This window comes from Azolla caroliniana, unplaced genomic scaffold (genome assembly GCF_043228905.1).
Source record: "Azolla caroliniana isolate FFs.n. ecotype wild unplaced genomic scaffold, voAzoCaro1.0.p SCAF_2, whole genome shotgun sequence".
In the NCBI taxonomy this organism is placed as follows: domain Eukaryota; kingdom Viridiplantae; phylum Streptophyta; class Polypodiopsida; order Salviniales; family Salviniaceae; genus Azolla; species Azolla caroliniana.
In genome coordinates this window covers 2,309,984-2,382,072 of record NW_028230437.1, presented here as the reverse complement: position 1 = coordinate 2,382,072, position 72,089 = coordinate 2,309,984, and the positions used below count along the sequence as shown (strand labels likewise).

The window sequence follows — 72,089 nt, the reverse complement described above, 5'->3', positions numbered from 1 at the left end:
ATTGAACAGAATTTTTTTTTTAAATTATGAGGACGTAACGAGAAAATTTCATCAACATAAGGGTACATATCAAAATTTTAAAAAACAAGAGGGCACCACCAAAATTTTGAAAATCCCCAAGACTACTCACACACACTCAAAACAAAGGAAGAACATATATATACACGACATGATTTTGGACCCATGACGAAGTTCGTAAGCCGACAGAATGAGAATGTTTGTGTCCCGGAAAGATTTGTTGACCGATAAAGATGTTCGAGTCAAGCACTTCGATCGAGGGAGTCGATCGTTGAAAGGACCGATGGAAGTCCCGGTCGAAGAAATATCATCATCAAGGCATGTGGGATCGACGTGCAAGGCACTCTCCCACGGGCATGCCATATTGTGTTACCCCATACGAGATGTAAGGAGAGTCAAGTGTGATGAGTGAGGGTCGAATGTTATCATGATGTTGTGGTGTATGGGGCATAAATGTAATTGTGAGTCTATACGTATGTGAACACAGGCACACGTGTGTGCATGTGGATGGATACGAGGAGGTGTGAGTGAGTGTCCAGTATGAATGCTCGAGGGGGCTTACACCCCTATGTATCTACCCCCTCTTGTACTATTTAACCCCTTATGGGGAATGAATGAAACATGAATAACCATTTCTCTCTCAATCTCTCTCTTTTCATCTCTCTCTCCCTCTCTCTCTTCCCTCCCCTTAACGTTGAACCCCCTTGGGAGGGGGGTGGAGCCATTCTAGGCACCACCCCCCACCCCACAATGTTTCTCAATGCTTGTCGTCTCTCTCACCATCGATCCCATAACGCCCATCATCCTCATTAAACACACCATCTCCATCACCAATCATCGCCCATCATCCATAACCACTAGCGGATAGAGGCCCGGTGCTTGTTCACACTTGTGATGCGCACATTCCGACGTTTGGCACGTGTGTCACGCGCCACACGATATCTATTGGTGAACCCGACGTGAACAACACAAGGAGGTTATGGGGGCATTACAAATAGAGGATGCGATCTTGGCAGCGTACGACTTAGAGGAGTCGATAAGAATACAAGGTGGTCCGAGGCTCGAGATGCTTCCATTGGTAAGGAAAGCCATCGAAATGATGTTGCATGATGAAAAGGGTAGAGCGTTGGAGTATCTCATGTTGGAAAATCAAGTTGAAAGACTATATCAAGAAGTTCCGGATTTTTACGAAGCGGTTCTGACATCAAATTTCGGGCCTCAACCTTTTCATGGTTTGCTCGATGGTGACGACGATGAAGATGATCAAGATCGGCGTAGTTGCAATCGTGAAGAGACATGTGATGAAGAACATGGGCTCAACAGGGAAGATCGAGAAGGATGCAATCATAAAGAGACAAGCAATCAAGAACATCAATTCGAGGGGAATGACCAAGATACTCAAGGATGTGGTCATGAAGAGACTTTCAGCGAAGAAAGTGGGATCATAAGGAAAGATGAAGATACTCAAGGATGCTATGGTGAAGAGACATCTGACAAAGAACGTGGGCTTGAGGAGACCGATCAAGATCTACACAATCATGACAAAGACAAAGATCATTACAAACTCACAAAGAGTGCTCGAGATCTACAAGGTTATGATCGTGACAAAGATTACTGTGAACACAAGAGGAGGAATCAATGTCGAGCTCTTCATGGTTGTGCTAATGAAAAAGCACTCAACGAAAGTCGTGATGGTGAGAGTAGTTGGGATCAAGACTTTCATGGTTTAAAATCTTATGACAAGTATGATAGGTTTAATGAGAACCACGAACAAGAGAAGAAGTTAGGAAGGGATAAAAACTTTACATTTAAACGTAATGATGATGATGATTTAGGGCTTGATGATAGTAAGGGAGAGTGTATTATTGATGGTAAGAGTGAGTGCCATAAGAAGAATGAGGGTTATGATGGTAAAAAGTTATGCACTTTTTATGGATATGGTTATGATAAGGGTAATGATGAGGGTGAGAGTGACGAAGAGGAATTGTGTGTTTTAGGTTGCCTTGGTTTTCTTCGGGATAGATTTTTCACTAGATCAAATGGTGACATTCATGAAGACATCCATTATGAAAATAGAATAGGGATTTGTGATGATTTGGACATTCTACAAAAATATGTCCATGATGACGTGGGGTTACATAATGATTACAAGGGTATAAGTATGGAAAATCTAGAAAATGTTATTTGGGATGAGTATCATGATGATGTTGATGTTGTGAGCATGAGGAAAAGCAAGCATAAGATGAGAAAAGACAATCCGAGGAAGTTTGATGACCAAGGAGATGGTCGAGATGAAGGCGGCACATGTACGATGCATGAAGAGTTACGCTCAAGAGGAGCAAAAGGGGCTGCGACAAGTGGTCATGGAAATGCAAAAGGCGATCGAATGATATGGTTGATCGGGTGGAAGGAATGCATGTACTCAAAATGGAGGACAAAGGACAACGAGTAAGGAAGGAGGAAATCAAAGACAAACCACCTTTTGACTCTGCCACATCACTCTTTTCTTCTTGGCACATGCCGAAGGATGTGCGGTTTGGTGGGGGTGGATGTCGTGATGTTCTATGTCCAATGGGAGAAATTGTGAAATAGTGTGGCTCCACACACATTATACACATGATTATAAATATGAAAATTAGCCTACGGTCTGATGACATTCAAGTGCATATAGAAGGGTAGGGTGCAAGCAAGATTTCAACCTTGCACTTCTAAGATAGGAAGCAATTATCTTACCACTAAAGCTACTACTAAGTGCTTTAGATTTTGTATATTTCCTTCTCATTTTTAGTATTCCATAGGAAACAAACATACAAAACCGTGTACACAAAACCATGGTTTTAGCCTATGGTTTTGTGCATGCCACAAGGAAAACCGTGTGCCCGAAAACCATGGGTTCAAGCCCAGGGTTTTGTGCATGTTAGAAGGATAGATAAACCTATAAAAACCCTTGTAAGGCTTGTGTAATGGGGGGAGGATCAATCAATGGATGAATCGAACAATCTATGAATCAATCTATGTATCAAATCGAAAATTAATAATAAGAAAACTTTGTTATCTTATTGGTGATGTGTATCTATCTACCTATCTATCTTAAAAATTTCCTCAATTTCTGTTTCTCTCTCTCTCACTCTAACCACATTAGTGCGTCACTTCAGCCGCCCATCATCCATAACCACTAGCGGATAGAGGCCCGGTGCTTGTCCGCGCTTGTGACGCAAGGGAAAACACATCTACTTTAGGGAAAAAATCATCTGTTTTTGGCTCAATTTACTATATTTTGTGCTATTTTATTATTATATGAGTTGTTTTCCCATTTTAGTGAGCCACGGCAAAAAGTCCCAACATTCAAGTTGAAGATCAGGTCACCAACACAGAAGGGCTCTCAGCGCTCTCCACCAAAGAGGGGCTCAGATAGCTTTTTAATGGACAAGTCACATAGGACTCCCTTTGAATATGGTGGTGATGGGACCTCGAAGTCATTGTTGCGTAATACCAACAGGTAGGTGGATGAAAGGCCAGCAGAACAAAAATTGAAAAATTACGTGGACTTAGAATGGAGCTTAGTTTATGTCGAGGAAGACAGCATATTGCTCCTCATTTTTGCTAAGACCGAAGGCAAAGGCAAACTCAAGTTAGGTAAGACTTTCACATATGGGAAGATTCGAAATCTTGAATATGAAGATAGTGATTCCAACATTGTAAGTGTCTTGGATGTGGAAAGCTTGGGTGGGAATCAACGTGTCCAAGTCGATGATGACAACTTAATGGATGATTGTTGCCATCCCAAAAATTTACGTAAAGACTTACAAACAAAAAAAAATTGATTGTGGCGCTTCGCCCTTATGTTGTCGGGGAGCTTATGATCATGGAAGCTGAGACACCTCCAAAACCATCTTGGAAGTCCAAATCGGAACATAAGAAGTACCATAAACAAGCTAAGCCTAATGACGATGAACTCAATGTCTTGGAGTTTGTGGAAGAGGAGGAACAAGTTGAAGTTGTTCCTCTTGGAAGGCATCTAATGTCATCAGGCATATTGAAGTCTGAGCAGAATCAAATATTAAGAGAAAACATTATAAAGACGAAACTGGTAAGTAAAGGCCAACTTTTCCATTTGCCTATCTATTCTATTCAAAGCCCGCTAGTAGATCCTGTGACAAGAAGACGACCATTGGAAATTCGAGAGCCCTGGCATGTTGTGCACGTGCAAAACCTTAAGAGCAAAATGAAGATTAATCCACACATACTAGTAGTACCATTCCTCATAATGGTTGATCTTGATCAATGCCAACAATAGCGGATTTCATGTATAGTTTTGTTGATGACTATACTTAGTACACTCTATGTTATTGGAGGATCCATTCGGCTGAAGCCTGACGTCAACTCATAAAAGATCAATACATTCTTCAAGTACGCCGAATGTAAAGTCTATTCAGGTCTTACTCATAAAGAGGCCAAGTTGTTAGCTTGGAACCATAATAATGATAATGATTATAGACAAAAGATGTCTTGTATCGAGCAAATAAGTTTTTTTTCATCACGAATACCTCAATGCATTGCAAAGATATGGTCCCAGACTACATCCTGGACTACGTCGACAATGTCTATTGGTGGTGGGTATAGCAATTGATGAAAGCACAAAGTCAAAAGGATTGTGAAAATATGACTCGTGGTTTCAGCTAGCCTTTAGAACAGAGGAGGTATGTGATTTGCAAGATAAAATATTCAGGATGTGGGAGCGGAAAGAGGTGAAAGGACAACAAGCAAAGAAGGCTAAGGTAGATCCTCAAGTGGAGATAAAGTCAAAGTCACATAAAAGTGACTTGATAATCGAGGAGTTACCAGAAGATATGAAGTTACTTCCTTAACAATCGCTGCAAGGCATCAAAGATGACAAATTTCCTATATTTGTACTTTCGCGAGTGGCTACCAAGAAATTTAATTTAGAAGAGATGGTTACCGAGTTTCAAAAGTATAAATGATTGGTACTTCTTTAATTCGTTTGTTGTTTTGTTTTGATGATTTGACCAATAATTTCTTTGGTTTTTAACCATAAAGTATATATGAAGATCCAAGAATTGATGATGAAGAAATTGTCGCTTCCAACATGGGAGGATGTAGAGCATGCTTGCCCTATGACATCATCATATAAAGCTTTAGAGGAATTCTTTATTGTATTTAGAGAATGGGTATGTATTTTCAGACTTTTAATTGATTTCTTTGTCGTGGTATTTCCTAATCAAATTTATCATTGCAGAACCACCTTGTTCCAAAAAGGCAGGAGGCAGCAATGAAGGCATTCCAAGCTCGTTTATTACGCACTTGGAACGTGCAAAATATGAGAAGAGAATGACGAAAGCAAAGGAGTTGGAGGTCCTTGAGGATTTAGAGATTGTAAAAAGTTTTCTATATAGAGCCAACCCTTTCCGGCAGTTGCATTATAGTGTATTTAATGGGCAAGTAGGTAATATATTTAACATATTGCCTAAGAGGCACTATACACTACTTATAGCTGACATACCATATGGATTCGGGATCGCGGTATCCACGTATGATGATGTGCCATATAAGTACGCACAAATTGAGAAGATGGTAAAGGACTTCGCATATTTGACCCTGCCACCATTATGGAGAATTGTAATATTTCATAGCATGGGTCAATCATTGTCAGTCACAACTGCTTTGAAGTTGCGATGCCACGCAACTAAACATATGCATTGGTAAGTTACAAGTTATTTTTATTTTGTAAATGTTATTTTAATATGTGCGAAATGTATTCTTAACACTATTGTATATTGTAAATAGGATTAAAACAAATATCACATGTAGCCCGGGAGATCGAATGGTTAGTGCAATGGAACATCTTTGTGTGGGGTATTACTATGCAATTACGAAGAAGAAGGCTTGGGCACATGTGAATGAAAGAAATGTTCTCAACTATATTTTGTGCCCGGCTGTGACTAAGAAACTACGCCATGTATCTGATGATAAGAGTCTCGTGAACCCCTATCAAAAACCCCAAAGATTAATTAACCGCTTGATTGAGTTATTTCCAAACACATATGATTGGGTTTTAGATTTGTTCTTTGGGACAAGTATATAATATGAGTCTTATCACATTGATTTAGATTAAGGTATAGACTGGTATTCAATTGGTGTAACAAGGCTTATTCCATTCTACTACCAAGTATGACTACAACATGTGCATTAAAGATGTTCCAAAACTGTGTTGCATTGGAGAAGGACCCTGAGCAAGTGAACTTCATCAAAATAGGATCCAAGGTATTTGGGATTGTCTCGATCAAGATCAAGAAGTTGAAAAGTTATTGTTTTTCGGTTTATTTACACATTGACGGTGTCATGAATCATGTGTGATTCGAAAGTTCCTGTCGACATAGTAGTAACTCTTAATTGTATAACCTCCACAATTTTCTTTAGGATGTGTTGTATGTAAATACCTATGAAATTAGTTGAAGACAATCGTTCTTTGGGGTATGATATTCATATTATGCACAAAATATTCCATGATTTTATACTCTTTCATTTTAATGTCATATTGGAATGTTATTGTATACTTGTTTCATTCAACATTGACGGTGTCACGCGTATGTGTCATTGGAATATTTCTCTTCGATATAATAGCAACTCTTACTTGCAATCTCCACATTCTCCTTTAAGATGTATTATATGTAAATATAAGTAAAAGACATATTACATGTTTCAAATGACCAGGTGTTATATGTTATCTTCTTTGGTTTCCTACTTCCTCTACCTCAAAATTGGATAAATTCCCGCACAATTATAGATGTTAGTGTTGGGGTGAGATTGTGTCTCCGTTACTGACTCTTTCCAACTAATCATATGTATTTAATGCTTATTTGGCCCTTTCAATCCTTCCTACATCATCAACTAACTATATTCATTTATTTTGTGAGATCATCATTCTTTATGAGTGAAGTTAGTCTTTTTTTTAATATACATAATTAGTTTAGCTAGAAATTATACCATGCCCATTTATATTTATAGAAGATTGCTTACATACTTGAATAATCTACAAGAGCCCACATGATAACCAACACTTGGTTCACTTAACAACGGCTAAACCACGATCAAACAAAAAAGAAGCAAAATTGTTGAGCCTTTGGCATCACCTATGAGTAAGAAATTGGGATTACTGACAAGCACCATTCAAGAATGACTAGAGGAAAAAGGGTGAATATACAATAGCAAAGCAACGATGGAGAGCATGTAGTAAGGGCAAATGTGCCACTTGTGCTTTTTGTCAAACCGACCCCGTATACGAAAATAAGAATTATAGGTGCATGCTAAAAGAAAAAGTAATTGGGGATGTTAAAAAGAGGAAATTCAATTCATATTTGACAAGGACGTTGATACATCATGGCCAAGTTTGTTGACATCTGAAACTTCACAGGGTAATGAATCATGAAGGATTCACGAGGTAGCAAATCACAAGCACGTGGGGGAGACTCAATAAAACCAAGGTGTTGATGACGTCGATCATAGATTCACCATACATCCGACTGATTCTTTCTTTCTTAATTTTATTCCATATGCATCCAACATCATTTCTAGCAATATCACATTGAAAGTAGATCCTACATTATTTGAGTTGATAATTGCATTTGTTAACCAATTTTTCATTTTCCAAAATTGTGAGTTTCATCTAAACTACATCATATTATCCTTGAAAACCCATTTCACACATTATGTTTCTTTAAATGCTTCATAGAATTTGCTAATAAAGTGTCTACAAAGGGAAATGTCAATGAAAAACCTTCGAGTAATTACAAAGAACATCTACACATGAAATTAGCCAATGGGAAATGTTCATGGAATTCTTCATGAAGGATGAAATGTGGGAAAATAACTTGTCAAAGCCAACTTGATCAAGCTCATGAAGTCTCTTGTAAAGGATTATTGAGGTTCTATGCTTATTCAGCGAGTGGCGATATTGGAACCCACATCTCTAAATCAAGTATTCCATGTCCTACCTTTGAGCCACTCACCTTTGAGACGACCTATACAAAGGAACTCATTATGTTGCACTACATGAAGGGAGCATTACGAGCCTCCATGCAACATTGTTGCTCATGGAGCAGTTGCCCACCTTTATTGACATCAATGTTGTTGTGTGGCACCAAGCCTCCCTCCTATCGATACACCTAATATAGACTTCCTACATGTCAACCACCTCATATCTTTCAAAAGCCTCTTGCCTCATCAAGTACACGTCAACTTCTACTTAGGAGCTCACAAGTTCCCCCTACTCATTGACTTTACTCTCCACAAAGTGAGCCCTTTAGTGATATTATTTGGCCTTTTTCTAGATTTCCACATAGGTGTTCATTATGGTTGCCACTTTGTGCTCATTGTTGAGGTATTGGAGTTTGATGAGGTGATCTTGATTTTGGAGGCTTTGGTTGCTTTCAAGCCCGCCTTTTAAACTTTGATCCTTAGGATTTTTATAAAGCCTTCTATGGCACAACTCATGCATAATTGTTAAACTTGATCTAGTGTTTGGCGTGCTCAGGCAAGTTTGACAAAGGATGTTATCTCTTATGCATCATCTAGTGCTATGATTGAGATGCATCTACTCATGGTAGTTAGTAGTGATAACTTTGCACTCCTTGAAGTACATTAATCTTGAAGAGTGAATGATCTCTCAATTGTTTTCCAAGTATGCTTTGGGGTCTTCGTCAACCAAACCCTTGATTGTCTTGATTATTGTCAAAAGCTTGGCCTTTGTCATCTCATTCTAAAATGTTTTTTTATCCCTTTGCCACTTGCGCTTTATGTGGGCCACTTGGACCAATAGCTGGTTGGAGAGTAGAGAATGCCCTCCAACTTCATTAAGGTGGAGGATGACTATTGAAATGTGGAAAGGGTACTCATTAGCATGGACAAGTAGGGTTTCGATGATCCCAAGTGGTGTATCAAGTAGTAAATGACAACAGTTCAATTTAGTTTAGTTTAAGAATTTGAAATTTAAAGTGAACTATAAATTATTTAGAAAAAAACATTTGAGGAATTTCCAAGCTCAAATCAAATTGTTCAAGAGATCTACAAATTCTTAACCCATTAAGTTCCAATTGTGCATTTCAATTTTGGCTTAAACAAAATCATTGGTATTTGTACACTTAATTTCCAGCATTTCAAGACAGAAAACCAAAATTGATGGAATTATTTGGTTCAAAGTTAAAACTTCATAATATTATTACATAATTTATAATGTTAATTTATATATTTAAGAAAATATAAACAATGTCCCCCCCTTAACCTCTACATTGTTAAACTATTAAGCCAATAAAGACTCAAAACCCAAACCAAGTGGTTTACAAATTTCTAAACCAAACCAAATTAGTTAAGCCATTTTACAATTCAGTTCAACTCAAACCAAACCATTGTTTATTAATGGTACCAAGTAGGTCTCCTCCATGCGAAGCCAAAACGAACACTTTCACAAAGGGTGTTAGGCCATGCCTTCAATACATATGGAATCAGCTTATTGATGATGTTTACATTAGATCTTCCATTGATTACTATGTCTTGTACATCGTAGCCATTGATCTACAAGTTTCATGAATGCTCCTCAAGTATGGGAGGTCTAATCACTAGATTGAAGAATGACATCATTGGCTAAGGATGATGACATAGTGGGTAGTGGGATGTGATCAAAAGTGTTGACCTTCACAAGTTCAAAATTTTGTAGGATGCGAAAAGTGCACATTAGATTATATACCTACGGAATGCTTTGCCCTTGTTCATGGCGGGCTAGTGGGTTCTTTCTTTCAACCGAACCTGCATCATGCTTCAGTCACTTTCACTATGTTGATTGATATATGTGCAATAAGGGCACAAGTGCAACATTGAATCACGGTTCGAGCTAGGAAAAGACAAGTTCATATGTTTAAGCCCTAAATATCTTGGGTCATGTAACAAAATAACAAATAGGGTGGGTTTGAACCCAAGGCCACATGGGTAAATAAAATATTCTACACACCACTACAATCAACTTCTCTATGGAGAGAATCATATTTTTAACTAACAATCGGCAATAGTTCGGTTCGGTTCGGTTTGAGAGGGTCCAAACCAAACCGGTTTGGAACTGAACCGTTTAATTTTTTTGAAACCTGAACCACAAAACCGTTAAACCATTAAACTGTAAAAACCGTGGTTTCGTGGTTCGATTTCGGTTTTCAACATAGGTCTAATTTTTAATTGTTTAAAATTTATAATATTTCATTTTTAAAATTTTAAGATGTTCCTAAAATGTGAGAATAAGGTCTAAAAATGAAATGATTGTTTAAAAACAATTTTTAGAATTTTTTAGAATTTTTTTTAAATTTTTTTAAATTTTTTAAAATAAAAAAACCATTTAACTGTTTAAACCGCGATTTTTTACTATTGAAACCGAACCGAAGCATTAAGAAAAACCTAAACCTAAGTCGTTAAACCGCGGTTTCGCGGTTCCGTTCGGTTCGAACTGAACCGTTGTCGATTGTTATTTTTAACCAATCAAAAAAAGAAAATAATATTCATGGCCAAATTTTTATTTATGATGTTTACTAGAATATCAATATATCAAAGACATGTTGATGTATCATTTCAATGTGATGAAATGTTGAATAATGATTTGCATGACGATGTTTGTGTATTTTCTTTCGCGTGCATTGACCCATAAAGTATAAGTTTAAACTTTAAATTAACATTTATAATCAAATTGGCCCTAATTCTCTTAATCTAAATGAGCTTTGCCATTTGCTTTTTATCAAGTAAAATATAGATGCAAATGTTGTGGTTTCCGATAAAAGGGAAATAAACAATGATATATGAAATGTTGTGCTCTCTAACCTAATGTATACTTATCAAGCATATATATTTCCTTTCCTTCTTATATATATTGACCACTTTCAAGTATGCTTTCTTTTTCTTTTTCTTTTTTTCCAATAAAAAACTCCTTCCATTAGTTATAAAATTTTACAAATGAGACGATTATGTACAAATCCCTGAAGGGACGCGATAGTTCCATCTTATGTGGATGCCCACTGACTCAAGAAAGGGAGAGGATGACCATCGTTGGATGAAGGCTATTCATTGTCTTTCAACTCCCTCGGATCTGCCCTTAAGGCCATCATATTGACTCTTCAGAGTGGCTACAATTTCACTCCATATCTCTTGCAATAACCTTGTTGGATGTGCAGTTTGGTTGGAGAAGACTCGCCTACATCGTTATTTCCATAGAATCCAAAGAGTTATTCGGTTGACCAATTCCAACACCTCTTGAGATTTGTCATTAAGAGGAGTGGAGTGGACATTGCCGCTGGAGGAGAAAAAGACCTCTTGTGCTTTTATCACCAAAGTCATCCCCTCCTCTTGATGCTCGTATCTGCCAATTGCGGCCTGCCATGATAACCAACATATATTTCCCCACTTGATTGAGCCTTGCACCTAGCATAATTACAACAAGCGGCCAATCCCCCACCATATTCGATGGGACGTTGGGCAGTCCCACAGAGTATGCTTGTTAATCGATAGGTTACTCTTCCTAAAATAAATAGAATTGCAAAGCAAATATATATTTTTTAATCGAAGTTTATTACAATTTCGTCCATTAACTATTTTCACATAGTCGATATAAAACTCTTTAGTTTCTTGCACATAACACGAGGAAAATTAAAGTAACCTAGAAGGGAAAATCAGAATAAGAACTATATCAAAACCCATGTAGAAAAGGAATGACCAATTGGTACGACAAAACTCTTTGTAGAAACTTTGTACATTTGTTTTTGGATAAAGAGTTCAAATAATTTAGCACTCATAAATCGCATCAAGTATTCAAGGATGAGCCACGACGGCCCATCTTTAATAAATCATTGACTTTGAGAATTTGTAGGCCACAATAACCAATGACCGTCTTAAAGCTCCAACAATTTTGGAATATTGATCAAGTTGTCAGTAAACAAAATGGAGACGGGCAATATATGTCATCCAAAACATATTTGGTTAATATGGTAAATCATGTGAAATGATATTTCTACTTTCTTATTAGTTTGCATTGGCTTTATAAAGTGTTAACCGAAAGCGCTAAAACAAATAACAAATTTGATGTAAAAGACGCAATATTTATAAAAATTTGAGATTGGGCTAGTGGTAGCTAGTGGAAAGCTGTAAAGTGCCAACTCTAGTGGGGAATCGGGATTATAGCAATCAAAATTTTGAATTTAAAAGACATCACATTTGATACAAGAAAACTAATCTTATGTATTGTACAATGTAATGGAGCAGTTGGAAAAAGTGATTGTAACCCAAATGCTAAGCCACACAATTGATGTTAAATTTGATTTCAGAAAAATAACTATGGAAAAATATTAAGCGAAGAAAATAGGTTCACTAGAGTAGAAATTAAAATAGGACCTTTTGTGGGCCATTGCTTGAAATTTCTAAGTAATTTGGGCAACTTCAAATCAAAATGTCAACATATAGTAGTGGTAGAGGTCCCTACACTATTCCCAATTATATATCACTTCCAGAGGATGTAATAAATAAAGGCAACATATTAAAAAATCAGCATGAAGTAGTTTTATAAACAACGAAGAAAACAATGTTGGTGAAAAGGCAAAACATTTAAGGATGATCGATGACTAGAATAGGAGAGAAACCCATGTTTCTGCCAGACATTCACAATACTTGTGTGAGAAAGGTTGTTGAGACCAACAGAAATATGGGGTGAGTTCTTATATGAATCCTATAACATTGCCCAATGTAGCTCTTTTTTATGAAGTCTGTAGTAAGCCTTCAAATACTTAGCTTACCCCATGAAAGCAAGCAATAAAACTTAAATTTGATAAGAATAGTAACACCTTGGAGAATGAACCTTTGTCAACTCAATAATTTATTATTCACGAGAGAAATAATAGCTATCTAGTGGCCTCCCATGCTAAATGGTTTCATAGTTTTATGATGTAATTGTTTGCTAACTAATGCGAAGTAGTGTTATTTTTTGGAAAAAAAAATGGTTTCATAGTTTTAAGCTTTTATTTTTGGGGTATACCACATATCCTCACTCAACAAGAGTGTGTTATGGGACAAGAGGCCCAAAGAGTGAGTTGTGAAGATTTTTTTATCTGAGATGTACGAGATATGTAAGGAATATTATGAGTGTTATAATGGGGTTATTGGAGGATGTCATCCTAACATTTCCCTTACTTTAAGGGGTTTGGGAAATCACTGAAGAAACCTTTAGCCATGCGTTTGCAAATGGCCTGACGATAGATGAAGAAGTTAAATGAGTAGGAAACTAATGTTGATCAAATATAACCCAAAATATAAATCCTAAGATCTAGCTAGAAAGCAGGCGATAATCAAGATGCAGATTTCAAGGAATCTCATACACCTCGTATTGGATTTCAAAAAATGCCACCTAATTGGCATGATGGAAGCATGTAACAACTCTATTTACCTAAGTTTTAAGAGGGTGATTGTTGAAGAAATCAAGGATTAAGGTCAATGGAGGAGGCAATGGAAAATATGAGGTGGAGAGGAACTATGGAATCTTAGTTGTATAGCATTTCAGACAATTAGACTTGGGACTTCGGCAGACTTCAATACAAGGTTGATGCCAGGTGGGTCCCAATGGATAAATACAAGGCTAGGCTTGTAGCAAAACACTATGTCTAGATGAAGGGAGAAAATTTTGAGGAATATTTTTGCTTTGATTGAAGGCTCAATAAATCATACTCTTTTCACTTTGATTACAAAGCTCAAAATGATCTGAGTAGTTTTGGGAGTGGTCATGACATAGAACTATCTAACATACAATGTGGACTTCAAGTTCACTTTTCTTGACTAGCTATCTCAAGAAGGAGGTTTTGAGCTTCTTGATTCAAAAAACAAGGACTTGACCATGTGGAAATCGTTATATTAATTGTAGAAAGCATCTAGTAATTTGCATGAGTTGATGGACAAGTTTCTCATCACATGTAGTATTTATGTAAAAATCTTAATTAACGTTAAGCAAAATAAGAAAATGAGTTATTCCACCTTATCACACCCTAGTGAAGGTGAAAGACAAATCCAAGTCCTTGTCAATATCCCATACAACCCAATATAGACATGGATCATACCTTGTGTTTGAAGGAGACACACATGTATGAAGATAGAGCTTTGCCATGTTATCAAAGTTTCTATCCAATATGATAAAGATTGTCTTGTCCCATCATGAAGGTAGCAAAACTTCTTATATAGGATCAAACCCTAGGCCAAGTGATGAAACACTCAGTTATCTCCCATAGTAGGATTGACATAACTCAATCCTCACCCTTCGTCCCTTATGGATTAGCCCACACCTAACCTCAAGGTTAGAGAGCTACAATTACCATTATGCTCGTAACAATTGGCAATGTAACAATTGTAAATAGGTAAAAGACCATTATGTATTAAGTAGTTTATACTTACCTTAATCGTTAATCTCAAGGAGGTTTGGGGCTATCTTATTCAAAAAACAAGGGCACACGGTTGTTGAAAGTTGTGTATGGGTCAAAAAAAGTACCAAGGAGTTGGTGTGAGCTCCTTGATAGATTCCTCATGAGACTTCAACAACTCAAATTCACATTGTAATACTCTTGTACACTTTGCATTGTTCATGGGATACTGTTTACATAGTTCTCGACATAAATGCATTAAGTGGCACATTCTCATACATGAATGTATCTTGAACACTCCTTTGTGATGAGGTTTGTTGAGAATCAAGCTCAACTCGTGTGAGCATGTACATGCTTATGAAGAAAAGCACAATGTGTGAAAAAGTGCGTGAACACACTTTATTGTAATCCATGTGAACTATCTAGTTAGTTGTCAAGTGTGAATGTGGTCAAAGAATATCATATATTTTTATCATAGAATCGTACTTGAGTGGAGATCTTAATTAGATTTCACCAATCACATTTAATGTGGCATTCCCTTGAGGACTTGTATATAAAATCACGTTGGCCCATTGCGTTTAGTTGATTAATAAAGTTTTATCTTTAGTGCATAAGTTGTCATCCCCCTATTGTGTATTTTATTATTTCTAGTTGTTTTCTCTAATTCTTTCTCTTGCTCACACGTGCACTACGCTTCCATATACTCCTACTTTATGAGAGTTAGAATCTTTACAAGGTTCATTCGAAGTCGTGACCAATGCACAAGGTGGAGAAGCAAAATATGTGCTTGGTTTGGGGGGGGGGGGGGGGGGGGGGGGCGGTGAAGGAGAGTTGGAGCAAGGTTCAAAAATATCTGGCCATGATAGGCACACTAGAAACATATTTACAGATATGTCCTTGGATCCGGTTCACACCGGATCCATCTGGATACCTTCCGGATCTATCTGATCCGGTTCCTTCCTTCGGTTCGTCTCATCCGTCTCATCCGGAGGGACCGAATTCCCAACATATTCTACCACTATGAACATGAGTCTGTTGGTAAAATTCTTATTTCCATTAATTTAAGGAATTAATGACAAATGATCAATAACTTTGCTTTCATGTTTGAACAAATCATTGGAGATTATGCCTTTCACTCATTAAAGCAGGCACAAGGGTGGTTATGGGTAAGATTATGCACTTTGCCCATACCTATGAAGAATCCTCCAAGGACATTGTAATAATTCACAAGTTTACAATATCCCATTGTTTCTACATGATGACACACTTAATGCAACATCAAAGGTCCTACGCTTGTTTGGCATACTAAAGAATACTAAAGATTCTACCAAATACCGGTCTTGCAACATGTGTATAGAGTTAATGAGTCTAATTTGATTGCTAAATCTATTTTCTCAAGCCAACTTCCCCTACACTAATGTGAAGTTATGTTCAAAGAATAAGATACAAAGTGCTTCCAACAAGAGTGGAGGGTTGGACACCATATGGAAAGATGGTTATAATAAAAGACACAAATTTAGAGTTTTTGTTGCATTTTGTCCACTTTTTCAATTACCTATATTTTATGTGTTATTTTTTATACCTATAGAATTATATATTTCACAAGGATTATCACAAATTTTTTGGGTTATTAATTCATCGTACATCCATGCAATCCCTTGCTACTTCATGTTCATATTTGTAAATAGTGCTAAAGTCATATACGTATAAATATGACTTAGGGCAATCACTTTATAGAGCATTGTTGGTTGTTATCATTATTGTTGTACAGAGAGAGAGAGAGAGAGAGAGAGAGAGAGAGAGAGAGATACAGAAAATCTTTCTGTTGTAACCGCCGGTTGGCGAAGGCATAGAGCTCGAGGTCATTGCCTCTGAGTCTCCTATTGTACCCCTTTCTCTTATAGTGATAGTTGGAGTTTGTGGGCTCCCGTGATTTTTCCCTATTAGGGTTTTCCACGTAAACATCATGTGTTCTCTCTGTTGTTTGTGTAAGTGTATTAATCTCCATTTTTGCTTTGTTCTTCCATTGAGTTTAAGACTTGGGTGTGGCCGAGCGCTATTTCCACACAGAATAATCTAGATCATTGGATAGTGCCATGTTGATGTACTTCATCGGAGCTAATATATCATTTGCTAAAGACGAAGTTGGTGATGGTTTGGAAATTTTAGACTTTGGGACAATCCCATTCTTAGTAAAAATGATTACATCTTGAATTAGTTTAATTTTGATTAATTTACTTTGCAAATGTCCTCAAAATGAAACACTTTGACATCCATTCACTCCTTCAATTTTACTTTGGGTTCTCCGGATAACATTAATAAAAATAATAATAATGGATTATACAAGAAAAACAAATAAGTTTGAAAATTTATGAAAGAGAATCTTGGTAGGCATAGAAGAACAAATGACAAGGTGCCACTATTTTGTAAACGAATTTGCTCATTAGATATATATATATATATATAAGAAAATTATAGAAAACATTCAAATAATTTGTTCGTATAAAAAGTTCATGTACTTTGAAGTGTGGAGGACTAGAGACACGGAATAGAGTATTGAAGTTTTATATTCATTGTCTGTAGAGTGAAGCACCTTCATATGGATACCCATGCATTAGTGGAGAAATAGTTTAGTTGCCTCACACCTTAGAAGCTAGTAGTATATATAAGATTCCTCATTAAAGATCCTACAAACATTTCATTTTCTTGTGACGAAAGACATAGAAAGATACCTCACAATCTTAAGTAAAGTATCTTCAAAATGTAAAAGACTTTAGTTTGGTTTGAACTACTCCAATGTATAGAAGAGGTGTTTCTATGTTGAATCCAAGCTCAAGATTTTTCATGTGTTTTTATTCAAATATCTTTCAAATATTTATATGGTGAACAAGTGCTAGAGATAACCCATTGCTCCTGCATAGTTTCACATTAAAGGCAATGATGAGGACATGTAGCATTTGGGCATTCTTGAAGAGTGCAATCTCTTGTTAAGTGATATCAAATACAATCGAGAGATTTATATGGGGACAAAGTCCTAGAGGTAACCTATTGTTTCTGCATAGTTACATATAAAGGCAATAAGGGGGTTGATGAGGATATGCAACATCGGGGTGTTCTTGAAGAGTTTAATCTCTTGTTAATTGTTAAGTTGACAATCCTTACGAGGTTGATAAACCTTTACTTGTTTGATGCTCATTCTCCCCCTAAAATGGGGATCAAGGTATTTATGACCTAAACTAAATTGGGGGGTGGGGTGCCTTATTATTGGATTCAAGACAATTAATGTAGACATCCACACTTGAGTGACTTTGAGCCCACTTCAAATTTATTGGTTCCGGTCCAACATAATTATGATACTCAACTTTAGATTACTTGACACTATGGAGGGGTCATTTACTCCCTTCTCACTACTCATTTTTTTTCGGGCTTCATTCTCATTCTAGATAAGATCATTCTCATTTCATCCACATCCCATTGATGCAACGTCAAAGTAGTCTCCACAAGTGCTTGCCATCCTTTGTGACAACGTGCAAACTATTGGTTTGTCCAAACTCGGTGTTATTATTATCCAGAGTTGACAGGTGGATAGGGAGGGAAGACGAAGGTCGGAATGAGCACAATTAGTGGCCAATGAGTCACTAACTGCATCAGGGCAGCGAGTGAGTCCTGGTCTCCAAAGCATCCAAAGGACGTGTTAGAAAAGTGTCGGAGTCGTGGCACGAGCCCATTGGCTTGTGCGGACGAGACTTACATTCTCCGAAATGTGGTTGTCACCCCCGACGAGTTTTTGTGCTGGATCAAACGTGTTTTAGTCTATCGAAGAAGAACGTGGTTGTCTTTAACAATCGGCAATCGTTCAGTATCGGTTTGGTTCGAGAGTGTCCAAACCGAATCGTTTAAAAATCTTGAAACTTGAACCGAACCACGAAACCGTTAAAACCAAACCTTTTGGTAAAAATCCAAATTGTTAAACCATTAAACTGAACCGTCTGGTAAAAATCCAAACCGTTAAACCATTAAACCATGGTTTCGTGGTTCACTTTTGGTTTTCAACTTAAGTCAAAATTAAAAATACAAAATTAAAATTTTTATTATTATTTCAAATTTTTAATTTTCAAAATTGTAAAGATTTTTCTTGAGAATTAGGCTTAAAAATAAAAAGGGTGTTTGAATTTTTTTTTTATTTTTTAATTTCTTTAAAATTTAAAAATTTTAAAAAAATAAATAAAAATAAAACCATCAAACCATTGAACTGTTTAAACCGCGGTTTAAAACCATTAAAACCGAGCCGAACCATTCACACCCAAACCGAAACGAACCATTTTACAAAAGGAACTTGAACTTGAACCAAACCGTTTAAACTGTTAAGCCGTGGTTCGGTTCGGTTCGGAACCGAACCGTTGCTGATTGTTAGTTGTCTCAATGCGAGATCAGTGCCCGAAGCAACAAAGCTTCTTCTTCTTCTATCAGAGGGTTCACAAGAGGGTCGGGGGTCTGATGGTCTCGTCCGGATTGGCTCATACGAGTTCTCGGGCACCCGCATGACGATCCACGGATCAAATGTAATAATATTGGTGGTGGCATGGTTTCACACTATACACATACCCACCAACAACAAAGAGCATCAATCAATCTCATTCATTCATTCATTCATTGGCTTCTTTGAAATACATACATTATACATACATTATACATACATACATACATACATACATACATACATACATACATATAGAAGAAGAGCCTCTTCTGCAGAGTCTCTCTTCTCTCTCTCATATCAAACTTTTCCTCTCAGAAAGTAGAAAGCAATTCTAATCTCTCTGTGTGGATATGTCCTTCATACCCCCCCCCCCCCCCCAAAACCCTAACAAATAGAAGCACTGAAGACAAAACCCTAAGAAGAAACATTTGTTAACTGACATACAAACTCTTTAAGAAGGAAACTCCTCATGACAGAGTAAGATGAATCAGAAGTCTCCCCCCTCTTCCCCCTACCTCCAATGGTAAAAACCCTAAATATTGGAGAAACCCTAATTCTATGTGTGAGAGAGAGAGAGAGAGAGAGAGAGAGAGAGAGAGAGATAGAGAACCCATTCCCTTCAAACCTTGAGACACCTCCTTCCCCTTATTTTTCCGATTAAGCCCTAAAAATTCCCCCCTTTGCCTGCACTTCCTGCGCAAGGTAGAGAGACACAATCTCTACCTTTTTCATATGTACCTGAGAACTGGAGAATCCCTGCAATATAAAGGGAACCGTAAACAAACCCTAATTGTTAAAGGAAAACTCTTTTTTACATAGGAAGAAACTCCCTCCCCCCTCCCTCCCCCCAGCTCTTCCTGCATGTCCCTCAAAAGAGTGAGATCTCTTCCTCTCCTCCCCTCTACAAAGGATCCTTCGACCTCGCCTGACCCTGATATGGAGGTAGATGCTATGGTGCAGTCCGTGCCGACCATCAAGAAGACCCATTTCGGTAGCCTTCAATTAGACCCCTCTCATGCTGGCTCTGCACAATCCCTTTCACCAAACAATGACAAAGCAGCTACATTGCATAGGCGATCCGGTGGCTCAGGGTCTTTTGACGACAGCGAGATCTCTTCTTATCGAAAGAATGCTGCTTCTAGTCTTATGATTTGGGGCAATCCACCTGCGGGCAATCGTCTTAATGTCGGAACTGGGGCTTTGCTTTCTCCTTCAAAACCTTGTACTTTCTTTCTTGGAGGCCATTGCTCTCGAGGCAAGCTCTGTGGCTTCCTTCATTCTTTCTCCAACACTAAAGACATGAGCTTCATGACAACTCTCCATGGCCATGAGAAGGTAGGCGATTCTTTTTGTTCTCCTTGTTTTGCTTTTGCTTTTTCTTCTTATTTGAAAAAAGCCGCTGAGATCATTCCGAATTTGTGTATAAGCCATTTAAATTTTGATTAACTCGCTTTGACAATAGGAAAGTGGTATTGTTTTTCCTTCCTTTTTGCTGTTTTCTACCAAGGAAAGTTACCAATATACCTGTAAGATTCTGCGGGAAAAAAGAGGGTGTACAACACATAGTATAAATGGAGGAAGCTGGGATTAATATATATAATTAACAGAGACTGAAACACGATTGCAAGAGAGGGTACTATGGAGCCTGAAACAATAATAAGCTAAGGCTTAAGTACTGAGCAGATACAGATACAGTCATGTGGGTGAATGCTAGAATCAATGCTAACCTATATACTACATATATGCAAGCACACGGAACTCAACGCTTGTGGGAATTGCTCAAAAAGCCATCTACATTTTGATTAATTATCTTTTGGCTGTATAATGCACATGAGGGGGCAGTTGCTATTGTCTTTTTTAGTATGCTAAACTGATCAATGGAACTTCCAAAAAGAGGGTGGTAGAACATCCATTTTAACAGACATTCACCATTTGAGAAGTGTTATGTAAACAAAGAAGAAATAATCCTTGTGATTTTTGATCTACTACAACTTTGCTTCATATCTATGAAGCTCGATTGCTCCTGCATGAAGAAGGAAGTTAACATCAACGCTTCTTTCAGTATTTCTGTATTGAAAATTAATAGAAGAGGATAGTATAAGATAAATCACAAACCCCAGAAGCACAACCAAGAGCTTAAGCCTATATCAGAATGAAAGCCTGTATGTAGACTTCAACATTCCAAGGAAATCATTACTGAGTGTGGTAGAAAAAAGAGCACATTTATCATTTCCTTATTCTTGTGGATTTTTAGGCCTAGAATGGTGGTGGCCTCTCTAGGGCAAGACTGAAGTTCAAGTTCTACATAGAAAAAGAGTTGACTGAGTATAGTAGAAAAAAGAGCACGTTCATTATTTCCTTATTCTCGTGGAATTTAGGCCTCTAGAATGGTGGCCACTCTAGGGCAAAACTGAATTTCAAGTTCTACATAGAAAAGGAGTTGTTTGAATAAGGCAAGTCTTAGCTCATGTTGCCAAGTGCCACTAACTTAAGAATAATATGTTAGCCTTCTAATTTACAACTCTGAATTGACTTTATATGTGGGGCCCTTATGCCTGTACCAAGATGATATTGTAATCTATACCGTTAAGATTGAATGCAACCAACTCCACACAATGCGGAACCCAATGCTAATTGGACTGACCACATGTACCTATTGTTTTTCTTTCTGTACTTTTTGGCTAGGAATAGAAACCAATATATCACTATAATTGTTGGTATTTACTGAAAACTCATCCAAGGATTCTTTGATTAGCAATGTTGGTATATTGAACATGAGAAGGTGGATAGTTATTGTTTTACACTTCATATTCTTTTGCTAGAAAAATTACTCATATACCATTATAATTATCCAAATGTACTAAAAAGCTATCCAAGTTCTGATTAATTGACTGTGTTTTATGTTTATCAGTGTTAAGTAGCTTTTGAAAGAAGGGTTGATGGATTGATCAATTTCACAAAAATTTGATGTCTTTTTGATAATCTTTGACTGGATTGGTACGTCGTCTTGTTGACTTTCAGGCAATTAGGTCTATTGTGTTGCCGAGTGGATCCAACAACATGTACACAGGAAGCCAGGACAGAACAATCAGGATTTGGGACTGTGAGACAGGACAGGTGAATCTGAAGTTCCATCGTTTTTTTTTTGTTTTTACATGTGAAGCATGTGCAATTAGAATTTAGGAGGACATAGTATAAAGATAGGACCATTAGGATGTGAATGACTTTGTTCTCCTACAGTTTCAATAGCTATTGTTGATATTGTTATGGTCTTGATAAGTATCATCAAAATAACTATCATTGCCCTCTTTTGTGCCTTCATTCCATTCATTTTTCTTTTTTGTGGTGGAGCCTGTTGATGGAATCAGCATAAGCTCAGGGATTATTGTCACGCAGAAAGTCAATCATGCTATTGCTAAAGAAAAATTATTCAATTATAGCACATTACAAAACCCTTAATCTTTTTTATCTTACGATCAAAATTGTTTCTTTTAACGGGGGAGATACATATAAATAAGTTCTAGTTTTGTATTTATCTGTTTGAAAAATTATGTACTTTCCGTGCTTTTTTTAGCCATGCAGAAATATATGCTATATGTTGTGATAACGGAGTTTCATTATTCTTCTTGCTATTTCCCACTCAAAATCTGAGAATATTTTGCATTGTGGCTATTCCAGTGTGCAAACGTAATCCAAATGGGGGGTGATGTTGGATGTCTACTGACAGAATCAGATTGGCTTTTTGTTGGCCTTCCAAATGAAGTCAAGGTAACGCATCTTGTTTTTGATTGAGATTCACTCCTAGCATAGGCTCAAAGTGGTGTAAAAGAAATGATTGTTTTTTCTTGGTTTTCCTTTCAGGCTTTACATCTCTACTCTAATGCTGAACAAAGGTTAGAGGGGCCGATGGGACAAGTGCATGCTTTGGTTGTCTTCAATGATCTGCTACTTGCTGGAGCTGAGGTTTATCTACTTTTCTTGTCTTCTATGAATCTTTACTTTAGAAAATTATTATTAATTTCACCTCCTAATAAGAGAGGTGAACTCTTGACCCATCACTTACATGGGCAGAGGCCCCAGAATTTGTGACAGTTCTATTCCTGAAGTACCTTTTTATTGACTTTCTGTAGAATTGTTTTGCATATTTTAAGTCATTTTTCTTTTCCTTTTCTATGGTTGAATTTTAATTAGGATATGTGTTGTGTTATATCGTCTGATGTCAGAATGGGAGTATACTAGCATGGAGATTCAACACAGTTCTCAATGTTTTTCAACTAGCGGCTACCTTACTGGGTCACATGGGAGGGGTTGTTTCGCTGGAGGCGGCGGAGGGAAGGCTATACTCAGGCTCAACTGACTTTACAATTAAGGTAGTTTGATGCAGATTGAGATCTTGTACCACACACAGGAAATCGGTTCGTTTTGCAGTGCTTTTCACCTTGCTAGGTCTGGATTGTTTTTCTCTTGTATTTTTTTGGCTTTTCTAAGTATCCCTAGTTTGTTTATTTCTATACATAAGGTTTGGGATTTGATGACGGGAGTTTGTATGCAAACATTGCAAGCTCATTCAAATGTTGTCATGGGTCTTCTTTTCTGGAATCAGTATTTGATCTCTGGCTCACTAGATGGAACTGTCAAAGTAAGAAACGGGACAGCCTTTATTGTTCATGAGAAATGCTTCTTTTATTGTTAATACAGTTAGGTTTCATGAAGGATTTATGTGTTTTTTGTTTCAGGTTTGGGCAGCTAACCAGAGTGGGAGTTTTGATTTATCCTACACTCACTCCAATAATGCAGGTGTCCATGAACATCTGAATGTGAGTTAATACCATTCTTCCGCAGTAAAATGGTAAAAAGCCTAATGTCAAAATCAATATCAGTCGGCGTGAACTCACATCTTTCTTGTGGCGATGATGTGGTAAAAAAGAGTATTTTGAAAATTGATACCACACATCATAGAAACACAATGCTGTCAAAAGCTCATTTGATTAGTTTTCTTATCAAGTATCGAAGTCGAAAACATAAAAATTGCACTGCTGCATGCTTGGTTTCAGTTAGATATGTGACTAGATAATGGGCAGATTTGTAGAAACACAGCTATGTTTTAAAGAATTGCAGAGTAGAGAAGGGGGATATTAGAATGTAAGACTGCAAATCAGAGCTTACTCATGCAAGCAGGGACACAATAATCATTGTTCTCAGCTTTTCAAAGGCTTTGTTCATTGTTTTTTTGACTTTCTTGAGCTTTTTCTTTCTCAAATATTTGGAATATAGTACAATCTTTTGTTGGTTTTTGAAGAGCTTATGTAAGGACATTTCAGTAGACTGATTTAATAGACCATCAAGGCTCTGAATTCTCTTCTAATAGCAACCATAGAAGAGCTTGGTGCTAAAACTTTCAGGCCAGTGACATAGCGAGGTGCTGTTCTGGTAGATGTAGAGTAGAAGTGGTTGGATCCACAACTTATTGTAGTTAATCGCTCTAACTTATTGTAGATCGCCTTGGGATTTCAAAGTATCCAATGAAAGTGGGAAACAATGCTGTTGATGGATGGTCCTTAGAATCATATTTGCTATTCTAGTTTGTTTTATAACATTTGTCTTAGTAATTTTACATAGTTTCAGAGTATTATTTCCTGGGTTGCTATGTAGAATTCTCTCATGTGAATAGAACATGAACAAAATGGTTTCAGAGTATTATTTAACGAGTTGCTATGTAGGATTCTCTCATGTGAATAGATCATAAACAAAATAGTTTTGAAGAATTGAAGGTGATTTTGAATGTCCTCTTTAAGATTTCAAAAAGCTATTAGTCAATCACATTGTCCATAAGACAAACTTGAATGTTGGACACCGATACTCACGGAGGGTCTTGTACTCAATAATATCAACCTGGATATTGACCACAATGTGCCCGAACAATTATGAATAAGGATTTGATGAAACTTACTGAATAGTTCATCCGATGTCGATTGTTCCTCTTGTTGCCTTTCAATGAGAGATCCGAAGTCCCAACTTGAGTGTCTTAATGAGGAGAAACTTCGGTTGCTTGTATCAAGTGGCAGGTTCAACTCATTCATACATGAGAGGCTTGTTTGCCATGTTAGTAGATACTAGAGCAAGAATGGGATGATGAAGAGGTGATTTTGTTGTTTATGACGACTATCAAAAAGGCATATCATTGAGGATTGTGATGATGGGGATGCTTTATCTCGGTTTCTGGACAGATCCAAGGAGTTACAGTGCTGGAAAAAAGAATCTATTAGAATCTTCATGAAGATCAAAGATTTCATCTAGATATATAACTGATTTGTATACACGGGTGTGTATATGAAAGGTATACAAGGGGGTATCTTTTTATATTGCTGTGTTTGATGTGCATAATTTTAGTTTTTGTTATCTCGTCACAATTTTTATTGTGTATATCATAAAACTACACTTTTCATCCATTCATGTGTATAATTTTAAAGAAAAGGGTGGGTGTTAAATGAAGGTATTTTCCATTTGCTTTTTTCTCTCAGGGTGTACTTGCTTTTCGTGGATTTGTTGACCATCATAACAAAGATATGTTATTATGCTCATTGAACGACAATTCAGTACGTCTTTTAGAGCTGCCATCGTATGTATACATTACCATACATTCACTTTTTTGTAGTGTTGAGTTTAATTATTATATCAATGGGGCAATTTACAATCTCATCATGTTGGGTCTTTCTGCAAAACAGCTTCACAGAGCGGTGTGCCATGTTTTCAAAGGATGAGATTCGAGCACTACTGGTTACCCCTAGTGGGCTCGTGATTGCGGGTGATAATGGTGGAAATATTAAGGTGTGGAAATGGGCACCCTAAACCCTAAACCCTAAACCCTAAAATTTACTCAAATCCTAGAGTCCTAAATCCCCTATCTTAAAAACCCAAAACTCTTGAGCCCTTAACTTTAATACCCTAACTCTGTAAAGCTCTGTTCAAATCTCTATTCCCGTATTTCCCTAAGCGTTGAATCCAATCCCAAAGGTCTAAATTGGAACCCAAAAACTTTTGAGCCCTAACTTCATTATCCTGACCCCAACCCATTTGTAAAGCTCCATTCAAAATTCTAATCCCACATTTCCTGAATGTCTAAGCTTGAACCATAAAATCCTAAGCCCAAAAATAATTGCCAGAAGCGTCTCAATGATAGTAGTAGAGTATGAAAGGGGTAGCCTCAGGAATAATGTAAAAGATGACAAGACATGAATCTAACTGTGGGAACAGAACGAATTTGTAATTACCAAGGCAATTTATTGTAATTATTCAAAGGATTATATGAAAGTCCTTGTTTTGTTTCATATGGAAAACCAAAAAGGAATTGCTACTTTTTGAGGAAGACTTTTTGAGTATATCATTCATTCTTTGCAAATATTGTAATACATGCAAATAATTTGAAGTCAATCTTGCCAGAGTATTGGGAATGTTGAAAATTCTCTTCTTGGGGCACTTGATGTGTTATTGTTGTCTCAAAGATGTAATGCACATTCACTCTAGTCTATAAAATGAGTTACTGTTTTGTTTTGCATGTATCTAACAAAAATTACATACTTTGCATCGAGTCTCCAAATATTGATGATATAGATTTGATGCTATAGAGAGGAGTAAGATGGTGAAGATGCACATACATAGGAACTTCTGCAGACAAATAACAAACTTCACACTACTAAATGGGTGGGGGTGGATGTGTGTTATACATATGGTTGACAAACATATAGGGATGCATGAGTGTATGTGTCCTCAATTGTTTATACTAGCAATAGCTTGTTGGTTTCTAATGATATGTCTCATGACGTCTACATCTTTCTTTTAGCTAAACTTTTGGTAATTTTTGCTTTCTTTATTTTCAAAGGTGTTTGTTCTCCTACTTAATCCTTCTCTTCTACAATCTCCACACCATATTGTGTACTCACAACCACATGGATGGATGGTCAATACAATATTGAGGTTGTATGTTGAATTCTCCTAATTTGTTCCATAATAACATTGTTCTGCAATGAATTCCTTCTTGTCATGTTGTGCCAATGCGATTTTAAAGTGTTCAAGATGCTTATTTATTGTAGGATCTAGAACATTGAGACATGCTTATATGTTGCAACAAAACGTTTTCAATCTAATAATCAATATGATATTATGCAAATGGTTCCAGAACTCTTATGACCACCAAGAGCATTCGATCTTGTGTGTTGAAGTTTCCTTTATTGATGATCACTTGGTATAGATGTTGGGACATCAATAAGTGACCACACTTATAAAGCTCAAATTGTAGACGGAGGAATGCAATTCATGAATGGTGTATTTCCTTCTTCTTTTTTCCAAAAAAACACTACTTCGCATTAGTTAGCAAATAGAATACAAAAGAGTTTACCCAAATCCACAATGGGGTCAACATATACACAACTTGGAGGAACAACTCCAAAACTATCAAACAAAAACAACAAAAAACTCAACCGATCCTTAACTCAAACAAAACTGAAATAAACCCTATTTTACCCCGACTCCACAGCTCTCAACTAACTCTTTTCTAGCAACATTATCTCATCTATACATACATAATTACAACCCATGTACAATATTGGGAGCCATCGGGGGAAACAACCACCTAGGTGCCAGGTAATTCCACTTAGGCCTCAATGAAGATTTGACTAGCATGGGAGAGCTGCTCCATTTCAGCAAGAACTTTGACCTTGCCCTTTCTGCTTCTTTCGATTCCCCTTGAATCGAATCATACCGACTGCGCAACCAAGCCACAAGATCAAACCAGATATTTAATATCATCTCCCCACATGAGAGCTTTTGTTGCTGAAAAACAAACTTACAACGCCTGATCCAAATGTGCTAGGCCGTTAAACATGCCACCATAAGCCAAATCTCCTCGAAAAATTCAGAATTTGTACCTGGTCTCACCCCATCACATTGGAACACGCTACCACCCTGCACTATAAATCCATGTCCTTGTGGGTTTAACCGTTCACCCCAGCTGTCCCCTTTTAGGGACAGTCCTTGTATTGAGCCCCACACAACGTTCCCTTTCACACCACAGGCTGCCACGATTCGAAGGCTTCTACTCCAAATGGTAATCGCCTCTGTACAATTCCAAAAACAGTGAGAGATTGATTCCAAAGCATGTCCACATAACTTACAGCTAGCCTCACCACCACGGGAGCTCAACCACTCGCCTACAGGTACCGCCTTGTGGCTAAGAAGCCACAACCAAGCCTTAATTTTTTCTGGCATATCCAATGCCCATAGTCTCCTCCAAAACGACTTCAAATCATCGTCTGAAACGCCTTTATCCTTCCAAATATTGCGAATCATTACAACACCCACAGTTTTGGAGCCAATGATTTGTCTTCCTAGCTTGGTATTGTACTCAAAAAACTTTTTCAAGATGTTTGTTCTTGGTGTCTGCCACCATACCTCCAATGGATCTCACTCCAACTCATATAAGGGCTTATTATCGAAAAGCCCTATTTTACGATCATGATCTAGTGTCTTAGGGTCTGGGTTCAATTGCCAACAGTTACCCTCCAACATTGCCACCTGCACTGCCAACCACCTACCATCATCTATCAAAGAACTTAAGTTACCCCACAAACGATCCTCGCCAGTGGAGCACCTACCACAGATAAGTTGTGCATCACCCTCACCTACAAACCAACCTGACCAAATTGTCTCTTCCACAGTCAACTTACCTAATCCAGCAACAACCCCATGTATCAATTGGGTTACCTTCTCTAGTCTTCCAGTAATCCTACAACAACTAACAGCTTGACCCGCCCGCATCTTCATGCTGAAGAACTCCCAATCGTGTACTGACCGAATCTTGTACCCTAACATCTTCCCCCAATGCAAGTACTTTTGTTGTCCAAACATCATACCTTCTTCACTTCTAATCCTAGGGTTCCAAAACAGTGGTTGTCGTAGTTGTTCATCCACTGCTTTCGATTGCATTAAGACCAACCCTTCTCTTAAACTTGACCATGCCTTCATTATGGCGCAAACCACCCTATCCTCCATGCTAGCCGGTTCTTTCAACTTTAGAGTTGGACTGAACAACCACCATGTATTTGCCTGTCAAGGACCACCATTCCTAGGACACCAAAGGTCAGCTCTATTCCTAAGGAGCACCTTCCACAATTCTGGTCCGGGTTGCAGACTTCGCACCAAAAGCTTACCAAGTAGAGCCTTACTTTGGTGAACTGGATCCACTAGTCCAACTCCTCCCTGATTCTTTGTCTTAATTAAACAACCCCAAGCCACTTTAGCTGACCCCATCTCATTGTCTCTACCCGACCACAAGAACCCTCTCACCATTGCCTTAATATTTTTTATGCAGGCTTTGTCTAACATCCAACATGCCACTGAATACCACATGGTGGCCAACAAAATATGGTTCACCACCACAACCCTACCAGCAAGGGAGATCTTTATTGATGCCCACAACCGAAGCTTTTTTCTAATTGTCTTTGACCTGCTCAAGCTGCTGATTTTTAGGTGTCTCAACTCCCACCAAAAAGCCCAAATACTTAACAGCCATGCCATTGGGGACCCATTGAAAATCAAGGTTAGGACACCATAATGGTCGTGGGTTTGAACTTACCTAGAATCCTCTACTTTTGTTCTAGTTAATTTCCCCCCCTGACACTTTGCAAAACCACTCAATCCATCCTTCAACCTTCTCTAAATTAGCATCATTGCCTTTCAAGTAAAGCATAGTGTCATCTGCATACTCAGAGTCCAGCAAATCCTTGCTCGCATGTGGAATAACTAAACCTCTTATTCCTACATCCGATCTGCTCAAAAAGAAAGAGAATGCCTCTGTAATAAATAAAAAAAGATAGGGGGCCAACGGGCACCCTTGTCTAGGTCTAACAGACCTACGTAATGGAATTGATGGGCCATGATGCCCTGCCACTAACACCCTACTCGAACTTCCTTTGTAAAGGGCCATCGCAACCGATCTCCATTTTAAAGGTAATCCCAACATTTCCATGACTTTATCTAAAAAAGGCCATTCAACTCTATCATATGCCTTCTCAAAGTCAACGAGACATGCAATGTGTTGATTGGTTTTCTTTGCCAAGGCAATCGCCTCCCAAAATGTCAACACATTATCAATTATGCATATGTTTTCCATGAACCCTGTTTGTCCAACATGAATTAGTTCCTGCAGGTAGGGTTTTACCCTCTTGGCTAGTATATTGGCAAATATCTTATATATTGTGTTGAGCAGCGTGATCGGTCTCCATTGCCTTGCATCAGTTGTTACACCTTGTACCTTAGGAATTAGAAATATCATCCCCATTTGAAATTGCTCAGGTAAGTACCCAACATCCCATGCCTCTTTTAGCCCATCAACCAAATCTGGCTTGATCACGTCGCAAAATTTTTCAAAAAAATCCCTTGATAGTCCATCGGAGTCTGGATAGGACGTTCTGCAAATGCCTACCAAAGCATCAGCCACCACCTCCTCCTCCAAGAGAGGCCTCGCCAGATTAGTTTGTGCCGCATCTGAAAATTTGTGTTGCATTCCCTCTAGCACATATTCTATCAAAGTAGGTTGTTCGGGGATACTGTAACTATCCGAAAGCAACTCATGATAGTGAGAGGTGACCGCCTCCAAGATCTCCGAAATATCCTCCGACATAGAGCCATCTTCCTTAACCAGCTTCGGATTGTAGCTACAGTTTATTCTAGGTTGTTTATGCATGAAAAATTGTTTATTCACCTTATCCCCATTTTTGCTCCACCATGCCGCCGAACTCCTAAATAACATCGTATTTCTGGATGCAATCAAGAGTTGCAATGTTTCTCTGGCAGCCTCAAGGCCTGCCCTAGACCATTGGCATCGGGTATATTTTTGTAATAGCCTTTGGGTAGCCACGATTGATCTCCTTAAACACATTTTTTCCTCCTTAGACCTTGTAATTCTACTTTTCGTCGCCGTATGGAGATAAGTTGAAGTTTCGATAATCTTCCCTCAAAGTTTATCAATTGCGCCACACCCAACCAAATTTCTTTCCCATATACGTCTTATGTTTCTACTCACCTCCACATGATCCTTACATTGCAGTCCCTTGCTGGTCTCCTCTGTGTTTCTAGCGTTATCTTAACCGGCATATGATTGGAGTAGGCTGAACTTGCAATGATTTCAACATTGTTTCCAAAATTTTCTAGTTCCGAACTGATGTATATTCTGTCTATGCGAGACATACAAAATTTTAATCAAATTTTCCATAGATTCCTATGTAGAAAGGCTTGATTTTCATCTGATGAAATAAAGATTTGTTGATTGAATACAAAATTATATAAAAACGTTTCTTCATCCATTGATTGGATTAACTAGCAATGGGCACGGATTAGTTCGGTTTCAAGGCAAAGAAACCGAATTGAACCGAAACCGAATTGTTTATATAAAACAAAAACCAAACTAAACCGTTTAGGGAAAAGTTGAAACCAAATTGAACCATTTAACAAAAAATTTAAACCTAACCATTTAAATCAAACTAATTAAACATCTAAATAATAAAAAATACATTAAATTAAATAAGCATTTAAGTTAAATTTATTAAATCAATAAAAAACCATTAAATTAATAAACTATTAAGGTAAAAATCAAAGTTAACCAAAAACCTATAAGCCTATAAACTAGAGTTTTAGAACCAAAGTCGAACCGTTTATTGAAAATCCAAACCAAACCATTACAATTTTTTGGAACCAATAAACCGTTAAACCATGACTTAACGATTGGGTTCGGTTTGAGCAGAAACTGTGCCCATTCCTAGGATTAACCACCAGGCAATTACTTTTGAACTACATAATGCTACACACATGTAACAATCAACAACGGTTCGGTTCGGTTTGAGAGGGTCCAAACCGAACCGTTTAACTTTTTTGAAACTTGAACCAAACCGACACGAACCACGAAACCGTTAAACCGAACCATGAAACATTTTTCAAACCGTAAAAACCGTCACGGTTTCGTGGTTCGGTTTCGGTTTTCAACATAAGTCAAAATTTTTATTTTTTATTTTTTATTTTGAATTGTTTAAAATTTATAAGATTTCATTTTTTAAAATTTATTTTTAATTGTTTAAAATTTATAAGATTTCATTTTTTAAGATGTTCCTAAAATGTGAGAATAAGGTCTAAAAATGAAAATATTGTTTAAAAACAATTTTTAGATTTTTTTTTAAAATTTAAAAAGAAAAAAGAAAGCAAAAACCATTTAACTGTTTAAACCGCAGTTTTTTATTGTTGAAACCGAACCGAACCGTCAATAAAAACCTGAAATTGAACCGAACCGAACAGTTGAAACCGTTAAGCCGTTAAACTGTGGTTTCACAGTTCGGTTCAGTTCAAACCGAACTGTTGCCGATTGTTACACACATGATTCAGTGTACAAAAATTCTTTCAAAATCTTTTGTCTCTTCTACATCTTTAATGAGTATACATGTTCTCTACTTTACTATTTTTTTATTGATCCAACAATTCAATATTATCATTTTAATGTTGATGAGAATCAATTACCTTTCCATGGACAATGATTACTCCATTCTCCAAATGAATTTCCATCTAGATTACCACTATGCGTAATGCTGACAACAAAATAGATCTCATACCAAGTGGTGTTCCCATGAGCATTCCACCTTATCAACTTAGTCAAATTGAAGAGGATGAGATCACAATACAACTTAAGGATTACACAACAACTATATGTTAATTCTCCTTGTTTGAATATAGTGACTATACAAAAATTGATCATTTGTATGATGCTCGATACTTTATAAAAATTGATATATAAACTACAGTCTACCATCAAATAAGAAATGTTGCAATTGTGCCAAGTGCAAGGCACAATCAAGTGGGGGAATGTATGTTGGTTATTATGGCAGGCCCCAATTGACAGATACGAACACCACGAGGAGGGGATGACTATGGTGATAAAAGCACAAGAGATTTTTTTCCACCATCGACAATATCCACTCAACTCCTATTAATGCCAAAGCTCAAGCTGTGTTGGAATTGGTCAACCCAATAACTATTTGGATTCTACGGAAACAACGGTGTAGACGAGTCTTCTCTTACCAAACTGTGCATCATGTTAATGTAGGAGATATGGAGTGAAGTTGTAGCCACTCTAAAGAGTCAATACGATGGCCGTTATCCAACAATGGTCGTCCTCTCCCTTTCTTGAGTTAGTTGGCATCCACATAAGATGGAACTATTGCGTCCTTACAAGGATTTGTATATAACACTCTCATTTGTAAAATTTTATAACTAATGTAAGGATTTTTTTTTAGAAAAGAAAAGAAATTATTGAGGAAGGTATTCTTAAAACCACATCCATATGTGTATAAGGAAGACACTTATCAACGTGCCATTTTTTGCAAACATGTGATGCTAAAAGAAGATATTCCTAAAACCACATCCATATGTGTGTATAAGCAAGACACTTAAATCAACGTGCCATTTTTTGCAAAAATGTGACGCTAAAAATCGTAGAAAGCTTGTGATGATAACTATGATGTTTAGTGTGATCTACAAACGAGAAGCAACATTTCAATGCTAAAATGCGTTGCTAAACTTTGAGTAGCTACTAGCAAAACCTATCGTTTAACAACCTACATTTATATCTTTTTAAAAAACATTATAAGAAAAAGGGTATCTATAATCCACCTCTTCTCTTCTTATTCTTAATTCCTCACCATTGACCAATCCATCAAGTGTGACCATCGCCTAAGTTTTGCTCCCTTTTCAACATCTTATTGGCTTATACATAGGTAAGTGGGGTTTAGGGTTTACACATAAATACATATAAGTAAGTAGATACACACACACACACACACACACACACACACACACACACACACACACACACACACACTTATATACATACATATCGATATGAATACACATACAATACATACACATTCTTATGTACATTGATTCATTTATACATAGTACATACATTCATTCACTTTTACGCACACATTCATTCATTCCATATATACACACACCCACATGGATTCATTCATATAAATGCATGGATTCATACATTCACATTTATATGTTCATTGATTCATATATACATCTACACACATTCATACACATACATACATTCATACAATTATTCATTCATACACATACATACTTACATTGATTCATATATACATACGTATTCATACAATCATAAATTCATGCACATACATATATTCATTCATAGTAATATACATACACATTCATTCAATCATTCAAGGATTGATTGAAGTGTGGATGCACAAATCGTTGATTTATGATACATTTATCAAAGGATGGAGGCACAACCCATTGATCATTTGTGAGCATTTGTCAAAATGAGGAGGCAAGACTCATAGGACTCACTAGAATTACTATATTTCTAGAAATGCTAGAAATAAGGTAACGTCAAAATTTTGATCACTTCTAAACATGGGCATGTATTTCCAACACAAAATAAGGAGTTACAATTTCTGAAAACTTAGCAATTCTGCAAGACACTCAGAAATTTATGTTTATTGACAGAGTTTTTGACATTTCCTTTTCCTTTATGCTAAAATATTCACCTCTACTCCAAAAAATATATAGAAAATAAAAGCATGCCATCAAAACGTCGGGACTTAGTGGATTGCTAAGTGTTGAAACCAACTCATATTGTAGTAGTGCATGCCGGCCAAATTGACACTTTATCTTTGTCTTATTAATTTCATCTTTATCTTTCTATTCTTAGCTAGAATAGAGTGATGGTAGGAGAATATGTGATGGCAAAAGCTAATAAAGAAGTGAAAAAGATCACTCTAAAAAATGAGTCATTTAAGTGTCAGTGTCACATGACACACATTCACATATTTATATTGTATATGGCTCCATATGCATCATACATTAGTGATGCTACATGCTATGGGAATTGCCATAGGACTAGTCGTAAAAATGGTTACAACAACAAGACCAAAGTAGCAATGGTGAAGTCTATGATGGCAACACCAACAATGCAAATGGAAGCCTATAAGGCTTGACACTTTCTTGGAAAGGTGTCTAGTCCTTATTGATACATGCTAGTTTTCTTTATACATTCATCATTGTTAACTTGAGATCCCAAATAATCTTGGTTAGGTTTAGTAAATGTATCTAGCCGTAGTTTGCAATAATATTCCTTTGTTATTCCACACAAGAAATATATCTCCAATTATTTGGATAGGCCTTTCCAGTGAACTAATTATTAATATACTAAAGCTATTTTTTCATAAATGTGGTAAAATGGCTTAAATTTGACACCCACGACAAGATTTCGTAGCAAATGAGCCTTACATCCACATAATTACTTTAAATTGTTGGCGCAACAAACTACCCACACATACTTTTTTACAACCTCTATTCTTTCATTTTATCTTTAACTTTAAAACCTTTCAAAACCTTTGAGCTTCTAGCACCAATTGGAGTGTTCAAGCTTGAAGTGGATTGCGCTGATAATGAGTGGAAAAGATATCCCATTGAATCACTTTGCAAAGGGTATGTTTGAGCACTAAATGTTGAAGTTGATGGTCAAACCAAAATAGTTCATAAATTCCTTTAACACTTTCACGTGATTGTGATGACAATGCGCTGCCCAACCAAAAGTATCGATGAACATATTTAATATTTGCATCCACTTGTATTCACAAAAAGAATGTATGTATCCCTATTATGATTTGTCCATCTACAATGTCACTATTAATATTGGTTCGTTGAGTTATTCCAAACTCAAGCCCATGTAGTAGTGTGCCTTAAAAAGATGTCAAGTGTTCAAACTGATATCGACAAGGTAATTGGATACCTTACATGTTTTTGTATTGGTACATGTCAATGACCTACCATCATAAACTTCTAGACAAACATTTTGGGTATTTTTGGAAAGGCCATTTTAATAATCTACTTGTAAATTGGGGGCTAGAAGATATCAAATCTCTACCATAGTGTTGAAGAGATATAAGTGAAAGAATTCCAAAACACCGATGACTCTTGAGCACTAAATTTGGCAATGTGGTGGGTATGCTATGAGCTTTTCTCCAAAAAAGCAATTCTACGCCTCTAAAAAGTACCATAATGAAGTCCTTGATCATATATTATTGAGAGAGAATAAATTGAGAATTTTCAAAATTCTAGAAAGGCCAAAAGTTAGGTTGGCAAAACTTGCATAATATGCTTCTTTAAATGTGAGAAAGTTTTCCACCTAAAGTTCTTATACTTTAGGACAAGAATCCTAAAAAATATGTTTCCAATTTGGTTTTGATGGAATTCACAAGTCTAGTTAAAATTGAAGGTACTCATTTAATTGGTTTGGATAGAGATTTTGATGAAGGATGACAATCAACCGTAATTTGAAATCATGTAATAAAAACAAGGTGATTGATTACCCTTTAATGACCCCGAAATGGGTTCTACATATGACAACTATAAATACCTCATTGAATTGAAGTCCAAATAAATTTAGATGACTCACACTTGTGTAAATGTGAGAAACTAATCTACCTAAACTTCTTTACTTATAGATTCAATGAGTGTCTGAATTTGTCTCAATGTGATTCCTTCTTTATTAAAAATTAAGAGATTTAAATATAAGTTGTTGGGAAGAAAAAGAATCTAGCCAAGAATGATAATCAACAATATGCAGCAAAAGTGAATAAATGCAAACAAAGTGATTACCCTCATATGACTAACCCAAATTGGCAAAGTTCAAAACCTTGGTAAACCACTTGCAGAAGAAGTCAATTGATTGTGGCACATACCATGTGGAATAAAATCTCGTGGAATAAACTACGGACCACATGAAGAAAAGAAAAAGTTTTGTCTGGCAAATGAGGGAAAAACTTATTCACACTATAAATCCCTTGGAGTGCTTCTTGGTGTGTGACCTTGTAATTTGTCATGCAATCCACTTATAATAGTTTTGTGTTTACTTAGTACACTTGTCTTTACCACTTTGAATCATACATCTACATAACACTAGCCATCATGACAATAGTGGATGCATCCACAAATACAAAAAAAATTGTATTTATAAGCAGATGGTTGTTATGACTAGTGCTTGAGATAGCAAAACTTTCAACTTGTCGAGATAGATTGAGTTGTTTCCTTTTTTATCTAATTGAATGAACATTAATGCATTGCTATGTGGAATGATGTTGCTAGGATTACAAAATACCTTGAAATCCTATTATGTTAGTTGATTTGCTGAAGGAACTGTGAGAGTTCTTCAACATCGAATTGTATTTGTGCTGTTAGGATGGCGAGTACCTTTCGTAAGTCCATTATTAATACCTCCTTGATGATAACATTCCTCTAGGTAAAGCATAATTGTTTTGAGGTGTTTTGTTGTTGGGTTCAAAAACTATAAAGTCATCTACAAATGCTTGCTTAATTCTAGTACGTCAATTTCAAATATATTTGCTATGATCCATTGAAATGTTGTAGCATTCTTCTATCAAAACATCATTACATTTTACATGAAAAATCCCCCATTCCAAGATAGGTTTTTCTCCATATCTTCGAGTGCCATGGAGACTTATTTCTATCCGCCAAAGCTATCAACAAAACTGTGTCATGGTCTGCCAATGTATCTAGAATAGCATTCATAAATATCAATGGAGATAGGTTACACAATAGTGATTGCATTTACCTCTAGTTATTTGACACTATTCTTAGTTTATTGTTCCTCCTAGTATAATAACTATGGGGCTCAACCACTTGATCCATTTTACTATGGTGATAATTCTTACGTAGAGTAATATGTCTTTGTTTTAAAACTCATAACCTTCAATGAGCTTTTTCAAAAAGCCAACATTCCAAATACTATGGCTTCTGTAAACATCAAAGGCATGAAGAGTTTTAAAGCTTGGTAAACACATTGTTGTTAAAACCATTAAAATGTATATGTAAAGAATGTTTCTAAGAGAGTAAACGGAAGGCCCATGTATTTACTTCTCTAAGTCATCTAAAGATATGATACAAATATACTAGATACACAAGACCAAATGTTGCCCCATTTTTCATGTGTTCTTTATTATGCCAACATTCGACTCTCAATTTGGGCCTTTTAATATTTTGGTGGTCCACTCTCAACCAAAAGGAAAGAAGCAATTGTCAAGGAATGCTCGTGGTGGCTTATTACATCACAACTATGTAGTATAAACAAAGTGATCCTTGGTGTTTTGGAATGATGCCACAAAGACATTTCCGATAAGGTCTTACGATAGGATATTGAAAGCATTGACCCAAATCTTTACCCACCTTCCAATGGGAAAGTAAATCATTGAAATGATATCTTAAATTGCCCAACTTTGAGCCCAAAATTCCCTTATTCAATAATCCTCTCAAGAACCTACATACATATATCTACTTTGCATACAATTTGTAATTGTCAAAAAACTTGTAAAACATGATGTTAGATTTGTCTTCAAATTAAAACTACATCAATCGATGAAAAACCTAACTAAGTTACATGGCTTTTGGAATCAAGAAGCCTAAATGATGAAAGAATGGAATGAAGTTCCAATTAAGCAATCAATATGAGATGTGCCCATTGGATGAAGTTGTGAAGTTCCATTTAAGCAATCTATATGAGACGTGTCAATTGGACGAAGTTGTGTCACCATGCAACCAACAAAAGAACACAAGGATAATGTCAATACACATTATCAAAAGGCTCATATATTAAGAATTTGGAGCATTAATTCCAATGTTTCAACTTTCAAGATGAATTAATACCATAAAGCTCTTCTTAAAGAATTTATATAAGAACTTGAAGAAATGATGCGGTAAATCACAATTCATTCGTTACATGGGCTTCATTTTATCATTTAAAAAAAGTTGAACTAAAATTTTGACATTCACCAAATATCTTTAAATATTAAATTGTTTACTTTCTTGATTTAACATATCGATAATTGCAAAATTTAAAGAATAGTCACAATTACGATAACGGGAAAATCATTTTTACCCATCGTACAATTTTCATTTACTCACAATGAGTTGGTGCATGATGTCAATTTTTTTTTTCAAATGTATCTATTAATCCCTTGTTTTCAAAACGAAAGTGATGTCTAATTGCTATGCATTTCTTTAATACATATTTTTCATGTAGAATTTTGAGATTGTAACAGTTTCATCATTGGGAACAGCCCAAAACATCCCCGAAAACGATTTTCGAATTTGTGGTTAATCTTAGCTGCTTTCGATGCATTGGAGATATCAAACTCATAGTTGTTCGTCATTCTTTCATAGCACTTAAGATGATATGTCCACTTTCACAGTGGTAAAATATACGTACAAGGTTATCCTAATTCGTCGACAAAAAATGTAACTAAAAGAAAGTAATGATGGATTTGAAAAGAATCCTTTCATGGCATATTGCCAAACAAAGCTTCATACTTATACTAAATTAAATTTCTTCGTAAAAGAGCGTAACATTGAGCCCTAAACCTAAATATAGCTAAGCTTCACGGCCTACCATTTCTTCTCTCCTATTTTCCAATCACGAAGTCATCGTGTCAACTCTCCTCAATACAATTAGTCTTCTATTTTTGTGTAAAGTTGTGAAACGAGAAAGCATAATACTTGTTTGCATTCATAGTAACTTTCTTAATGGATATATATTATTGGAAATACATTACATGAAGCATGCTCAAAAACCTTCTAGCATTGACTCTCATCAAAACATAGTGAAATAAATTGATCGACGTCACAAGCCTAGTAGAAGATCTCAATAGATAAGTCTTTTGATTCATCAATTTACCCTTTTGAAGATTGAGAGAAGGTGATTCCTAAACATGTTATGATCATCGTATTCACATTGGTCCCTCAAAGTACCAAAGGCTACATATTAAATGTTAATCATATGTTTATAAGGTTTAGACTCTAGCTACATGCTCAAGTAGATGATAATTAAATGTACTAGTTACGAAGTTGATAATGTATGCATGCATATATTAATCAAATGCCGAAGTAGGAAAGTTTGATCATGTTTTTTTAAGGTGAAACATTATTCAATTCGATATGAGTAGTCGATCAAATGTCACGCCGACGTTATTAACTTCAAATGTCAAACCCTTACTTTTTCTGTTAGGGGTATATGTTGATAGTTTTAAAACTAAACGTTTTGGGATGTAGTTCATAAGTTACCTCATATATATATATATATATATATATATATATGCGAGTTACCGTCTATGCATACACACACACACACACACACACTACATATACCATGATACAGAGAACAAGAGCATCTCAAAAAATTGCAATGCTCACAACTCTACTGAAAATTAACTTCATCGGTATTAAAGTGTACACGACACAATACTATTCAAAACACACTTGAGCAAGACAAAAAACACGATAGCACTGAATCAACGAAAGATGGTTTTTTTCATATATAGCTCCAAAAGAGCTATTGCATTTATGCCCATAAATGCAACAGAGAGCTTATTTTGCAGAAAAGTAAAGTATCTGTGTAAGTACTTGGGCTCCATTATATAATTTGAAAAGCTCGTGGGTTTCTTTTGTGATCATAATGTACAATAGGAACCTTTTGCAAGGACACATATGGAAATGCTTTGTGAGATGAACGACCTTGTCATTCAAGAAAGTAAATAAAATGAATCAATTTAAAGAACATTGCGGAAGGCAAAGGTTTTAAAGTGAGACTCACCCTATTTCAATTAACTTAACCTATAATGACATTCTAATAATGTGTTGGAAAAGTGTTTTGATTTGTTTGTAGATAAGCTTATTACTCTTTATCGATAGTATGATGCTAAATCAAACGTGACCCGGGAAGGGATACAAGAGGATGACTCATTTTTTTCACTCCGTGCTTTAGTATGAATTTGAGCCCAAGCTGGTTGGAATAACTTCTATGCCTATAGAATGGGACAAGGTAAAATGCATGTTCTTCACAGAAGGATTGTAATATTGAATGTTGTGAACTAAAGTAAAGTTGAAGTATATTAACATATCTTTGTTGTAGTGTACTTTGTACTAAAGCTCCTTCTGGTACACATTCTTATATTGAACAAAAATAAACATCACTTGCAAAATCATGACCGTATAATGATCATTTAACGAACTTACACATGGACCAAGAAATAACCATTGGAAACATCACTAAATTCCATATTGTGAGTCTAAGATATGCTCTATACTATGATCAAGTCTTTCGATGTAAGTAAGGGTGGATGGACTCTTTTAAAAATAATGTATACTTGATTCATTTACAATTACCCTTCAATTTACATGAAATTCTCAAAATTCCCCTCTCCCTCTTTCTTTTACTCTCTATTAGATCATATTTAGTGTCATATGGACATGAGTGAGATATATATGCATCTATATTTCCACGACACCTCCATTTCTAATTCTTCCTTTCTATAATTAGGTTACATTATTCACTTTCTAGAGTTAGGTTAACATCAATAATGATTTAACTAGGACTAGTCCATCTAAAGCAGGGGTATTTTGACCATTTTGAAAAAATACAAGGGGTGTCCAGGGAATCTTGTGAAAAATTAGGATTGGTGTAACAAGTATTATGGAATAGAAGTACTATTCCTTCGTGGATCAAAGATCCGATGTGCATAATCTCTCATTAGCTAGACGACATAAACAATATAAATTCTTCATTTATATAAGCAAGGTGACAAAACATAATCCCTCATCAACTTTACTTTGAAAATATCTATTTCTCATTAATAGAAGCAAACTAAAATTGACACCTAAGCCCAAAGAGATACATATAATGCAAAATAGGTGGGCACATACAAGAACACTTTGGATATACACATAAATGAGCAATACTTTCACTAGCATTGCTCCTTTAACTTGTTCATGAGTTCACCTAAATCCAAGACATGTATGTAAGTGAAAAATCTCGAGACTGTAAGTGTTTGGGAAATACACTTCGGATCTTCAATGCAACAATTATGGTTGCATTATTAATATGCGACTCCCTTTAGAAAACCTTTTTTCCTTGAACATTTTAGAGCCATTAGCTGGTGAGTGGAAAATGTACAACGTGTGTAATGTTGCGACTCTTGATCGTGTTAACAAACATGTGCAACCAAAACTCTAGATCCCTACAAGAGAGACATTGGTAGTGATCGTGAGCTAGGGACTGTAGACATGTTCTGTTAGTGTGAACCTTCTTCAAAATGTATATATATATAGTTCACTTCACATAGTTGTATTGGATGATGCATTAGTAGCTGTGAGTAGCAACACCCTCTTGATTTCTTCAGGTTCGACATTGTCTTGATCGGACTGCTGTGGATTCAAAGATAGAAGAATGGTGAGAAACAAGATATTATAGGCAACACATACACAAGTGTGATACATACCCTTGTAAAACCAACAAATCTAGCGACGGATTAAAAATTAATACACAATGATGATTGTGGGCTCTCTAAATGACAATGGGTTTTTTATTGGATCTATTTAAACACGAATTGTGAGTGTCTCTAATTTGTATAAATTCACATTCAATACCCTTTGAGTTCTCCAGACTTGGGAGTGTGAATATGGACAAGAGACATGTAGGGGTAGGGATGAAATATCAAAAACCACAGAAATAACAGATAACAATATCAATTTGAAATATGAATGTACCTCAGCTCTAAACACATCTAGAGCAAAACCATTGAAGCAGCTAATGACAGCTTGTTGGACATCTAGACCCAGGCCATCCAAAGCTCTCATGGTGGACAATAGAAGGCCAGGCATCCCAGCACACAACATGTGTATATTAATGGTCCTCCCTTCCCTTATCCTCACTTCCACCTGCATTAATCAAGATCCAAACAAATGTGTACCAAATTAGATTAGGGTGAGACATAATTAAGCATTATGTACATATAGATAGATTTAGGGTGAGCCATAATTAAGTATTATGTACATATAGATAGATTAGGGTGAGAGATAATTAAGCATTATGTACATATAGATAGATTTAGGGTGAGACATAATTAAGTATTATGTAGATATAGATAGATTAGGGTTAGACATAATTAAGTATTATGTAGATATAGATAGATTAGGGTGAGAGATAATTAAGCATTATGTACATATAGATAGATTTAAGGTGAGACATAATTAAGTATTATGTACATATAGATAGATTAGGGTGAGAGATAATTAAGCATTATGTACATATAGATAGATTTAGGGTGAGACATAATTAAGCATTATGTACATATAGATAGATTAGGGTGAGCCATAATTAAGTATTATGTACATATAGATCGATTACTGTGAGACATAATTAAGTATTGAGTACATATAGCTAGATTTAGGGTGAGACATAATTAAGTATTATGTGCATATAGATAGATTTAGGGTGAGACATAATTAAGTATTATGTACATATAAATAGGTATATTATTTTTTGAGACATCCGATGAGATTTATTCACAAATGAGGAATGCGCTTGAACATGTTCCGCTCGATCGATGCGGAATTGAGTCCGATCAATTCATTTCTATCAGGACGAGAATTCTTGGTATTAAAGAATGGCCGAGAAATCTGATGCAGCTAAAGATTGGGATGAAAGCACCCTAAAATCCATAATTATACGCGGCAAACCACGGCATCGTGGGAGCTAAACTAAATTGGGCCCATCTCAATGCATATGATTCCAACTTCCCCTAATGAAGCAATCTGTCTTTTGGGCTGAAGAAGATTGAATGAATTATATGCTTAAGAAATGTGTTTTCAATTTACCTTGGGTGGTTGGGATGGGTCGGGGGCCAATGCGAAAGGCCCCGAGCTCATGAGCGCAGAAGTTGTCGTTGCCATAGCCATAGGAGTAGTAGTAGTAGTACAATCTTCGAGCTTTACGAAGGGAGGAAGCATTAAGTTAGCGGGATTGATCACACCGGTGGCCCCGGCAATGTTGGTGGTACCGGACAGGGTACTCTGATTGCTTGGGGAGACTATAACATTATTGAGGGATGGCGTGGCGGGAGGCATCATGATTAGCCTAGATGTCGGGGAATTGGCCGAGACATGAGGATCCACATGAAGAGATGTGGTGGGAGACGGTACGGCCGTACTGATCGGCGTACTCTCCGCCTCGAGCTCGTTGTGAAGGTCATTGATTCGTTGGAGGAGCTCCTTCAGGTAGTCGATCGCGTCCCCGAGGATGGAAGCCCTATCCATCTAGTAGGGATTTTTTACACATTTTATGCAAACACACACACACACACACAAGAAAACATCATTAGTAAATTATATGGTTCTATTGTATGTATGTACTATAATGATGATGATGACCATGGTCATAATGATATTGTTTTTGTAACCCTATCCCTCCATTAGGGCTACATTTATGCAAACGCAGACAAGAAAGCATGATATTAGTAAATTATATGTGTGTATGGTATGTATTTACTATGTATAATGATGATGATGATGATCATGGCCATAATGAATAGTTTAGTAACCCTATACCCTCCATTAGGGCTACATTTATGCAAACAGAGACAAGAAAGAATGATTAGTAAATTATGTGTGTGCATTGTATGTATGTACTATAATGATGATGATGGTGATCATGGCCATAATGAATGGTTTTGTAACCCTAACATTTAAGCAAACACACACACACACACACACACAAGAAAGCATCATTTAATTTAGTAAATTAATTATATGTGTGTATTGTAAGATGATGATCATGGCCATAATTAATAGTTTTTGTAAACCTATCCATCTAGTAGGGTTACATTTTATGCAAAAACACACACAAAGAAAGCATCATTAGTAAAATTATATGTTTCTGTTGTATGTATGTACTATAATGATGATGATGATGATCATCATCATCATCATAGCCATAATGATATGGTTTTGTAACCCTAACATTTATGCCAACACATACACAAGAAAGCATCATTAGCAAAATTATATGTGTGTATTGTATGTATGTACTATAATGATGATGATGATGATCATGGCCATAATGATATGGTTTTGGGTGAAGTTTTTTGAAATTGTAGTGGACCTAAAGGATTTGGTACCTTGGATATCCTGGGCACGACTGAGCGTAATGTGTAGAGCCTGTCATTGAGCTTCTTCCGTCGCCTCCTCTCCGCCATCAGGTTCTTCGCTGGCGGACCTTTGCCTTTAATCCCTTTGTTATGGACATTCATAACATGGCAGCTACCACTGGTAGTGGTAGTGGTAGTGGTAGGAGTAGTAGTAATAGTGTTGTTATGGTTACTATTCAATAGCATTATATGGTCAGAATCATTAAGGATCTTCGTGTTATCCTGTTCCTTACGGGTGCCGCCATTGCTAGCGAATTGCTCTATATTAAGCCCACGATCGCCTTCATCATCATCGCCATCGCCATCACCATCACCATCACCATTGACATTATAATCATCACAGCTATAATTGATGCTGCCACTTAAGATTCTATGATCTGGTCCTCCAATATTTGATACATCCAATTGATTGCTACTGCCATTGTGATGATTGTGAGTATCATTCTTGTAATTATTGCTCCTCATGTTGGTAGTGGTGGTCATGACCATATGTGGTGGTGGTGGTGGCGGTGATGAATGCGTGGCCGTAGATGTCGTCGGATTAACATAATTACTATTAGTAACTAAATGCAGATCAATCCTGCGGTTATTACCATGATGATTTGAATGGAAGAGATCAAGGAAATTGGCATTTGTAGTAGTATATGATGAGGTATTAGGAGGATTTGTGAGTAGCAGTGAAGGATTAATTGTCATGTCATGGTGTTGATCCATTAACATTCCATTATTGCTTGCCATCATATAATCTGTGGCACTAGAACCAGAAGTATTATAATGATTTGAAGCTCCATTCATCATAAAATGATATCGATCCTCGACTGTGCCATCCCGATGAGTAATCATCATGTCATCATTCATCAACATCACATTCGGATTATTCATTTGAATGTTATGATTGAAGCTCATGGGCACATCATGATTGAGCTGGATGTGATGATCATGCTTAATAAATGGGTCAAATATATGATGTGGATTAAGATTAGCAGTAGTATGAGGAGGAGGAGGAGGAGGAGGGTACAATGGATTCATGAGGGTATGAGCATCATCATCATGAGGTGGATTATTATTAATTGCATGAAGGACGGGTAATAGTAAGGGATTGATAATGTGATTATTTAGACTACCATTCATGCTATTATTGTGACAGGAACTATGATTAGAAGAAGCAGGTAGTAATGTGCCGCCCATCATCAAATTAGCAGCAGTAGGATAATGGTGAGCCATAGCCGAATGAATCGGTGGTGATGGGAGGAATCGATCCTCGATCTCCTTATCCATCATATTCAATAGTAGTGCTAAATTCTTATAGTAGTAGTAGCAAGTTAATTGTCGTGAAGAGTAATTAATTAGACTGTGATCGTAACTAACTAAATTCCTTTCATTCAGTGGAATGAATGAACTGTATTATTGTATATATATATATATATATATAACTAGAACAGAATGATAATACTCTCTCTGTCTCTATTATATATATATATATATATATATATATATTTATAATTATTGCAGAGAAAGACAGAATTAAATTGGTTAAGATAAAAAAAATGCAGAATTAATTTTGGCGGCGGTACTTTGGGAGCTCATGACAGCCTTGTGCTTCCCATCACTTCCTTTCTCTTCTTCTCTTTAATTTCTCGACACATACGCACAGGCATACGTGTGTACAAGTGTACGTATACGAATACGCATACGCATACGAATACGTATACATTACTCTCTCCCCCTACCCATAGAATACATAATTGCACGGTTACTTCTTATTATTATTTCCGACCAAATAATTTGTATGCTTTTTGTTTTTTTTTTTTTTCTATAATAATTTGTATGCGTAACTCGACTTTAGCTTTTCTGCTTTTTGCTTCAAAAAAAAGAAAAAAAAAGCAGAAGTTGACAAATTTTGGGCATCGAAAGTTAGTTATGGATCATCAATCCGCAGGTCAGAAAATCTAGAAGGCTCTCCTGCTCTGTCTCTGTGTTTTTTTTTTTTTTTTTTTTTTACCAGGGCCATGGTTTAGTTAAATTTCTTTTGGGCCCCCCCCAAAATACCCATACACACGTGTGTACGTATGTAACACGTACATAAGTATATACATACAGAAATTCGTATACGTAATTAATTGCATCGCTTGTAGACGTGGCTAAAGAAAAACAGATATTTATTTATTTTTATTTTTATTTTGTGCTTTTACTTTTTTCTTATAATTATGTACGTAAATCTTATATTGGTGGTGTTGAAATAAATCACGCTTTCACACTCGTCCGGACAAGAGCCAAACCCGGTAGAGCAAATTGGGGACAATAAAAATCATGATTTGTTGTTGTCTTTTTTCTTCTGATTTCAGTGAAATTGAGTACATACACTCAAAAATTTCAGACCAAAATCCAGCAGTAAATAAATAAATAAAGCAAACAATATAATCGTAATCATAAAGAAACAATAACAATACAAAATTAAAAAATATTCTATATAGTACGTAATATATGCATTGGCAAAACCTTCTTTTTCATTCGAATGAAAACGAATGCGTATGTTATCAAAACATTCGTATGTGTTTTTTTTTTTAATACTTTTTACCTTAAAAAAATATATTACCTTATATTTAATAAAATAATGAATACAAAAGTATGGTATTTATCATACTTCGATGGTGTTTACCATACGCGAATGAGAAATGCACGTATGGTTGATGATATAGAAGGAACACTCAAAATTTCAGACCAAAATCCAACAGTAAATAAATAAATAAATAATGCAACCAACATAATCATAAATCATAAATAAACAATAACAACACAAAATAAAATATATGTATGAAACACCTGTTTAATGTTTTTTTTTTTTTTTTTACATACTTTTTCTATTTTTCCTTTTTTGTTTTTTGTTTTCTACCTGGATCCTTTCTATTAGTTACTTATTATTATTATCTGTAGTCCATCCATATTATTTATTTATTTATTTATTTATTGCTTTTTTGTTTTTATTTAATTTATATTTAAATATTGTTGAGAGCAAAAGGGGGGACAGGATGGGATGGGGGAGGAGTAACTCATAATTAAACTCACGCACATGTTGCTCAACAACCGCAGGATTTTTATGTATTTATTATTTCTTTTATTTATTTATTTATTTATTTATTTATTTATTTAAAAATCCACCTACCTACCATGACCTTTTTTTTCTATTACACTCTTGAGTTCCGAGTAAATAAAAATAAAAATAAAAAAGAGGAAAAAGAAAAGAATTCCAGAGAGCGGAAGAGGAGGAAAAACGAAAGGTTGAGAGAATCGGGCAAAAGATTGATCCCAGATCTCCACTCAAAAACCCCACACTTCAAAAACTCAAAAAAGCAGAAAAAGCAAAAATAAAAAGCTGAGAAAGCGACATACACAGACAGACACAGAGAGAGAGAGAGAGAGAGACAAAGAGGCGGATGACGTCATGCCCACCCCCCGCCTCTCTCTTTTTCTTCTTCTTCTTCTTCTTCTTTTTTGGCCCCCCTTCTTTGCATCCGTGTCATAGTCTCCCGTTATAACGACCCCCCCCCCCCCCCCCCCCCAATTTGCACTTTATGTTTTATTTTTTAGTCTAGCTTTTTGTTTTTTTTTGTTTTTTAACGGCTGACAATCAAATCTATACATATCTATCCATCATGCCTCTCCATGCCTTTTTTCTTATATATTTATGTATGTCACAAGACTCTCTCTCTCTCTCGCCTTGCATCATCCCCCCAACCTCTTACTCGCCCAGATGGGGCAAGCACGGTCCCGCGTTATGTCCCTAACTAACTGGCTCGACTCATGCATTTCGGATGTTGAGCCTCGTTTCGGATCTCACATTCCAGGCTCAGCTCGGACTTTGCTCCTATGAAACCCCCACAAGCCCTCTCTCATTGAACTGGCCAACTCACTCCTCCTATCCTTTGGGAGAGGGAGGTCGTGGATCCACCCTCACTGCTTTCACATTTAGTTCCTTCACATCAATCTCGAGATTGGAGTGTCTATATATATATGACTTGGTTTTGCACTTTGCGTATTGCTCCAAATAAAAACACATGACCAGGGCCCCCCATGTAGCAAATGGAACCATTCAACTTAAGCAATGTTTAATATATATATATATATATATACACATGTTATTTGTTGAAACTTGACAAACCCAAATAAAAAGAGAAAAGGAAAGGAAATTCATGTTGACCCATGCCATGAGATAGACTAATCTCCATTACATTCTTATCATGCTAGATGATACTCATTCTTCTCTTGAGTAGTAGACTCAAGAATCTCATACACATTAGCTCTTCCATATGTAATATTGAGCATTTCATACACCCTAGATCTACCACATAGTCTTTGGGCCTCTCATACATCCAACCTCTTTAGCTCTCTCCAATTTGATACCTTTAAAAGAACAAATGTAGCAAAATCCCGATTTTCAAATCTTAATTTGTATTTTTCATATCATCAAATATTTGTGTACGATAGAGAGAGACAGAGAGGATATGGAGTTTTCTATTGTTCATTTCATGCTTTGCTAAAATGTGTGTTGTCAACATCCTCATAAAAGCATACACGACATTCTACCCAGTTGTACATGATAATTGGAGTGAAGGCGTACATGTGTAATACAATAAAAAGAGAGTGAGAGAGACGAAGTTTATTAAAGTCTTTAATGAGGCCAACGTAGCCCATGGGACCAAAACAATATACACTCACTCAAAGACAGAGAGAGAGGGGGAGTGGGTGGGTGGGTGGGTTGGTGTTTGCACGATTCGCATAGCTCGATCCGAGATCAAAGATGGTGATCGTTTTCATCTTTCTGAGATATTAGAGATTGTGTAATTATTGAGATATGCAATGTGTTTGATGGTAGGCATGGAGTTAGAGAATATCTATAAAAGTTGTAGGGGCGTATTGATGTCGCAATTTCATTATAGGATCAAGTCCAACTTCTTTCCTCATTGGAGTGTTTGCCTTTCGTATTGGCAATTTAACATGTCCCATACAGTGACGACATCACTTGGTTTGGGTACCATTATAGTGTTTTTCACACACTTTTATTTTTATAACTGTGTGTTTTCACCCCCTGAGAGAGAGAGGGAGAGGGAGAAATGTTTATAACACCAAATGATAACAATTTGTGGAAGGATGTGCCTGGAAGGCATACACCACACAATAGTAAGCCACTTGGGGATGCAATTACTTGGGCACAATGTGAAAACTAAGGTTTTAAATCAATTACGCTCATCATTTTGATATACACACAAGGTTATATACATATTAAAACTAACAAAAAAAATTACTCTTTCAGAATAAACTACATGTAGTAAATTTGAGAGAGAGAGAGAGAGAGAGAGAGAGAGAGAAGGTTAGATTGCAAAGGGCACTTGTGAGGATAGACCATAGTAGGGAGCTATAAGAGGGAGGATCAAATGGCAATTACCTTCCAAGACAAGACATGGCCAACATGAGATATACTCCAAAAAATTCGAATGGCCGAAGCATTTAATAATGTGTATCCTATACTTTAAAACTGCCATCTCAAAATGTTCCATTGTAACATAGTCTAAGCATTCTACGTCGTTAACAAATATATTACAATTCCTAAAACTAAAAAGAAATAATGTCCTAAATATTTATCCTGAGATGAAATGATTTCTCCATTAAGCAACTTTTTTATATGATTTCTTCATTACATGATTCTTTTGTGTGTGCACATGTATGAAGTTTGAACAAGAGAGAATTAATCATCCAAAGCTAGTAATACAATTTTTTGATTCATTACAACAATAACAAACGTATTCTACATATTGTCTTTGGAGTACGCAATTATTTTTCTAGAAAAGGGAGAATTAAAATAGTGTGCATGTATTGAATGCTAAGTATTTTTATTTTTTCCCAAAAATGAATGCCAAGTATTTTACAACTATGCTCAAATGACATGGTGGCATGGATGTATCTCAAAAAAACCTTAAGAAAATGAAAAATTAATCGCACGGAAAAATGATTCTTTACCTCTAGAAAGGATGTGACCAACTTATCTCCAAGTAAAAGAAAAGATATATATTGTATTTTTAAAAATGACGGTGTCCATTATGAGGTATAGCAACAAGAAACTTTGAGAACGAAACCCACATAATTGAGCATAGAGTTCATATTAACCAAATATCAGCAAACAAAATGCCACCATGAGCTATCATTGCCCTTTGGTGAATCGTAAGCCTATTATATATGCTCAAACCTAAATGTATTTCTCACGAGCTCATGAGGTGTGGCTTCATGAATCAAATTTACCAAACTACATCTCTTAGTAGTATATATTGTACAGAAGGGATGTATCATAACCATGTATTAATACTTACGAGTTTTCTCCTAAATGCCCAACAAGCCAATGTATTTTGATGTTTTCCATGTGTAAAAAAGGGAACTCTCCTCTCTTATTGAACTAAACGATAACTAAATTATTTCTATCAAGACCCAACTATTGGTCACATGTATACACCCAGATGTCCTAACCTACTCACAAATGCACAAGCTAGATTGGAAAATGGCTTATAATAATGCTAGATTTAGATGTAGAATAAGAAAATATAATGAAATGAGGCCTTCTACCCCTTGAGGTTTTATCCACACAATATAGAAACTACATAAATCCAACTCTACGTGATCATACAAGTGTCTCGTTCTTGCTCAATCTCATTGAAGGAACTTGATACCAATTGATTTTAGGTTAAAGGTTTGATCTCTCCATGGGTTCACAAAATTCTGAATTACTGTAGATTTTTACTTTCTTCTTGTTGTTCTTGAATAATCTTGTGGTACGGTCATTACCATCTAAGTACATTTGCATCTACATGAGGATTTAAACAACAATGATGACAGTATGATAGACTGTTGCAAGGGGAGTATAACTCATATAATGTCCCAATAAAACCAAGGTCTACATAGTCTAAGGTTTGCACATACATTTGTGAACATATTAAGGCCATTTGATGGAAATGATCTCCAAGTGTGTAACTTAAGTGATTCATAAATATCTATAAATAAATGAACCTCATGTATTTGGCATGGGAATTCACTGAAATCAAACAATGAACAAAACCTTTATTGTAGCATGAATATTAACCAATCAAGAAGGTGCATTTAGTTATTCTCTGAGTTCTTCCCAAACCTTCTTGAGATGTTGAGGCTTATGGTGTCATCCTTTTTGAAACTTCGTGATGACCATGACCTTGAAGCATGGACTACAACAAAAGGAGTGATTGAATCTATGAAGCGATGAGAACAAATTTCATACATTATAGGACAAATTGCAATGTAAGTGTTGGAAGCAATGTGATGATTAAAAAATGAAAGTAAAGATTTCTCATTACAAGAAGATATTGCATCCATGGTGAAAAGTGTTTGTTTTCACTTGCAAGGAAATGAATTCACAACACCAATTTGAGAAAACATGTTGATTTGTATGACATGTTTGGAACCAGAGTGTGGGCAAAGAGAAGCAAATGACTTGCCACAATGTTACACATTGATGCTCTTGAAGAAGAATATGGTTATCTTATGGTAGTGTTGAGGAATAAAGGTAACGGTAAATATTATGATGGTAATGATTCTTATAGTGATGATAAGGAAATGCACATAATGATGACATAATGGTGTTGATATTGATGGTTACTTTGTTACTGAGAATAAAGGAAAAAAAGTTGTGAGAAGTGTTTCTCTCTATCTCTCTCTCTCTCTAGTTGATAATGTATGTCCTTATTTATGTATTCTCTATTAGCGTATGTATTGCACATTTGTTTATCTTCCTCTTCAAAAAAACTAAGCAAGAACATGCGTGTGCCTCAACAATCATTTTTTGTATTGGAAATTTCGTTTGTGCAAACTTCGAGTAGTTTGCCATTGATTCCAAGTGTACATGTGGAGTACAACAATGGTAGGATAAAAAAACAGACGAGTCTAGATTGTCCAAAGTTGATACATATAAGGAGATGAAACCAAGAGGTAGGGTGGTTGCACATAGCAACTGGAGGATCGTTATTTAATACAACTTCATCCTATGTTGAGAGTGTTATGTGCAATTGTGAAAACATGACAACTTGTTGGCGACTAAAATAATGAGAGAGTTGTGAAGAAAATGGCATAGTCTTAAGTACTTTCACAACATTGTTGATAGTAGATACTCGACAACAAATAGAATAAATAACATTGATTTAGATTCACATTATCTAGGCTAGCAATGTACCATCCTATAATTAATGTATATGGATACAATATGTTGTTGTACTTGTACGTATGAAATAAATGACTCTTCTTCTTTGGAATTTTAGGCATGCCCAAAGGGCAATGCCATGATATGTTTGATACTATTGCCTTTTACAAGGTAATACTAAGTTTTCAACTATTAGGTTGTGGATAGTCAATTTGTCAACCATGCTATTTGATTATGCAACAATTATTGGGGGTGTGCAAAGTGAAAATTTGAAATCATGGTTTTAGAATGTGCATGTATGTGCCCAAATCTAGAAGAATGGAAAATTTATTTTAATGACTCCAATTAGAAATATATGTTATGATGAATGCAATATCAAGCCCATCGTGTTAGAGTTGAATCAACATTCTCCATGTTCCAAAAGCACAAATTTTATTGCTACACCATCATGTTAATTGTAATTAATGAGACGAAATGGTTGAGGACATGTAAAGACTCGTATATTATGTACAAAAGCAATGTGTTAACATTGTGCTTTAGGGCATCATGCCACATAAGTTGTAACTTGTAACATTCTAATCTACCCCTCTATACTTAATATTGCACATTGACTTTCTTTGGATTCAGTAAACTTTTGTCACATTCATATAAGACACATAATATTACAGATACTCCACTTCTTGTTCTGAATCAAATCCTCTCACCTCTTTTCGTATCCTTATTTGTTCATCTTATGATCAGGATCAATACAAATTGTGAGCGAAACATGATTTGTCTAGTCTTGCAACTTGAACAATAATTTGTTTTCTTAGGTTTAATTTGTATCTGTGACATATAGTTGTTGCTTAACTTGCATGAATGATTTAAAGGCAAATTAATTTATACATCCCGTGGTTATTTTGGTGTTGATTTTAGGGGATTGTAAAACTGCGTATATCAATCACTTGGATTAAAAAAGGCAACCTATATGTGAACTTGGAGATAGTTTTTCTTATACGACTCTTGCTCACTCAACCGTTCGCGTACTTGTAGTCGCAAGCTAGGAATTTAGAACTCCATTGGCATGACCGCTTCAAGGCCAAAGGCTAGCCGGAACGGGGTCGACTGAATGCTCATCTTATAGGTTGTCCGGTACGCCCATAGAGCACTATGCAACTTTGTGTCTTAGTCCGTCTGGTTCTCGTTCACAATTTTTCGTAATATGTTCTGAAGCGTTTTATTGGTCGATTTTGCCAGTTCGTTTGCCTGGGGGGTAATACGACGTACTCTTCGTATGGACTACTACGTAGAATGTCGTAAATTTTCAACCACTTGGCCGATGAACTGTCCACCTTGGTCGCTCATAAGCTCTATCGGACAAATGGATACCAATCTGTGAAGTCGTGATGAAGGAGAAAAACAGTTTTGGTGGATTTATTGGATTTGACAAAATTTAGTGATATAGAAATGTAACATAAATTCAATATGTCAAGTGGTATTTTATGTGTGAGATTTAGCTAACCAAGTAATTGAATGATAGAACATTGATCTAAGTATGATGAATGCCTTATAATCCAATATTATTTTTAGGAAATTCTCTAGAATATATTTAATATTATCGAATGGAAGGAAAGCAAGAGAGTGCCACTAGAGTTTCTTTCAAAAGAAGTTTCAACATGATCAACAAGCCACATGCCTAAAATCTTCTAGGTGAATTCATAATCAAAGAGTGCGTAACCAAAGGTGAAACACATGATCAAATATGCTGTTTTTGACAATGTGATGCATGGGCTCTTGTTTGCCAATAAAACCAAGTATAAGAGAGGCAAACGAGAAGAAAATCTTGAAAATATTGAAAGGAACTATGGATTGTGACACTGCATTTATAACATGTTTGAGATAAGTTGAAGCATTTCATAAATGAATGATACGAGATCTGCTTTCTATAAAGATAGAAAAAAATATATACCATTCAATTTATGTGAAATACTCATTAATGGCAATTCGTGAATACCATCATATGGGTAATAGGGGCAATCGGGGACAAAATTTCCCAACAATTTAAGGTAGTTTTTAATTATTTTTCTAGATATCTAATAATCGACAGTTTTTAAGTAGTGGATGTACCTCTTGTTCGAAACATATCATGAAGAGTAGCTATTAAAACCCCACATTTTGTTCAATGAATTCAAAGATAATGCCCATTACACCACTTTCTACACAAACATTTCATGCTTTTACCCATAGAGTTGGGCCAACGAAATAACAATAGGGTTTGTGTAATATGTGGTACATGATATAAGTGCTATGTAGAATGTATGGTGGCCTCCCTCGATAAAAAGACATATGTTTACATTTTAAGCTGACATGCAACATCCATGAAATATCTTCATAAGCGCTAATAAGATGTTATGATATAAAGCATTGTATAATTTTTTTTAATGAAAACATATCCTTCCATTAGTTTAAAAAAGCATATCAGCTATAAAATACAAAATGATGGAAAGGAAGTGATTATCCTTCCCCAACCTGTCTTGTGTAAGACAATAGCTAGCCATGAATCATTCGTTTGATAGACTTGATTGAGCACTTCCTCAATAGTTGAAACATACCATGAATTTGCATATGTTCAAACCAAATCAATCTTCCTCATCATGATCATATTACATATCCAGATACCACCTTTGGGTCATCACATGCATCCAATATACCACCACATTTACAATGACCAAGCATCCTCTATTTTCCATATTCAACGTAAAACTAAAGCAAAGAATTATGGTATACAAGTCATTTTTTATGCCTCGATCCATGATTCTAGCATGTATGAACATGCCTTCATGTAAAGCCATGTGATCAACACCCACCTTAAGGTATCTCATCCCATTGAACAATTTATATGCATATGATAAACTTCCACATGTTGCATAAAAATCAATAGTGCTTGTAATGAGCATATTCAAGTTGATACCTAGTTGAGCGATGGCAATATGGTTTTCTTTTCCTTTGTTTTAACTCAGATGTGTTCGAACATGAAAATCACAGCTTGAATGCAAGATTTGAAGAACAACGACACCATCCATCACATAAGAAGAAACAGACTTCTTCCGAATGCATACATAAGAGCATCCCCCCCCCCCCCCCCCCACATGTTTCAATGACTCCATCCATCTCATAGGAAGAAATGGGATTTTGCATACATATCATTTAGCATATTAGTGATTACAAGATCATGTTCCGAACCCTTTTCCTCTCTTTTAACTCAGATGTGTTCGAACATGAAAATCACATCTTGAATGCAAGATTTGAAGAACAATGACACCATCCATCACATAAGAAGAAACAAACTTCTTCCAAATGCATACATAAGAGCATTCCAAACCTTGTTTTCAGATTTCACTTATTATCCTTTTTCTACTGTTCGAAGGGCAAAATTCTAGTTAAGCCATGTTGCCATAATTTCTTTTAATATAATCAACAAATTAGAAAATAAGTCTCGAATGTCTTTCTTCTTGGCCCAAGCCTTGAGATTGCACAAAATCTCAGTTATTTCTTTCTTTTAAACTACTCATAAGTTGCCATTGACATACATAACTCCCAAGACAGAACCAATAACAGTTAACATATCCACATGTTTCATATCGGTGGAGGAAATACCTAGAGAGGTGGCTGATACCTCCAACGTATACAACAATTAACCATGTAAAGTACATTCATCCTTTCCCATCTCTTCTTAAAAACCTCTTTCTTTTGAAAGACTACTGTATCTGAATCACCCTTGATAGCGTCATATTCTCCTTTTAGTGTATGCACCAAGGTAAACCAAATCTCCTTGACTACATCCACAACATTCCATTGCATTTGCTGAAGTATCGTTCGACATCTACTAGTCCACAAAACCCACAATGTTATGGCACTAATAGTCTCCCAAACCACCCCATTTTGTACTGAATTACTAGGCATACACGACGACACTTCCTCAACATATCGACCTCTTGTATGTAATGCAAAGGGTAACCTTTTCTTGTTCATAATCTTGTACCTTACCCTTAATAGCAGCCCACATCACTACTCCCCATTTATATACTCTAGAGCCATATACCTCATGCAATAAACGTAATATCCTTGAGCCCAATTTATTCTTACTCTCCTCCCAAACATAGATCCTTCATCACCTAGAAATAAAGGATTCCAAACCAAGGGTTGATGTAACCATTCATCCATCGAACTGGGCTAGACTTTTAGGGATCACCAAGCTCGCTTTATCACAACAAAGAACCTATCATTATGAAATATTATCTTATGCGAATGAAAGTTAGGAATAAACCACCATTGAAAAGACCTTATCCATTCACCTCCAGCTTTTGGGAAGAACTCTTTCATTCTTAAATGAAGAAGCAGTTTCCACGGTCCATTTCTTGGTAGTAAACCTCGCTCTATAAAATTTTCCAATAGTGCCTTACATTGCATAAGAGGATCTACGAAACCTAAACCCCCTTGAGAGATCGGCGCTATAATAGTTTTCCAAGCTACCTTCGGTCTAACATTCTTAAAATTAGTAGAACCCCATAAGAAATTTCTAATCAACCGTTGTAACTTTGGCAACAAAGATATGAAGAATAACCAAGAGGACAGAATATACCACATTGAGGAGAGTATTACTAGATTAAAAATAACTAGCCTCCCTGCCAATGATAAACTCTTAGAACTCCAAAAGATTAATTTCTTCCTCAAAGAAAGTAGTAATGGTTGAATATGAGCTTCGTGGGGAAGATTAATTCCCACGTGATACCCTAAATATCTCACTGGAGAGCCTTTTGGTATCCAACGTCTGGACACCAAGTAGGAGTGAGACCTCCCCCAACCCAAACTCCCACTGATTTGTGCCAATTAATAATAGCACCTAGAGCATCACAAAAATCATGGCGCCGACAGCAGAGGGGACGGGATAGCAGAGTAACAAAGGCACCGACAGCAGAGGGAGGATCAAACGACATTGTCAATGACATCGTCCTACGACTCAGCCGTGAGGAGCGATGGCAGCAGAAGGATCTTCGAAAAACGACTCGGCTGCTTCAGAGCCTGCACAAACATCAGCCCCAAACCTTTTGGACATCAATGGGACACAGGTATGTCACGAACATCTATTTAATCGCATTGATGTTGAAACTGAACAGGAAACACAAGGGGTGGACAATCAAAATGGTCCCTCAATGCATGCAATGGGAGCCTTTGTTCTCTCCCTGGAGGAAGAATGCCTAATGGAGAGTGAATTAACACGTCTTAAACGGGAATCCTTTGTGGTAAAAGTGGTGGGTAGTCGACCCAATAGAGCAATATTGCGTGATTGGCTGCAAAGTTGTCTACAAGAAGACCTTGGTAGATTGAAGGACATTGCATTTATGGGAAAGGGCTTCTACCATGTTGTAGTGATGCCGGAAACGAATGTATGCAAAATTGTTGAGAGCAGCCCACTGATTTGGCACAATGCGAGGGCCTATGTATTCAATTGGGATGCAGACTTTGACATATGTAAAGCTGATGCTTATATAGGCAATCCTACAGTGGTAACGACATTTTTTCCTGGTTTACCTAAGCAATGGCAATCCTTTCTCCCGGCCATTGGCAAAAGTATGGGAGGTCAATGCCTGGAAAAGACTCTTGCGGAGAGAATAAGTGAAACACCGAGGATCAAACTAATTGTTTCGGATGTAAAGACCTTACCGCAATCAATGTTGTTGAGCAGTAAACAAATGGCTGACCATGTACAAACTGTTGAGTATGTGGGACTCCCAGGGCAATGCTTTGCATGTAGACAGATGGGGCACATGGCCCGAGAATGCCCTAGAGGAAAGGAGAACATGCATCATGGAAATGGGAAGCAAGGACAGAAATGTAAAACAAGTCTGATGCAACAGAAAAATCAACGAATGAACCATGCATTGAGTAAGATGAAGATGGATGGAAACATAACACCTATAAAGGCAAACAAAAAGTCATGGGCGGACAAGGATGGCTCCCACTTAGAAATAAGTATGCGCTCTTAACCTTAGAGGACAATGAATACAAACCTAATGAAAGGGAAGAAAGAACGAAGGCAACTCATGAGAGTAATTATGTGGAAGTAATTAATGATATGACGAAACTACACCAGGAGGACAACTTGGTAGGGGATGTTATTGGCTAGATGCTTCATGAAAGTATAGGCGAGGTAGGAGAATTAAACATAGGAAAGGTCGTAAGCCCATTGAAAGAGCAATCTAAGTCATTGGTGACAACCCTAGATATTAAGGGGATAGCAAAAATGAAAAGGCACATGCGTGCTAAAAAAGAGGAGATGAAGGGGATGGAAAAAATAAAGGGATGCGTAAATGGCCAAGAGTGAACTGGAATCTTCAATACAAGGCGGGCCCCCTCTCGAATACTGGACAACAGATCAAAGTGAATCTAACGGGCAAAAAGTGGTTCAAGGAACTATGTGGAAGTGAGATGAAGAAGGACAACATATGTAGAGTCAATATATATGGCAAATGTAGTGATGGAGGGGTTGCTGGTCTGTCCTATATTTTGGCCTTGGGAACTAAGGAGCCACATAGTAGAGAAGAAGCCCTCGGGTGTTTGGAACAACAAATGGATGTATATGTAGACGCATCATATGGTACCGCAATAGGGATGAAAATGAAAAGACAATGGAAAGATGCCTTGATTTGGAGTTCGGGCAAGGCGAATGAACAAGGCATATGCTTCATAAATGTGAAATTTAGGAAGCTTCCTAATCTGATAACGGAGTTCATGGTATACGTCCCTGAAATGTTGACACAGTTGGAGGAGGAAAATCTCCAAGATCGGATATTAGCTACCATATTGGAAGCGGAAAATGCATTGGCTGGGCCTCAGAAGTTGCAGCTTATATGAATCTCAGTTTGCTAACTTGGAATATACAAGGAATTGGTGGCACCCAATTCCAGATGAAAAAGAATGTGTTGGCTGCTGAAATTCAGCGATGCACTGAGGCAGTGTTGCCTGATATTATCTTGGTGCAGGAGCACCATCTAGACGGGGACAAGATCGATAAAATAGGAAGCATTTGCCCCGGAAACTGGACCAATACAGGGTCAACAGCTACAGGAGATAGGTAGATTCAGGGGGGAGTACTTATAGCTATGAAAGCTAAGTTTACTGCTGACTGTACAGGCAGGGGTAGTTTAATAGAGGGTCGTGCTGTCTACATAAGGATAAAACATAGTTGTGGGCACTTGGGCATACTGAACATTTATGCCCCAAATTCAGCTGTTGAAAGACAAGAATTCTGGTTGCAACTAGTGGCCAAGAAACCAGATGCTGAGTTGTGGATCATTGGAGGAGACTTTAATATGGTGGAGCATCCAGAAGATAGAAGAGGCAATGCAAATGGAACGGTACAGGGGGCAGAGAAGAATGCATGGGATAAGTTTTGTTTAGCATATAATGTGATAGATTGTTGGAATGCCCCTAACTTTCAAATGCAAAAAGAAAAATCTCTTCGCTACTCTAGAGTAGGAGGAAGTGTGCACGGGAGGACGATGTCTAGGCTGGACAGATGGTATTTGGACCCTCGACTCATGGATAGGAAAGGTAGATGCATTATTTGCCCGGGTACAATGTTCTTTGATCATGCCCCAATTCTGTTACACATACAAGAAAACAATCACTGCAAGCCACATAATGTGAAGGTGTGTAAGGAATTGGTTAAGGATACTAAATGGACCGATGATATACAGAAAATATGGTATGATATCAGATGGAGGTACCTTGACCCTGCTCATAGGCTGGCTGGGAAACTTGAGGCATGTGCAAGGTTTTTTCAACAAAAAGCGATTGAAATTAGAAAAGAGATAAGAGAGAAAATGTAGAGAATGCAATGGTCACTTGCTTCTATGCAACGACTAAGAGAATTATACCCACATAATGTATGGATTGAGGCGCAACTTGAGGAGGCGAAAAGCAAATTAGAGAGGTACCAAAAACTTAGGAGTACCTATGCCTATCGAAGTAGGGCAGCAAGCTGGATGAGGGTAGGAGATCGGGTTACTAAAGGTTTTTTTAAAGGTGTTAAATGCAAAGGATCTGGGTTTCAACCTTCATGCTTAAAAAAGACAGATGGCACAATGACCTCGTGCAAAGAGGAAATGCTTGAAATAGCCACAAGCTATTATACTCAACTACTAAATGTATGCAATAAGGATCTGATTCATCAGGTTGCCTTTAGAAATATAATAAAGAGGATACCAAGGAAAGTTACGGCTCAAATGATGGACCAACTAAATACCCCTATAGGTATGCATGAATTGTGGGATGCTATTGGGGATATGAACAAACAAAGCTGTGCAGGAATTGATGGACTTCCTCTATACTTTTACATCCAGTATTGGGATCTAATTAAGGATGACATGCTGGCAGGGATGCAACACATTATGGTAGAAGGACTAATGCCCACAACAATGTGTAGAGGCATGATTTATTTAATACTCAAGGCTGGTAAAGACCTAGCAACGCTTGATAATTGGCGACCACTGACGATCCTCACCAATGCATATAAGATAATGGCCAAAGTCGTAAGTAAGAGATTGAAAATGGTACTTGGGGACATTATACATACTACGCAAACTGGTTTCTTGGAAAACCGGAGTATTGTGGACAATGTGATAACATTCTGGGAATACTCAGCATGGGCTGAGGAGCAAGAAGTGGACCTAGCAGTAATGCTACTTGACTTCGAAAAAGCATATGACAGGATTTCATGGGATTTCCTAGAAGCAGTGATGGCAACCCTAGGTTTTGAACAACAATGGATCCGTGGAATGGGTGCCTTCTACAGAGGTGCATCCAGCCAAGTGTTAATGGCTGGAAGTATGGGGAAGAGCTTTAAGATGCTATGTTCGGTACGCCAAGGATGCCCATTAGCCCCGTATTTATACATAATTGCAGCAGAAGCTTTGCATTATCAAATGGCTGATAGATCTTGGCAAATACAAGGCCTTACCTTACCTTACCTTACGGCATATGCTGATGACACAATGACCTATGTCAAAGGTGATGCACACAACTTGGGCAGATTGCAAAATGCAATTGATGAGTTTTGTAGGGGATCCGATGCTAAAATAAATTGGAATAAATCTATGGGCATTTGGATCAATAATAAACCCATGTTAAACTGGGTCCCCGACCCCAATTTTAGATGGTTGAGGAAAGGAGAAGCTACTAGATACTTGGGCTTCAAAATTGGTATGGACATTGATCGGGCAGAACACTACAATCTCCTAGTGGATAAAATAAAAATGAAGCTAATATGGTGGAATGCAAGAAAACTATCCTTTGCGGGAAAGATTGTGATTGCAAATCAGATTCTAATGGCCACTATATGGCACACTGCTGCATGCTGGATAATCGTGCCCAAGTCGATGAAATTGTTAAAAAAGATCATTAGAAATTTCTTATGGGGGGGCACAGAGGAAAAACAAGCCGTTGCAAAGATTGCTTGGACCACACTTATAAAAAGGAAAAGTGAAGGGGGGGTGGGATTGATAGATCCCGTGAGTCAAACGAAGGCCTTGCTAGGCAAACTAGTGGTCCGGAGCCTACAACCTCCTGAGGCACCTTGGAAAGTTCTATGGCGGCGTAGATGGAAGATGTGGCTACCAAGACAAGGTGGATGTTGGCCTAGCAGCCCATTTTGGGGCTTTGTGCCAGAAATGAGGCCCAAATATGGGGGAAGTATGCAGAGTCTTTGTGTTATCGGAATTATGAAAGCATGGCAAGAAATCAGAAAGGGGATCATATGTAGGTGGAGAAATGATGCATATGCGCGGATATACATGACAATTGTGTGGAACCCATTGATTAGAGATGTGGATGGGCTGATGATAGGCCAAAAAACAGGTTTCAAATGGGCTGAGTTAATCAATGCCCAAGGGAATGCATTAGTGGAGTGGGAGAGGTTTTTGTCCAATGAGGTGGGCACTCAAAAGGCTAGAATATGGAGAATAAGCAGGGGTAAAGGCATGCTCAAGAGAATTACAGATGCCATTGCATGCTACAAGAATACCTTGGAAGAGGAAGAAGTAACAACCTCTGAAATTGCGTGGACAGGTCTTATAGATGCTGAAAAATGTTTAATTGGCATTAAGGGAATGAAAGTAGAATCGAACGAGGTATGCTACTACAAACTAGAGCATGGAAGGGCAAGAGGTGAGCAACCAGTCTTTCAAAGAGAAAAGCCGATTAGGCTGATCGTAAAAACTGGCAAGAATATGAGTATTGACCCTAAGCCAAGGGAAATCACACCGGCGACAGTGTGTTGGCCTATAGAAGGGCATTTGGAGCAGTTATCATGGGACCCAACCAAGTATTTTTGGAGAACTCAAGGACAAACTGATGGGGAAAAGCTGGTTCAATTTTTTAGGTATAACACGAAGATTGGGAGGCAAATTTTTCTAGAACAAAAACATGACAAGGTTGCGGCAAGGAAATTTTGGATGCAGGAGGGCATATGTGAAAGGAGACTAGATAAATTCTGGAAAATGATATGGCATGACAAATATGACCGCAAGATAATGATGTGTTTATGGCTTATTGCACATAGAGCCTTGCCGGTAGGGACGTGGGGTAAAGGCCCCAATGTAGACCCTAGATGTACTGCATGTGGACAGATAGAAAGCATCTCCCATTGTCTATGGGAATGTCGCGATGCAATGGCTATATGGGGAAGGGCACTTCGTTTGCTTTGCCATGCCTCTAGTTCGTTCACCCTCAACTGGGGACATGCTTGTTGGATGTGTCTTGACGTTGATATGGCGACATACGATAGCACATGCAATGCTAAGTACAGAGGGGAGAATGGCATTGTTCGGCTGATCACTGACAACGGGGTACCTACAACTTGTGCACAGAATCAAAAACTTGAAGATCTTTGGATGTTGCTTGCCCCCATTACTATATGGCATATATGGACAACAAGGTGTACCAGGGTATTTTCCGCACACAAACACCCTCCAACTGAATCGATTAAGCTAATTTGGCACACACTCATAACTACACTAAGAACTCAATATGAGCAGATTAATGGTACTAATGATGCTGCAGACCTAATGAGGCTGAATTTTCGAAAAAGATGGTGTACGACACCGATGGCCGCAGCAAATGGAATGGATATACTATGGAAGTATGATGTACCCAGATGGTTGTTTCCCCCTCCCATTAGTTGAACGAGGGGCGTGAAAGACATGGCAAGTGGGATAGTGAAGGTAGGTGATGTATCTGAAAGGATGGCTTGAGTCATATGTAAAAGTGTAAGATAAATAAGTGAGATCTCGTATGTAGGCTAGGATAATCTTGGCATGGCCTACCTGAGAAAGGGATCATGTTCATGTATATTTTAACTAATGGAGTATATTCTCTTTTGGAAAAAAAAAGAAGAAATCATGGATCACATTTTGCACATTACAAAGATTTTTGTCATTGTCTACAACATACAATGTTGTGTCATATACAAATTCACAGTCTAACACAATCTCCTCCACACGTGGCCATTGTATGCCCTTAATAGATGACTTGTTCTTATGCAAGAATGCACTAAAGGCTTCTCCTACGAATAGAAATAAATATGGAGCCAAAGGACATCCTTGTCTCACCGATCTAGTAATTGGAAAATTATTACCTAGTGCATTGGATAATTCTAAACCACTGTATTGTGGAATTAGCCTATAGTTGGACATATTTTGGGCCTTGTAAGAAATGCCATGTCATTCGTTTACTTACAATTTAGGGGATGGCTGAAAATTTAATGAGATGTTATTAACTTATCGTATACCTTTTATTAGAAAATATGCTCATGAGAGGAATCCACAAGACCTTGGTTGGTTTGATTTTGAGTTGTAATGTGATATAGTTAGGGCTTGTTCCTTAGAAGGTCCCCAACAAAAAACTTCAAAATAACTACCTTAGGAAGCTCAAAGTTCCCTAAAGAACAATGGGCTAAACAATTGGGAGAAAGAAAGATCTAACATCTTTCAATAGACCAAAATGGTTTATGAGATCAAAGTAACAATATGGGGCATCTTATTTATTAACAAATTATAATGTTTTAACAATAACTTCTTTTTTTAATAGAATAACAATGTTGAAAACAACTTGTGCAACATAATCTTGAAAGGATATGTACGTAGACTCATATTCTTGAACTCGGTCGGAGGGTGATTCCTTGATTTATGTATAAGCCACCTTGTATAGTCCTTCTGTAATAATCTCTCATAACTAATGGAAAAGTAGCTTCTTTTTGGAAAAAAAAAACTTGTGTGACATAATCCAAGTATTTGTGAAAGAATTAAAATGTGATTATAAAATATACATACATAGTATGTAATAATATGCATTATAGACAAAACCAAACTTAATTTTGAATAAAACCATGATTTTAGGGCAATATTACAATGTACTAGGGAACCAATTTAACTTTATGAAAAATCATAAAGTGGATTATCTAGGCTAACCTAGAATATATTTTTGTAATTCTTGTTTATTGCTTCTCCAATCAATCTGTGCACTAGGCGACGTTATTGTAGGAGATATGGAGTGAAGCTGTAGTCACGGTAAAGAGGCAATACGATGACATCACGGGCAGATCTGATGGAGTCGAAAGACAACGATTAGCCTTCATCTAGCAATGGTTGTCCTCGACCCTTCTTCAGTCCATGGGCCTCCACATAAGATGGAACTATCAAGTCCCTTTTGGGGTTTGTATATAACATTCATAATTGTAAAATTTTATAACTAATGGAAGGAGTTTAGTTTGTGTTTATTGTTTCATAGTTTGAAAACCAATATCCATGGTTGATTTAATGAAATGTTAGCTTAAATGTAGAGATTCTCTAAGGAATTACTAAGGAGACACCTAGGCATTAAGATGGTCATTGATGAGTATCATTGTCATTGGTATGAACTTGGGTTCTTATACATAGTTTAAAAGTTTGGATATAACATTGAAGCAAGCATGCAACAAATCTTCAACTCACAAGAACAAAAAGCGAAATTTTGAGTCTCGAATAAAAGCAAGATTTAAAGAAATAGTTTGAAGGATGGGATGCATTAGAGTCGCTTCATGATGCCTCAATAGATTCTCAATGAATAAGGTATTTTCGCAAACCAATGTATCAATTGATTTGGATGCTTATGCATGACGTGTTGTATTAGATAAGTAACACCAAAATATGAAACCATATTGTTCAAAAGTTATAAAATATGCACTTTTATACCTCATTCTATTTTAAAATAAAGTTGACATAGTAGTTGCAATTGCATCGAGTTTACAATTTCAAACAGTAAATTGCAATCAGTCTCCCAAGGACGTTGCAAAGATATCTAGCTATCTATCTCAGTCAATCAAAACTTTTGCTCCTCCCTTTGCTCCTCCCTTTAGGCATTACATTTAAGTTTTAGGATCAAAGGCAATGTTTTAAGAAGAATAGCACAAACATGTAATCTCTATAATAATACCATCAAGCAGCTTCATGTAGGTCCATGATGCAAGCAAATTATCATCCATTGTAACAACATTTAGGAACTAGAAGGCAATGCAAGAAGTTCACAACAATTGTTACTAATGTAGGCTTAAAAATATACAAAACTCTATAACTAAACAATAAAAAAATATAACAAAGTTTTCAATGTAAAATGAAAAGGCTTCATTGCTCAACTTTAATTTAAAACTCTAATCTCTCCCAAAACCTATAACTTGTAATTATATTGTGGAAATATTGAGCACGTTCATTGCCCTAAGATTGTAAAAAGTAAAACATATTTGCTTACAAGGTTTCTCAAATGATTTTAAGCTTTTGTTTGCACTTTTTAGTTCTTTTCTTAATATTTATGACATTTGGAGCTAAGTTTTTTTAATAAGTATGTATGTACTATATGTATTTTGAAGTACATGTATATTGTGGTGGTCACATGGACCACACCTAGATTAGGCCCCTACCAAGCCCCATGCACCACACATAGACCACACCCAAATTAGGCCCCTACCAAGCCTCATGCACCACACCCAAACTAGGCCCCCACCAAGCCCCATAATTAGTAGAGCTAATTGGAGCGGGAGAACACCCTCCACGCTAAGAGAGAGTCTATAAAATGTAACTTGAGACATAATGAAAAGGAGGGCTATTCTTGAGAGCATTTCACATCTTGAGCATTTCACATCTTGGTGGAGAAGACGGGCCAAGCCACCCCAACTCACGACCCCAACAACGCCCGCCACGATGCAACACGACAACAATGACGGCAACGCAAACTCGATGAATCCGGAATTCCTACAACACAATCAAGGACACCAGCCCACATCGCCAATCGACCAACTGGTTCAAGCTCTGTCCAACATCATTTTACAAGTTAACCATACTAACCAAGCCATGTTGTCCTTTCTTTCAGCACGATCCGAGCCACAACAAAATCTCCCGGACTCTCGAGTTCGCCCAAAACCGTTCTCCGGCCTACCATCGGAAGACGTCCTCTCTTGGCTGGATCATTTCGAAATGGTGGCCAGTTACCACCAGTGGCCACACCCTCGGAAGGCAATGGAGATGAAGACACTCCTCGAGAATATCGCGGCAACATGGCTTGTACAACAACCCGAAGAGACACGCAACGACTGGGATCTGTTACGGGCAGCCATGATTCGGAATTTTGCTCATCAAGACTCCCGCCAGACGGCCCTACAACAACTTGAGTCAATTACCCAACAACCACGCGAACCCATCACCCAGTTCGCGGTTCGTTTTGTGCAGATCCTACGCCGGGCGGACGCCAACATGTCGGAGGACATGAAGTTGTTTTTTTTCTGGCCGCGTATACGACATGACCTCCGCCGCCGTGTACGCGATCAAGGCCCGACGACACTACACGAAGCCATCCTCACTGCCCAACGCATCGAAGCTGCAGACGCGCACGACATGCACACACCAGGTAATCTCAGTCATGATCATACAAACACTATACCAGCCGTCACTCCCATGGACATCGACATCCAGAACGCGCAATTACGTGCCAAGCGTGCATTGCCTGAACGAGACAGCCAGGGACGCCCCAAATGTTTCTACTGCAACAACTATGGCCACATTCGGCGTCACTGCCGAAAGTGGCAGAATCACCAACAGAAGCAGAACATCCAATTGGCTGACGCTGCCTCCCTCTCTGAGCTCCCGGAAAACTAATGCGCGGGGTGCCGCAGGGAGAGCCGCCCCCGCACGTCCACGTCTCCACGTCCTCAACTTCTCCTGTTTCTCCCACGATCGAGCCGCCCCCGCACGTCCACGCCTCCACTTCATCAACTTCGCCCATTTGTACCACAATCGCCCGCCTCCAGCACACAACCCAAGAAGTTCTCCTCGACTCCGGCAGCAGCATCTCTTCCATCAGCGCAGATTTAGTCACCCAATTACAACTTCCCACGAGCCACGCACCGCCCATTAAAATCCTCTTCGGCGACCAACAACGGGTGTACCACTCACATACGCAAGTCAGGTGCATGCTCACCATTAGTTCCGCCCAGATCCACCATCGTTTCTACGTCCTCCCGCGCCAGTTGTTCCCAATCACCTTGGGATGTGATTGGTTCCTCCATAGTCGAGCCTGTCTCGATTTCTCCGCACAACAGCTCATCCTCCCAAATCACATTCCGATCGCGCTCTTCACTACTCCGCAGGATACCACCCACATCAGCAACACACAATACCTGATATCACCGGCGGAGCGCATCAACGACATCAGACGGCTCCTCGCCACCTTTCCCTCGTTGTCTACACCACCTGTAAAACCTCCCTCGGTTCGTTTTCCGATTCACCACACGATTCCTACAGGCAACGCCCGCCCCATCAACGCAGCTCCCCGACGTCGCTCGCCTCTCGACCACGTGCGCATCGACAACACTGTCAAAACTATGCTCCAACAAGGGATTATCACACCTTCCAAGAGCGAGTGGATCTCGGAGCCACACATGGTAAAGAAAGGGGATGGTTCTTACCGCTTTTGTGTCGACTTCCGACAACTGAACCATGTCACCACCCATGACCGATACCCTCTCCCTCGTATCGATGACCTCCTCGACCAGCTTGGCAAATCAAAGTACTTCACCTCCCTCGATCTAGCCTCGGGATATTGGCAGATCCCGATGAATCCTCACGATGCCCACAAAACTGCATTCCGCACTAGGAAAGGCATTTTTCAGTTCAAACGGATGCCCTTTGGCCTATCTGATGCGGGGAGCACATTCCAGCGAATGGCTAATGCCATCTTCGATGATCTCATCACCCGCCGTGTCGTCATCGTCTATCTAGACGATATTCTGGTACATACAAGCACTTGGCCAGAACACCTTCAAGTCCTTCGGGAGGTCCTAACTTGTGTTCAACGCTATCGATTGCAGCTGCAATGGAAGAAGTGCCGATGGGGTAGTACGTGCCTCCGCTTCCTTGGGTACGTCATCTTCTCCGACGGAATACAAATGGACCCGGAGAAGACAGAAGCAGTCCAAAAATCCCCACGCCCCACCATAGTCAAGCAGCTTCAACGCTTCCTCGGCCTCCTCACGTTCTCTCTTCGTTTCATCCCACGGCTAGCTGACCTGTCAGCCCCACTACGCGCGCACCTACAAAAAGACGCACCCTTCCTGTGGACCGAAGCCTGCGAATCCAGCTTCCTGCAGCTCAAGAGAACACTCCAAGCCTCTGACCTCCTGGCCCACCCTGATTTCACGAAGCCTTTCCATCTGCAGACGGATGCCTCCAATGTCGGCCTTGGTGCGGTCCTGCTCCAATCCGACGACAACGACCAACTCCGCCCGATTGCCTACATCAGTCGGTCACTTACCAAAGCCGAACAAAATTACTCGACAACTGAAAAAGAGTTCCTCGCCATCGTCTGGGCATTCCATCGTTTCCACCCATACCTTCACGGATCAAATACATCAGTCGAAACCGACCATCAGCCATTGCTCTCCCTCATAAAGAAGGCTCATCCACCCGGCCGCTTACTTCGTTGGGTTTTGGCGCTACAGGATTACACATTCACTCTGCGCTATCGCCATGGTCCACAAAACATCGTCGCCGATGGATTATCCTGCATATCCTTTCAGGCGAACCAGATCACCTCCAACACAATCGATTTCCCCATATCCTCATCCCAAATGGCCAACATGCAACAACACGACAAACAAATCCAAGATATCTGCCACCGCCTACGAGCTGAACCGACATCATCCCTCACCAAGCAATTCATGATCCAGGATAATGTCCTACTGTTTTGTCAAGTAGGCAAAGAACCCCGAGTCTACGTGCCTGAGCAACTACGCCAGTCTTACCTTCGTTTCTTCCACGATCACCCGTTGTCCGGCCACTTGGGTTTTCATAAGGTGCTCGACAAAATTCGTCGCAAATTCTATTGGCCTGGGCTACGCCACGAGGTCGCCTCCTACATCAAAGCATGCAACTTATGTCAGGCCATCAAATCACCTCAAGTGGCTCAAGGCCTCTTACATCCGATACAAGTTCAAGCTCCATTTGAAATCGTCGGATGGGACATTATGGGCCCCTTTCCCGAGTCACAAGGAGGGAACAAATTCATCCTCGTCATCACCGAGTACTTGACGCGTTGGGCTGAGACGGCCGCTATCCCAGATGCAAAGGCTATGACCATCGCCTCCAAACTATTGGAGAAAATCATCTTCCCCCACGGTTGCCCACTCCAAATCTTGTCCGATCGAGGACCCCAGTTCAACGGTGAGCTCCTACGCCTCGTTTCAACACAACTAGGAATCCAACAGTTATTCACGTCACCCTACCATCCGCAAACGAATGGGTTGACGGAGCGCCTCAATCGAACCTTAAAACAACAAATCTCAGCCTACATCAATCCGCTGCACTCAACTTGGGACCGAATCTTGCCCTTCGTTACGCATGCCTACAACACAACTGTGCAAGACTCTACCCTCATTAGCCCATTTCGGGCCCTTTACGGAAGGGACCCGCGCTTACCCCGAGAAGTGGCAGTCCCGCAACCAACCACACGACTCCACGTTGACGCAGTGTCTTGGTGGTCCCACCTACAACAACTCCAGCCCCTCCTCCGCAAAGCCATCACGAGCAACCTGCACCAGGCACAACTACGCCAAAAACGACAACACGATATAGGCCGTGTCGACCATCAATACCATGTCGGTGACAAAGTCCTCGTCTACTTCCCCATCCGTCGTCGCGGTCTGAGCGAATCGCTCATGCACCGATGGATCGGTCCCTTCGAAGTTCAAAAGCAGATACGCGACACTACATACCTGCTCCGCCGCGCCTCCAACAACCGCTCTACCTTTGCTCACCAGTCTCGCATGAAGCCCTTCCATCAACTACCACCGCCCCGCCCACACTCATGCCTACGCCCACGCCCGTGTCATCCCCCCGTCTGGAACCGTCGTCCACGCCTCGTCGCGCTTCGACTGCACAGTAACTTTTTTTTTTACAAGGGGGAATTGTGGTGGTCACATGGACCACACCTAGATTAGGCCCCTACCAAGCCCCATGCACCACACATAGACCACACCCAAATTAGGCCCCTACCAAGCCTCATGCACCACACCCAAACTAGGCCCCCACCAAGCCCCATAATTAGTAGAGCTAATTGGAGCGGGAGAACACCCTCCACGCTAAGAGAGAGTCTATAAAATGTAACTTGAGACATAATGAAAAGGAGGGCTATTCTTGAGAGCATTTCACATCTTGAGCATTTCACAATATCTACAAATAAATCAATACAAAAAT

The 72,089-nt window shown here is 37.8% G+C and overlaps 3 protein-coding genes across 3 annotated transcripts; 2 read left to right on the top strand and 1 right to left on the bottom strand.

Moving 5' to 3' along the window:
* The first annotated feature begins 19,761 nt into the window (after positions 1 to 19,761).
* LOC147867063 (zinc finger CCCH domain-containing protein 17-like) lies at positions 19,762 to 26,338 on the top strand. Its single transcript, XM_087314749.1, has 9 exons — positions 19,762 to 20,274; positions 21,961 to 22,056; positions 22,618 to 22,707; positions 22,801 to 22,902; positions 23,163 to 23,309; positions 23,459 to 23,578; positions 23,676 to 23,756; positions 25,461 to 25,558; positions 25,665 to 26,338. Exons 1-9 carry the CDS (start codon positions 19,801 to 19,803, stop codon positions 25,786 to 25,788), a joined length of 1,332 nt encoding a protein of 443 aa, XP_087170875.1. The 5' UTR covers positions 19,762 to 19,800; the 3' UTR covers positions 25,789 to 26,338.
* Positions 26,339 to 41,670: 15,332 nt separating this feature from the next.
* LOC147867062 (uncharacterized) lies at positions 41,671 to 46,030 on the bottom strand. The gene is made up of 4 exons (XM_087314748.1): positions 45,033 to 46,030; positions 43,735 to 44,172; positions 42,625 to 42,795; positions 41,671 to 42,282 (listed from the first exon to the last, which is right to left on the bottom strand). Exons 1-4 carry the CDS (start codon positions 45,966 to 45,968, stop codon positions 42,193 to 42,195), a joined length of 1,635 nt encoding a protein of 544 aa, XP_087170874.1. The 5' UTR covers positions 45,969 to 46,030; the 3' UTR covers positions 41,671 to 42,192.
* A 21,550-nt stretch (positions 46,031 to 67,580) lies between these two features.
* On the top strand, positions 67,581 to 68,495 carry LOC147867061 (uncharacterized). The gene has a single exon (XM_087339629.1). The coding sequence runs from the start codon at positions 67,581 to 67,583 to the stop codon at positions 68,493 to 68,495; it is 915 nt and encodes a 304-aa protein (XP_087195755.1).
* The last annotated feature ends 3,594 nt before the right edge of the window (positions 68,496 to 72,089 follow it).

Coding starts and splice junctions, on each gene's coding strand:
- LOC147867063 (XM_087314749.1), top strand. CDS start 19,801: ATGTCCCTCAAAAGAGTGAGATCTCTTCCTCTCCTCCCCTCTACAAAG. Junction 22,903..23,162: donor TGCTACTTGCTGGAGCTGAG/GTTTATCTACTT, acceptor GTCTGATGTCAG/AATGGGAGTATACTAGCATG. Junction 23,579..23,675: donor CACTAGATGGAACTGTCAAA/GTAAGAAACGGG, acceptor TTTTTGTTTCAG/GTTTGGGCAGCTAACCAGAG.
- LOC147867061 (XM_087339629.1), top strand. CDS start 67,581: ATGAATCCGGAATTCCTACAACACAATCAAGGACACCAGCCCACATCG.
- LOC147867062 (XM_087314748.1), bottom strand. CDS start 45,968: ATGAGCTTCAATCATAACATTCAAATGAATAATCCGAATGTGATGTTG. Junction 44,173..45,032: donor TCGTGCCCAGGATATCCAAG/GTACCAAATCCT, acceptor AATCCCTACTAG/ATGGATAGGGCTTCCATCCT. Junction 42,796..43,734: donor ACCCATCCCAACCACCCAAG/GTAAATTGAAAA, acceptor TGATTAATGCAG/GTGGAAGTGAGGATAAGGGA.